The following is a 72,089-nucleotide window of genomic DNA, read 5'->3' as shown; positions in this document are numbered from 1 at the left end:
TGGAGACCTGGCTGAACCCCTCCTCGGTACCTGACATCACCACAGCCATCCCAGACGGCTACAAGAACTCCCTCAGGGACCCCACCAACGGAGTAGGAGGAGGAATCGACATCGTCCACAGGAACACACTCAGACTCTCGACCAACTCCGACTACACCCTCAGCACCGCCGAACACCTGCACTTGCAGATCCACACCGATCCCAACACCACCCTCAGAGGAACCCTCATCTACAGACCCCCTAAACCCTGACCACCGTTCAGCGACTAAATCGCCGACTTTGTCAGCACACACACCCTCGCCTCCACAGACTACATCCTTCTCTGGAACCTGAACTTCCACCTCGAGAACAACAACAACACCAACTCCACCACCCTGATCGGCAACCTCACCAACCTTGGACTCAGACAACTCGTCACAACACCAACCCACTCCGCCTGCCACACGCTTGACCCCATCTTCTCTGCAAGCTCCCACGTCTCCTTTAACCACACCACCGAACTCCACTGGACCGACCATCGCTGCATCCACTTCACTTTCCGGAAACCCACCACACACCACCGCACCCAACAGATCCCCCGCCGCTGCTGGAGCAAAGTCACCAAAGACCAGCTCACCACCACCCTTGCCCGGAGCCCACCCGCCAACCCCACCGACCCCGACACCACCGCCCGCAACCTCAGACAGTGGATCGACAACTGCGCCAACACCCTCGCCCCGTTCAAGAAACCCTCCAATAGTCACACCAGCAAGAAAGCCAGCTGGTTCACTGAAGACCTCCAGGCCTCCAAGCAAACCTGCCGAAAGCTTGAGAAGAAATGGCACAGTGAACGGACACCAGACAGCTAAGCAGCCCACAAGAACGCCACCTGCAGACACCATCACCTCATCAGATCCGCCAAAAGGGCCTCCTTCAAAGACCGCCTAGACAACAGCACACAACAGCAAAGAGCTCTTCAACATCGTGAAGGAACTCTCCAACCCCAGCTCCAACACCAATGACATCCCACCCTCGCAAGACCTGTGCGACTCCCTTGCCACCTTTTTTCATCGCAAGATCGCAGGCATCCACAACAGTTTCAATGCCACGACCGCCACGACAACCACTGAGACCTCCGCCCCCCCAGCCACCATCCACAATGACCCCCTGCTCTCCTGAACCAACATTAATGACGATGACACCATCAAAATCATGAACACTATCCACTCCGGATCTCCGTCAGACCCTTGCCCACATCACATCTTCAACAAAGCCAGCACCACCATCGCTCCCCATCTCCGGAAAGCCATCAACATCTCCTTCGAGACAGTGACATTCCCGGAGAGCTGGAAACACGCCTAGATCAACGTCTTACTCAAAATACCCAAGGCTGACCCCCAAGGACCTCAAGAATTTCCGGCCCATCTTCCTGCTACCTTTCCTGGTGAAGGTAATTGAGAAGACCGTCAACAGACAATTGACTGACTACCTTGAGGAAAACAGCATTCTGAACCCGTCCCAGTCTGGGTTCCACAGCAACCACAGTACCGAAACTGCCCTCATCGCCGCCACCAATGACATCAGAGCCCTGCTAGACAACAAGGAAACTGTGGCCCTCATCCTCCTGGATCTGTCAGCCGCCTTCGACATGGTCTGCCACTGCATCCTACACACACGCCTCCATGACGCTGGGATCCAAGAGAAGGCCCTGGAGTGGACCACCTGCTTCCTCTCCAGCAGAACCCAGAGCGTCCACCTCCCCCCTTTCCGCTCCGAAGGCACTGAGATCATCTGCGGCGTACCCCAGGGCTCATCCCTCATCCCAACACTGTTCAACATCTACATGGCACAACTCGCCGACGTCGCTCGAATGCACGACCTCAACATCATCTCCTATGCCGACGCCACCCAGCTGATCCTCTCCCTCACCAAGGACCCCCACACCACCAAAATCAACCTCCATGAAGGAATGAAACTCACTGCCGAGTGTATGAAGACCAGCCGACTGAAGCTAAACTCGGACAAGATGGAAGTCCTCATCCTCGGACCCACCCCCTCGGCCTGGGACGACTCCTGGTGGCCGACCGCACTGGGAACCGCTCCAACACCCACCGACCATGCACGGAACCTAGGGTTCATCCTTGACTCCACCCTCTCCATGACAAAGCAGGTCAACGCCATCTCGTCCTCCTGCTTCAACACCCTCTGCTAGCTCCGCAAGATCTACAGGTGGATCCAAACCAAAACTAGAATAACAGTCACCCAGGCCCTCGTCAGCAGCAGGTTGGACTACGGAAACGCCCTCTACGTAGGAGCCTCGGCCAAACTCCTGAAACGACTTCAAAGCATCCAGAACACCTCTGCCTGCCTGATCCTCAACATCCCTCACCGCAGCCACATCACATCCTACCTGAGAGACCTGCACTGGCTCCCCGTCAACAAGAGGATCACCTTCAAGCTCCTCATCCACGCACACAAGGCACTTCACAACTCAGCTTCCACACCCCCAACCACCAGCTCTGCTCCGCCGACCTTGCCCTCGTCACAGTCCCCCTCATCCGAAGAGCGACCACCGGTGGTGGATCGCTCTCCCACCTCGCCACCAAGACCTGGAACGCCCTCCCCATCCTCCTACGGCAGACCCAGGACCTGCTAACCTTCAGAAGACTCCTCAAGACCTGGCTATTCGAGCAGTAGCAGCACTCCTTCCCCAGCGCCTTGAGACCCTCACGGGTAAGTAATGCGCTTTACAAATGTTCTGATTGATTGATTGATTGGACAAACTGTTACTTGAGTTTCAAGAGGGATGAGTTCCATAGCATTGTTGCTTAGTTCTTCATTTCTTACTGCTGAATTCTTGATGGTGATGAGTCTTTCAGTCTGAACCTCTTGGATAGTAGTGAGAGGAGGGCGTCTGCTACTAGGTCGGAGTCCACGAGGCCTTCTATTTAGTATCGGCCACATAGTGTGGTTTTATGAGGTCGATTGACACAAATCTTTTCTCCTTTTTTCCAGCAAGGGGCTGCAGAAGTACTGTTCTTGTTCCGTAGACGGCTAGGACAGGTACTGGTTGTCTGTAAGAAGGTCCAAATTCCTTCTTGTCTGCAATCTTCTCTCTGACTAGGTCCCCAACTTTTGGGATCCAGACAGGCCTTGCTGGGACTGCCGGTTTTTCCCTAGTGGTGGTTGGCTTCAGGAGCACGGTGCTTTGTTTCGATCTTAGTTCATTTAGATCCTGTAAAATGATCTTTGATATCAAAGGGTTTATCTTCCACCACAGTGCCTTTGCATTCAAGATCAGGAACCCACATTCTTGTCCCAAATAGGACCTCATATGGAGTGACTCCCCCAGAGAAGTTCTTGGCAAATTATTTAATGAACGTTGGACCCCATAAAGATGTTTGACCCACCCATCACCCAAACCTAATACTCTAGCTGTTATAGACTGCTTTATGTCCCGGTTTTTCCTTTCCACAACAGAATTTCCCTCAAAATGAAACGGAGAGGAGAACCACAATGCTATGCCCAAACTGGCCATGGCTTCTTTGTAAGCCCGAGAGCTAAATGCAGGGCCCTGGTCAGAGTGTAGTGTGCCAATTGCGTTTGTGCCAATAAAGACTCGCAAATCTTTTATAACAGTTTGAGCGTCAGCCGAGCACTGAGGCCACATCCATAGGAAACCTTGAGCACGAATCCACTGTGACCATTATATATTTATAGTTACCGTACCTCTGCAAGGGACCGCATTGGTCCAGGCAAACACAAGCTAATGGTTTTTCTGAAATCAACAGGGGTGTCTGCGCAGGAAGTTTCACTGTGGAGACTTTCATCTGTTGGCATATTTCACATTCCAAAACATCTTTTTTGGTCTGTTTCCCATTGCCAGGCCACCAATATCTTTGTTTTAGTAAAGATATTGTTGCAGAAACACCTGCATGGGCAGAGGCTATCCCTTCATGCGCTGCTAGGATCAGTCCTAATCTACGTTGCTTGTTTGGAATTACCTTATCCCCCACTCCAGGGATTCGAGCAAAAGGAACGTTGTTCGCATCAATTACATAAGAGTACGTGAGTGGAAATTTCTTTGGTAACGCTGCACCACTGCCTTTGCTTGAAGCATTAACAGCCAACAATATCTCACTGTCTATTCTCATTTTTGAACGAGTGATCGCAGCTACGGAAGCCATTTGTATAGGCTCCTTTGCGGCTTCATCAGCCAATGAATTCCCTGCAACGTGAGCGCCATCACATTGATGACTCAGCGTGTGCAACACGTGAACTTTTGGTAGTTCTTTTCTCAACTGAACTACTTGTTCCCAAAGCATTTTATGCTTTATTGTGCCACCTTTTGCATCTTTTAATCCATTTTGAAGCCAATTCTGTAAATATTCATTATATGACTGAACACAGTAATAGGAATCGCACACTATAAGTGTGGGGAATTCGCGATCTGTACTTTCAAGTGCCAGTTTGAATGCTTGTAGTTCAGCTCGCTGAGCTGTACAATCTCCTAGAGATTGAGTTTTAGTGACCAATGGTTGGAATTTACCATCGCGCATGCGACCTTTAACGATTGCGCACGCTGCACTGTAAGCTTGCTTACTCCCTGTAGCGGGTTGTGCTGATCCGTCAGTATGAATTATGAATTCGTACTGATCGAGAGGCAGAATTTTAGTGGGCAGAGGACAATCATGTTCATATTGCAGGAACGCCTGTGTTTTTAAATCAGGATCAAAAACATATTCAACATCCGTTGCAGTAAGAGAATTAACCCATTGTATCCATCTAGGACAGCGGTTCCCAAACTTTTTACTGTTGAGGCCCCCCACTTAATTATTACTGGAATCCGGGGACCCCAACTGAATCAATATTCAAATTTGGGGACCTCCCATGAGTCATTACTGGAAGTCGGGGACCCCGGCCTAAGCAATGTTGATGATTTGAACCACTAAACAATGCACAAAAATACAAAAAAAGCATTCATCAAACAAATACACAAATTACACATTTTATTTAATTAGAAAACATATAAATAAAAAAGACATCAAAATTTAATTTTAATAGAATGGTTGGAGTTTTTCTAAATTCAATTGAGGCCATTCATCTCCATGCTATATTCAGTTTGATACACTTGCGCTGCGCTCTCAAATTAATCTGAGGATACTAATTGTATTTTTAGCCTCCCATTTCAAATTCCTTCACATTTACAGTATGTTTTAAAATGTTCAATTGTACGTTTAGCATCTTTATATATCTACACTTTATTAATCTGTTAATATTATTGGATTCTCAAAGTAGTCGAGGACCCCTTGAGGAGACTTCGGGGACCCCCAGGGGTCCCCGGACCCCAGTTTGGGACTCACTGATCTAGGATGTAAAGCTTTGGCATTTGGGATGCTCGCTTTTGTAACCGCCTCTAAGGCTGGTACTGGAGTCACGAATACGTTTCCCCTGAGCTAGTGCTCTTTCTTTCGCTACAGCGGTTTGAACTGCTGTCAGTATTTTTTCTGTTGAAGTGAAGCGCATTTCTGATTATGTATACAAATGTGATTTGTATGCTATTGATACTTTTTCACCTTCATTAAATGTTAAATAGGTGAATCCGCATTGACCCGAAATTATTCGGATCACTAAATTGCGTTTATTTACGCGTGTTTGTAAGTGATTTGTTGCTAATATGTTAGCTTGGAGTGAACGCAGGATGTCTGTGTGTGCCTGTGTCCAATGCTTTATTGAAAAATCAGGTTTGATTAATTCGTAGAGAGGTTTAACCCTTTCTGCGTAATTTACAATGTAAGTTCTTTAAAAATTTAGGAAACCCAAGATGGATTGTACATTTTTCAGTGTTTTTGGGGGTTGGAGCAGTACACACTTTCCTAAAAAGTTAGCTGCCAAGGTCTTGCCTTCACTTGAAAGCTCATATCCTAGGAAAAGGACATTGAGATGGGCAATTCTGGATTTTTTAAAGTTGAATTTATAGCCCTCAGAGGCGAAGCCCAGTATAATGGTACTCACCCTGTTCAAGTGCCTATCTAGGTCATCGTCTGTCAGATAGATGTCATCGACAAATGACAATGTCTCGTCATCATATATTTGTAGTAACTCTGTTACCCTTGCTGAGAATAACCCCTGCTGTTCTTAAACCCTTGTGGGAGTTTAAAAAATTGACCCTGGGTCCCCATTATTGAGAAAGCTGTTAATTGCCTGCGTTCAGGTGCTATGTTTTGACAAAAGAAACCATTTGAAATGTCTAATGTGGTTTTACATTTTTTACGCACAATCTTATTCATTAATGCTGCACTATGTGCATTTTGCACTGCAAATGTTTTAGAACAAGTGTTCAAGTGTCTGTAATCCAAAACTAGACAATATGTATTGTGTGGTTTGGATACAGGAAACAAAGGATTGTTCTTTGAGGAGGTGCATGTTTCAATCACCCCTTGGTATTCAAGTTGATCTAAGATATCCCTGACCTGTTTTTTAGTTTCATGCTTTATTGAGTACTGCCTTTGTGCAGTAGGTTGATTTTTTAGTTGTATTTTGTGGTGAGGTGAGTCCTCCTCCCAACCTACATGATTTTTGTATAATGCTGGAGCCTGGGCAACTGCCCATTTCCTTGAATAACTATACTTTAAGTAAATTGGAATATGGTTGGAGAAGGCTGGCATAATGATGTCCTCGCCATGTGGGCACTCCCTTACAAACTTTGGTGGCCATTCCTGTTCTGCGAGAAGTATATCATAACCCCTTGAAAGTTTCTCCCAAAAGAGTGCTTTCACTTTTCTTGGTATGTCTCCCTCCATCTGGAGTGTTATTTCATATAACTTTTGTGGAGTACTAACCCTGGTGTCTACAGCCTCTACAGTGATGTACTCATTCAAGTCCACTATCTCCAGAAGTTCCTTTAGGTTCTGGCGAGCATCTGTTACTTCTACTGCACTGTCCAGCATTGTCTGATCCCATTCTCCGTACTTGAGCTGTGTTCTCAGTATACTCGGCATGTCTGATCTTCAGACCTGCTACCTTCTTTTTTGAGAATTGAGGTTTTGATGTATTTTTCTGAACGTGCTGTTTCTCTTTGGACTTCACGAGTTCTTCTCTGTGACTTGACCGTCCTCTTCTTTCTGTTGTCTGTGACGATATCTGAAAGGTACGAGAGGGATGTGTATCAGTATCCTCATACCTGTCCGGTTTTCTCAGTTTATCCCTATCCCTGAGGTTATACCTCCTTTCAGAGGGATCCTTTTGAGGAGACCTACCTCGGGATTGAGAACGTTTCTCTTTTGAATTTTGTTTATTAGTTTCCCCACTTGTTTTTAGAAGATGTTGGATTTTGTTTAATAGAGTCCTTCTCAGGACCTTTAGACAGTTGTGGCTTCAAAGGTTTTCCACCCAAACTGTCTCTGCCTAATTCAGCATAAGATTTTTCTATTATTCTGGGTAGTTCTTGTTGATGTTCTGTTACATCAAATTCCCTTAAGCATTGGTGGATCGCCACTGATGCTGCCTCCCTTCAATATTAGATAATATTATTGTTGAGACCTGGTCGAAGTTCTTTAGTAATTTCTTACCTAAATTCAGAGTAGGCTCTGTCCCGTATTTGTTTTGAATTTGTTTCAGGACATCTGGTATTACTGCAATTGACGGCACACCATGTGTTTTAGTATAGATGGTAGCAAAGACTGTGCCCCAAGTGGTGCAGTCTTCCAGTTGTGGTGTGATCCGCATTGGTAAACAGATTGTTAGGATTCTGTGTTTCTCATAGGGGCTAGTATTAGGAAATACTGCTTCGATTTGAGTAATTTTTTGAGCTATCCAGAATGGAATTTGTTCAACTTTTGTGGTCATTTTACCCATGACTGCGTGTAAAGTCTATTGAGTAATGTTTAGTGTATTCCCCTGTTGAGGGGTTTGATTTGAAATTATTAATGGTGATTGGACTGTGAAAGTCCACATGACGTATTAGACTGATTGTCTGAAAATTGTTATTAACTCTTGTAGTTGAGTAAGTAATTCCTCGTCTGGCATATCTTCAGTGTCAGGATGTGATGTGTAACCGGCTAGAATCAGCCATGTTGCTCCTGGTCTACCTAGTGGACCGAGCCTGGTAATGTTTTTGTGATGTTTTAGGGCGCTTTTAAACTAGAGATGATGCTCCTGGTATGTGAATGGACTTTCAATATCCTCGAAAGGAATATATTCCTTAGGTGGTTCATCTTCTTTAAATAAGTGAAACACTTTTGTTATTAGATTTGATTCTGGGAATACAATCCATGAATAGAATACCTCTGTCTAAATGGATTTGTGTGCCTCTATCATGAAAACAGCTCAACCACCCCTTGGTGTTAGGCCATGTTTTATAAGTTTTAGAGTGATGGCCCTCCTTAAGTTTGGAGGGTTGTGTATAACACCCTCATCGGTTACATTTAAACCTGTGAAATTGAAAGCTGTTATGACTGGGTCAGCCACAGCTACACCGTTCTCGGTGTTAGTATCCCCGTTAAGGGCCATTGTTTGAAAAATGCAGAACAAGTTTCAAGGAAACAAAGATAAGGTGCACAATATTTTGGAACACTGCATTCTTCAACGTTGAACAAACCAAACAGCAAATATATAGGACTTTTGTCCTATTCAGCTTTGGTGGATACATTCCAGACGTCTTTGGAGTATGTGAGGAGGGGTCTCTGAGAAAAGCACGACTGAGTTACTCAGTATCTAGTGTTAAATTAGTGCCTTACCAAATGTTGGGCGCCATGTAGTGTAGTTCCTATTTTCCTAATAGGCTCTGTGCATTGGAATAATATACCCTATAGGTTTGGCATAGGACTGAGGTCAGTATGCCCCTATCGAGAATATTTAACTTAATTACTTTGTGGCAGCTAGCTCAGAGGCCACTAGAAACTCCTTCTAAACAAGAAGGGAGTAGTTTCTGGCAACTTTGTTTCCCTTTAGAATCGGAACGCTCTCAGAATCGTGGAAACAACAGATGACAGTTTCACTCAGCTAATCGTGCAAGCTTAGTTTATTCAGAGTTACACAGCAAGAATAGATGGGCGTTTCAATAAAAGGATTTATTGAACAATCTTGTTTCTCGTGTAAGAGATATGAGCTGGTACAATCGTAAGACAGTATGCGAGATATATTATGTACAGCGTCAGCAGTAAAAGAAATAATACTGCGCTAGCATTATCTTTTAGCTATGACACGTATATTCATATTCATAAATAACACAAGCTAAGAATGCGAGTACTCATAAGATGCTTCTCAAACTAGTTCTACCCCAGTGTACCTAACCTAAGTGTAGTACAAGGTAAGAAGTAGGTGATGTATTCTATAGGCGGTCTAATCGATAGATTGCTATAGTATGATATAATATGGTATGCCAAGAGTCCCTCTAGGTTCTAGTCAGCTTCATACCTTGAGAATGAGAGAGGTGGGATTGTCTTTCCGGGTCTCGAATTCTAACACCCCGCGAAGGGAGTCAGAACACTGGGAGCTGGATTCTCTGCGAGCAAGGATGACAGCATCTCTTGTCAGTGCGTCAGGGCGGGACACGAGCTCCTCTAAAGTCGAGGTCTCCTCTAACTTGCTTGGGCAAGAGAATGTATATTTATACCTGGTAGGTGCCTTGGCATGCTATCATTGACGTAATGTCGGGCAGAGGAAGACATCAGGAATGAACCCTTAAGGACAAGCGGTTCATGTATAATAAATGAGTTCTTGGAGAAATCAATAATCCTGGGCTAGGGAAACTCCAGAAAGCTTAAAGGTCTAGTTTCTAAGAACTCGTTGTGATGTTAGGGTGGACGGATGTAGGTGACCATGCCTGTATTTGGATAGCATGGCTAATGCCTAAATAAGGACTGGGATCTTATGCCTATATAAGGGCAATGTGAATTGTGCCTATATAGGGAAATGTTTTAGGAAAACCTATATACGGACACCTAAAGCAGAATACAACATAATGTTTGCTAAATAAAGGGGGGCAGTGGAGCAGACGAATGGGGCAGGTTGAGGGTACCTGAGGCAATTGGTTGGATGGGTCATAGAGAATAATCATGGCATGCAAATACGCAGCAGTGCATTGATTGGCAGCGTCTGTAGAGAGTTTGGCATGCTCTTTGACTTATTTGTCCTACTGATGGGTCGATAATCCACTGAGGGAAGACCAGGCCTTACTGTTAGGCAGAACATGTATTTATGATTTAAAGAAGTGTAGCCTACGTGTGCTGTGAGGTGCTGTACAGAGCTGTAAGTATCTGTATACATACCCTATCAATGTTCCTCAAAACCGTCACTTGAGACTGAACAGTGACAGAAGCAGCTGGGTTACTGATGAAATGTACTCCTTGCTGAGACATAGGTTCACTCACTATATCTCACCCTATCACTGCACCTATAAACCTATCAGTCACCCCATAGCAGGCTGTCTCATTCCTGAAGGCAGGGTGCTTGGTTTTATGTGAGAGGGTGCCCATGCATGTGCAGAGCCCCTCTGCAGCCTTCGGAATCTATTCTCCGGGGTTGTCTGTGATGCAGCCTGACCATATATTCTTAAGTGCATTATAACCTTGCGGTAAATGCTAACTTTGGGATGGCTGCACGGAAACATGTTGTGTTTGGTGTCAAACACCTTGGAATCATACCCCCACACCAGTAACTGGTGTGGGAGTATGATCCCACCCGTCTAGAGGGAGAGACATGACAGTACAGGTATACCCGGTACCAGCTAACAGAGCCCTGGCATCACAAAATGGATGCTGCCAGCCACAGACACAAGCCTGGCCTCCTGCTGCTGACCAAAACTCCGGCAGGGGAGGCCTGAACAATAGGTATCCTGTCACAGAGAGGTGTTATCATCTCCCAGACAGGCTTTAGTGTATTGGGGCTGGGTGGGTGCACTCCAAGAGTGCTTTGAAGTTCAGCACTGGGGGCACATTTGGTGTCCCTGTGCATAGTCCAGTTTAAACTGGTTGCAGGGGCTACCAGCCCCTGCTCTGGCGCAAAACTGGACAAAGAAATGGGTATAGCCACCCCTCATTCCAAACCCTCCCATAGGTGGGTCCCCTGAGTTAGTCTAACCCCTTCCTTGGTTATAAAGAAGGAATCCCTGACTACAGAACTTTAGATATCCCTGGACGAAACTCTTAAACGGAATCCTGGAACTTCGACGACCTAGACTATGCTAGATGACTGAAGACTCTCCCTTGGAGTAAATGAGTTACTTCCCTGCTTGGCAGGCACCAAAGACGCAACAGTCCGGTTTGCATCTCCTAAGCTCCTGAGGACTTCGAAGAATTTTGCAACACAGGAGGTGGGTTCCTGTGGCCTCTGAGATTGGTCTGTGTGCTCAGCAACTCTGAGGCATGTATCCCTCGTGGAGACCATGCAACCGGAACCCCTGGACACCGCAACGATTTGCAGAAGCATCAGCTTTGAGGTGACCTCTGCAGCTGAGCTTTGGGTTACTTATAGCCCTGATCCCAAGCAGCATGTGCAACGAAGATTGCCCACCTACACTTCACGAGTGTTCCGTGAGCTGGCACTTTGTGTTTTCTCTCAAGGTCCCTTCGCGATCCCTCGTCCGTTGACTGGTGGGTCCCTGTGAAGGCAACTCTAACTTTAATTGGGCTTCCCTCGTTGTTCCTGATATGCCCTGACTCTCCATTGCTTGGGAAGTCCCCAGGACCTTGCTGGTCCGCACTGAAGCATCTTTTCTCTTCCTGCGTGGGTTGCTGTTGCCAAGGCTTGTTGTGTCCAATCTGGGCACCAACACTGCAGCACTCGACATCCTTCATTGTAGCGTTCAAATCCAGCTCCTGGTTGTCATCCATGCCTCCTGGTCCTCGTGGCTGAAGAGTCAAGCTTCCCCTCTTCGCACCTGAGGCACCCGACATACGTGGGCATTCGTATATCGTGTCCCTGGTCACTGGCTAGTGACCCAGACTCTGTCCCCTCTGCTTTCAGGTTCTTCATGTCTTCGATCCAGGCTTGGATCTCTTCGGACACTTCTCCTCTTCCCGGCAGCAGCACTTTTCAGCACCTTGCCATTGAAATCAACAAAGACGCCCGACACCATTTGACACCTATGCCCCCGGCTTCCCTGGGTGAGGTGACACAAGTACTCCGGTACTCCCGTGGGTGTTGGCCCAAGAACCATCTAAGTCCAAAAGTGTTTGTTCCTAGACCACCTCTAAGTGTCCTTAACCTTTAAAATTCCAACTGCGACTTTCCCTGTAGAAGCTAACGGAGCTCACGGCTTTGTTCTCACACTGCATACGTCCCCCGTGGATCCCCTGTGTCACTACCTTGGGTGGTTCCTTGGGTTCCCAGCGATTCTACAGGTTCTAGGACTTGTGTCTAGTCAAATCGTGGTTCTTATACCACTTTCTTAATATATGGTTTGGTTCGCCCCTAGGGCCTATAATTTATTGTGCTTATTTACTGTGATGTTCAAATTGTAACATATGTGCTTTGACCTCTAGCCTCATAAAGAGACTAGAAGGGTGTGTTTAGTAATAAATACATATATTTTATATATATACGTAGTGTGGTTCTCCTTTCATTTGGTCATTCAAGAGATTATAGACTGGTAAAACAAGCTGATTTACATTCCTCCAAGACTTAGTCTGAAGGCTGCTCTCCATAGCTACCACTTGGATAGCTTTCAAATAAGGTTGTCTTTAACCTATCATCACTAAGGGGTTGTTTGGACTGGTGCGAGGTGCCCACTATCACTAGTGGATAGCATATACCAGGCCTACTTGTCACACAGGGCACTCAGCAAGTAAGGGGAGGAGAGGAGTGAGCAAAGAGGGGGCAAAGGTGGGCACTCATGCAGTTGTTGCTCAGAACACAGATGGGGTGATTACAGAGATTAGGACTTATGGAGGGGTGCCCCATTTGTTTTAACTGCACCCCCCTTACACTCTCTGATTTCGGGGGGCAAACACTTTTCGGGGAGCAGTATTAAAAGGGGTTTGGGGCTGCACTATGGAGGGTGAAGGGGCACAGAATAACATGGCTTCTGGGAACTTTTGGGGGCTATCCTTAGATTTTGTTGCTCCCCTCCTCCCTTATGGGGTGCACCCCAAAAAGGATAGGGGCAAAATGGGGGATGGGGGTGAATAGGTTTGTGACAGTTTAAATTACCAAACACTAGGGGGGCACCATACAATCCTACTTCGTTATGGTATTGAAAGGTACAACAATGAGCATGTGGTGATATTTTTGCAGGTGGGGCTCCCTAAGATTTGACTGCCTCTCATCCCCTCCGTGCGGCATGTAATAGCGACCCTTGGAAATTTTTAATTGCAAACAGACAGCATAGAGATTCCGGAGAGAATAATCATGGCATGCAAATACGCAGAAGTGCATTGATTGGCAGCGTCTGTAGAGATGGCATGCTCTTCAATATATTTGTCCTCCTTATGGGGCGATAATCCACGGAGGGAAGGCCAGGCCTTACTGTTAGGCAGAACATGTATTTATGATTTAAAGAAGTGTAGTCTACGTGTGCTGTGAGAGGCTGTACAGAGCGGTAAGTACCTGTATACATACCCAATCAATGTGCATCAAAACCATCACTTGAGACTGAACAGTGACAGAAGCAGCTGAGTTACTGATGAAATGTGAACGGAGGGCAGAAAGGAAGGAGGTTTGTGGTCAATCAAAGGATTGAAACGTGGTTGGTGCACTACTAAAGCTGGGGTACCAGGAGGGAACATTTGAAGGGTAATGAGATGGTGGTATCCAGAGGTCAAAAAAGGTGTCAAAGGCGGCACAGAGGTATGGGGATCCTGGTCCCACAGTGAAGGGTGGTTAAATGTCCCAGCTAAAGATTTCTGTCCAACCGTGAGCAAATGTTGTACAGCCTTGCTCCCTCTGTAACTTTTTCCCAGTATCTTTAAAGCCTGCAGATGACTGGAGCAAGCTTCCCAAGGTTTTACTTGGCCTCATACCCGGAAAGGAGTGCCTGACCTTTCTGGCCTAAGGATACTCCCAAAGGGTGCGCTACTGACATTCTGTGAAAATACTCACTAACCATGCATATGCATGCACCATACATGGCATATCCTTACACCTGTTAAGCATCATATCGGACTTGCCAGCTTTGAGGTGGTGCAAGTGGTTTTATTTGAGAGAAATATTCATCTATGCTTCCTCTTCTAACTGATGACTATGGAGCTGCTGTTACTGTCTCACATGTCTCTTCAAAGAGAGGTGACACACTCACTAAATCACTCAGCAAACATGCATGCTTAGACGATTTCATCTTGCTATTTACCTTCCAAAGCTTCCCCCTTCACCACAAATTTATGCCAGCCATTCCTCCTAAATCATTCACTCAGTCATCACAATCCTCCACTCCGTAAGCCCTGCAAGACAAACATGAGCAAGAGGTATGTCAGCAAGCAGAAGAAAAGCCTCAGTGTGCTTTTATGTTCATACTGCTGCCCTCTAGTAATGATACACGGCAACTGCAGCATAATAACGTCCTCCCATGCATACTTTCTTCTGAGACGGTCGCCAGCTTGCGCCGTGATACTGCCTCCAACATCAGATATTCAGCCGAATTCAAAAGCAGCCTATCTTAGGCTAAGGATTTTGCCACTGGAAGGTCACACTTGGGGACAACACCCTCATTTAGCAGGGTCCCAAATTGCCTGCAGTCATCCTCTATATAGAATATGGGCGTTCGAGGGCTTCATTCAAGGGCTTCGTTCAAAGGAAGGGAGGTGATGTTTAAAGCCCCTGCCCAGCCCAGCCCAGCCTTGTCCAGCCCTGCCCTGCCCAGGGCTGCCCAGCACCAGGGCCGGACTGGGAACCAAAACCGGTCTTTGCAAAGTGCTCGGCCGGCCCCCCCGGGGCTTGGTGGTGTAGCCGAGCTCTTTGCCAGGGCAGGTTTTCAGCCGATTTTGTTACAGGGCTGATTTTGCCCCCACCCGTGCGGCACACCAGGGGATTTCCCGGTGCCCGCTACGGCCAGTCCGGCCCTGCCCAGCACTGTGATGCTTCAGTACCTACCTACCTAACTACCTACCTACCTACCTGCTGCGGCTGCAGGCATGATGCGGACCTGCTAGAGCAAAGACCTGACTTTGCCCTTTTCTGCCTTTTGAAGAAAAAAACGTATCTAGCTCTTGTTTCACCTGACCATTATTCTAAGCCAACCTTACAGACACTAAACCCCTGATTTGAGATATCGGCTTCCACCAAAATGAAAATTCAGCACCATTCAATTTATTTTACTATTAGTGTAGCACCTTCCTCGCATTATTGTGCTCAATTTTACCCCCTGAGGCCACATTTGCATTCTAAAAAACACCAAATTGAAAGGACAAAGAATGAAAACATTGATAAAGAAAGATAAGGCTTTTTCTCTTTTGCCCCTACTTGAGAAAATGGGGGCTGATGGGAGGTCACGAGGGAAAAGATTTGAAATTATGGGGTGCCGCACGTGCCATAAAGAGTGGCCACTTTTCTCCTCTATTTTTCAAATTGAAAATAAACGTAGCAAATTAAAATAAAAGCACAATTTTACCACCTTGGGACATGTTAAAAGCATTGGCAGGATTTAAAGCCCTGTCCTGTGAGAGCGTTTGCCACCAAAGATACAAGACTTGCCACTGAGCTATAGCTCCTTGGTGGTCTATACCTTCGCAGTAGTTACTATTAGCAACATACATGCCCTGGTGACATTGCCTGTGACTTCCATTGCAAATGAAAAGGATGACCATGATATAGGGACAATTTGATAGGCTACTGACATGGAAACCAGTGTGGTCCAGTGGGTAAGTTTCTGACTTCCAGCCAGACACCCAGCGTTCAAATGCCGGGTTCGGCACCAGGTGATTGATGGTGGTGCAGTAGAGGTAAGTTGGAGGTGGGCCTGCCTTGCCAATTGGTAAATAAAACATGAGTGTGTGTGTATAGTGTAAGAGTGATGTCTCCCCTGGTGAATGGTGCAGTGCAGAGTGGTTGGTAATTGAAATGGGTGTGATGAGATCAAAGATCGGGAACATTGACAGGTGAAAAGGGGTAGCATGTGTTAAGTGAGGAGGGGGTATAGAAGGAGCCTAGGCAGATTGGATGGAGTCAGAGTGCAGGGGAAAAGGTGTAGGGGAGAGCAAGGGATGATGATTGGGGCCCAAGTGACTAGGAAGTGGTCATAGATGGAGGAGGGGCCAGGGTGTAGGAAGGTGGATTCTGACTGCTCGGTTGCCCTCACTGTTTTGCTGGTTTTTGACTTAGTTTGGCTGGGATCCTGCTATTCAGGATCCCAGCCTATCTGCTTTCTCCCTTAAATTGATTCCCAGTACTTTAGGTACTCTCCAGATTGGATTCTGGGGTACCCTTATAAGTCCTTAGTATATGGTATACTATGTAACCAGGGCATAGGTACCCCAGCGGCCTACCAGGGGATGCAGCATGTATTATGCCACCCCTGGGAAGCCTTCCAAGATGACACCACAGGACTACCACTGAAGCCTGAGTGAGGTGGTGCATGCACCCCTTACTCAGATATAGGTTCACTATATCTCACCCTATCACTGCACCTATAAACCTATTAGTCACCCCTATGGCAGGCCTTCTCATTCCTGAAGGCATGGTGCTTGGTTTTATGTGAGAAGGTGCCCATGCATGAGCAGAGCCCCTCTGCAGCCTTCAGAATCTATTCTCTGGGATTGTCTGTGATGCAGCCTGACCATATATTCTTAAGTACATTATAACCTTGCGGTAAATTGCTAACTTTGGGATGGCTGCACGGAAACATGTCGTGTTTGGTGTCAAACACCTTGGAATCATACCCCCACACCAGAAACTGGTTTGGGAGTATGATACCTGGTGTGGTTCTCCTTTCATTTGGTCATTTAAGAGATTATAGACTGGTAAAACAAGCTACTTTAAATTCCTCCAAGACTTAGCCTGAAGGCTGCTCGCCATAGCTACCACTAGGATAGCTTTCAAATAAGGTTGGCTTTAACCAATCATCACTAAGGGCTTGTTTGGACTGGTGCAAGGTGCCCACTATCACTAGTGGACAGCATATACCAGGCCAAATTTTCACATTGGTGTGCAGCTGTTGGGATTGAAGCTTGCAATTGTTTTACCAGATAATCTCAAGTGAGTGACTAACTGAAAACCACTAAAGGTCCTTGAGATACATATAATTCAAGCTTAAATTACAGTAAGTTTTACTGCACTTAGAGTTGTGTGTCAAGGGCTTAGCACACCCTTTCTACAACTCAAGAGTGTTTAGTAGGCCACACTAGAGTAGGTAGGTGCATACAGCACACCACACTAGTGATGTCTTAAATACCAGCAGCCAGTGGGCCCCTGCCAGATGCCATTGGGCTTCTCCCATCTAAGTATGACAAACTCCCATTCTTGGAATTGAGAGCATTGTGTAGTACTAGGAAATTGAAGACAGGGAAAAGTACAAACACCCAACGCCTCATAGAGGTACTGCTCTTGGATGATATCAGAAAGACCTCAGGGTCTGAAGGGGTAGGCAGAGTGGGTGGGGCAGCAGATAAGGAAAGGCCAAGGAGTGAGGATACCTATGACCTGACCTCTGAAGCTGGCCAGGAAGATGAAAATGATCTTAACCTGGAAGATACAACTCCTCCTGAGGATGAGGAAGAAGGCCACAATGACCCTCTCTTTACCCCAGCTGGGATAGTTGGCAGTGTGCCTAGAAGGTCAAGATCTACTTCTCTGGAGTCTAACCATTCTGGTACATCTGTAGGGAGCTCTGTTTCTTCTCATAGGAGAGAATCCTCCCATGAGAGTAAAGAGAGACTGCTCAAGTATGAAGAAGCTCAGCTTAGAATCAGAAGAGAGCAGTTAGCATTAGAAAGGGAGTCCCTAGAGCTTCAGAAAGCTAGAAGCAAGTTGGGGCTAGAGCCCCATGGAGGCAGCAACATCCCTAGTGGTAGAGAGAAGTCTCATGACCATAGGAACCTAAGCAAGATTGTCCCTCCCTACCATAGTGGGGATGACATCCACAAATGGATTACTGCACTGGAAAGGGCCTGTAAAGTTCAGAGGGTCCCCCAGGAGCAGTGTGCAGCAATCTTGTGGCTCTCCTTTGCAGACAAAGGTAGAGATAAGCTCCTCACTGTTAGATAAGAGGATGCTGATGATTACCACATCTTGAAGAGTGCACTGATTGAAGGGTTTGGCCTAACCACTGAACAGTACAGGTTGAAGTTCAGAGACACCCAAAAGACTCTACCTCAAGACTGGATTTACTTTGTAGATTGTGCTACTAAGGCTCTGGAAGGTTGGATACATGGAAGCAAAGTGCATGACTTTTTAGGATTGTACAATTTGATTATGAGGGAGCAGTTCCTTAATAATTGTCAAAACCAGCTTTTACATCAGTACCTGGTGGACTCTGATCTGACCGCTCCCCAAGAATTGGGAAAGAAGGCAGACAAATGGGTCAGAACCAGGGTAAGGCCTAAGAATCAGGGTGGTGACCAGAAAAAAGATTCTACCAAGTCCCAAGAGAAAGGTGGGGATAATTCTAAAGACAAGTCCTCTACAGGGCCCCAAAAGTCTTCTTCTGGGGGTGGTTCCCAAACTCCTTCCTCTCCTGAAAAGAAACCATATTGCCATGTTTGTAAAAAGCCTGGCCACTGGAAAACTGATCCCAGTTGCCCCAGGATTGGCAATAAAGAAAATGTTCCTCCAACCAATACTACCACTCCTCCTGGTACTACCAGTAGTAATCTCCCAGGCGGTAGTGTTGCACCCAAAATGTTAGGTGCATTCTCATGGGGAACAGAGGTGGGCCCTAGTTGAGACAGGTCCCCCTCACAACCTCCCTAGTCTGTGATGGTGGCATGGGATTTTCCCATTTTACCACGGGTCACAATGCATTGCGCAGGTACAGACTGGAACCACTGATTAATGGTCAGAAAGCTGTGGCATTCAGAGACACAGGGGCTAGTGTCACAAAGGTGACAGGAAAACTAGCCCCCCTCACCAGCTTTTACCTGACTTGAAATACCAGGTGACCAACATTGATGGTGTCAGAACAGATCATCCCATGGCCATAGTCAATCTCAGCTGGGAAGGGGTCACAGACCCAAAAAGAGTGGCAGTGTCCCCAAACCTGCCTGTAGATTGCCTGATGGGCAATGATCTGGAAATTTCAGCCTAGGCTGAAGTTGAACACCAAGCCTATCTGAGAATGCTGGGCATCCCTGAGAGAGTTGGTGGGGCTGTGATGGCCACAGCCAACCCCCAAGAACATTTTGGAGTGATGGAGCCTGAAATAATGGCCCACTCTCCTCCACAAGAGAGCACAAGGGTTGAAGAAAAGTCTTCTTACCCCCAGACTATAGGTAAGGGTCAGCCTCCTCAGGGAACTGATCCTACCCCTAGTGAAGGAGCTGCCCCAGAGGTAATCAGGCCTGTCCTGGTACCACCTCTGATGGCAGGGGACCCTTCCAAGGTGGTACCCAGTCTGGAACTGGTAACCTGCCCCTCTCTACCCTACCTCAGTCAGCCCAGGGCTGTAGAGGTCGGTGGACCCCACAGGGCCCCCTGTCCAGAGGAACCCCCTTCAGCAGATTAGGGGCACCCAGTCTAGTAGCCCTAGCCAGGTGAAAATTCCTCAACACCCTGAGGGATCCCCCTTACCTTTGGGTAGGGACCTCCCCCCGATGGACTCTGTTGGGCAAAGGCAAACCTGGGACCAAAAGGTTCCAAACCTACCATGTTCCCCCAGTGTTCCAACCAAAGGTACCCAACTCCCAGTTGTAAACAGCCAAAGGTTGAACCTTAGGGCCAGATACAACTCAGTCATGGAAAGAAAGGCCTCCATGGCGACCAGTGATCTGAGGAAGCTGAGACCAACTTTATTAGGGCCTCACTTCTACACTCAGACACCCCACCAGCATTTTACTTTGCCAAAACACACCACAGGTAGTAATTCCCCATGGTGGAGATCATCCCATACCCTCGGGGTTAGGGATTGCTCAGTGGACCACAAGACAGGGGGTAATTATGCTAGTGCAGGTTCTTTCTTATATGGCCACTTAGTCAATAAAGGCTCAACTGGTCAAGGTTAGCCTAATCTCCATTCATTTGGGGGGTTATGTAGGAAGGTGGAATCTGACTGCATGGTTGCCCCCGCTTTTTTCATGGTGTTTTGCTGGTTTTTAACTTAGTTTGGCTGGGATCCTGCTATTCTGGACCCCACCCTATCTGCTTTCTCCCTTAAATTGATTCTCAGTACTTTAGGTACTCTCCAGATTGGATTCTGGGGTACCCTTATAAATCCCTAGTATATGGTATACTATGTACCCAGGGCATAGGTACCCGAGAGGCCTACCAGGGAATGCAGCATGTATTATGCCACTCCTGGGAAACCTTACAAAATGACACTACAGGACTGCTACTGCAGCCTGATTGAGGTGGTGAATGCACCCCTTACTAATATATAGGTTCACTATATCTCACCCAAGCATTGCACCTATAAACTTATCAGTCACCCCTATGGCAGGCCTTCTCATTCCTGAAGGCAGGGTGCTTGGTTTTATGTGAGAAGGTGCCCATGCATGAGCAGAGCCCCTCTGCAGCCTTCAGAATCTATTCTCCGGGGTTGTCTGTGATGCAGCCTGACCATATATTCTTAAGTGCATTATAACCTTGCGGTAAATGCTAACTTTGGGATGGCTGCACGGAAACATGTCGTGTTTGGTGTCAAACACCTTGCAATCATACCCCCACACAAGTAACTGGTTTGGGAGTATGATCCCACCGTTTTAGAGGGAGAGACATGACAGTACTGGTATACCCGGTACCAGCTATCAGAGCCCTGGCATCACAAAATGGATGCTGCCAGCCACAGACACAAGTCTGGCCTCCTGCTGCTGACTGAAACTCAAGCAGGGGAGGTCTGGACAGTAGGTTTCCTATCACAGGGAGGTGTTATCATCTCCCAGACAGGCTTTAGTGTATTGGGGCTGGGTGGGTGCACTCCAAGAGTGCTTTGAAGTTCAGCACTGGAGGCACATTTGGTGTCCCTGTGCATAGTCCAGTTCAAACCGGTTGCAGGGGCTACCAGCCCCTGCTCTGGCGCAAAACTGGACAAAGGAAACTGGTGTAGCCACCACTCTTTCCAAACTCTCCCATAGGTGGGTCCCCTGAGTTAGTCCAACCCCTTCCTTGGGTATAAAGAAGGAACCCGTGACTACAGAACTTTAGATATCCCTGGACGAAACTCTGAAACTGAATCCTGGAACTTCGACGATCTACATGATGCTAGATGACTGAAGAATCTCCCTTGGACTAAAGGAGTTACTCCCCTGCTTGGCAGGCACCAAAGACGCAACAGTTTGGTTTGCATCTCCGAAGCTCCTGAGGACTCCGAAGAATTTTGCAACACAGGAGGTGGGTTCCAGTAGTCTCCGAGGTCGATCTGTGCGCTCAGAAACTCTGAAGCCTGTATCCCTCGTGAAGACCGTGCAACCCGAACCCCTGGACACCGCGACTATTTGCAGAAGCATCAGCTTTGAGGTGTCCTCTGCAGCTGAGCTTTGGCTTACTTATAGCCCTGATCCCTAGCAGCATTTGCACGGAAGATTGCCCACCTACACTCCACGAGTGTTCCGTGAGCTGGCCCTTTATGTTTTCTCTCGAGGTCCCTTCACGATTCCTGATCCGTTGACTGGTGGGTCCCTGTGAAGGCAAATCTATCTTTAATTGGGCTTCCCTGGTTGCTCCTGATGTGCCCTGACTCTCCATTGCTTGGGGAGTCCCCAGGACCTTGCTGGTCCTCACCAAAGCATCTTTACTTTTCCTGCGTGGGTTGCTGTTGCCGAGGCTTGTTCTGTCCAGTCCGGGCACCGACGCTGCAGCACTCGACATCCTTCATGGTAAAGCTCGAATCCAGCTCCTGGTTGTCATCAACACCTCCTGGTCCTCATGGCTGAAGAGTCAAGCTTCCCCTCTTCGCACCAGAAGCTCCCGAGATCGGTGGGCATTCGTCTATCATGCCCCTGGTCACTGGCTAGTGACCCAGACTCTGCCCCCTCTGCTTTCAGGTTCTTCACATCTTCGATCCAGGCTTGGATCTCTTCGGACACTTCTCCTCTTCCCGGCAGCATTACTTTTCAGCACCTTGCCATTGAAATCAAGGAAGACGCCCGAGACCATTTGACACCTATGCACCCGGCTTCCCTGGGTGAGGTGACACGAGTACTCCGGTACTCCCTTGGGTGTTGGCCCTAGAACCATCTATGTCCAAAACGTGTTTGTTCCTAGTCCACCTCTAAGTGTCCTTAACCTTTAAAATTCCAACCGCGACTTTCCCTGTAGAAGCTAACGGAGCTCGCGGCTGTGTTCTCACACTGCACACGTCCCCCGTGGGTCCCCTGTGTCACTACCTTAGGTGGTTCCTTGGGGTCCCAGTGATTCTACAGGCTCTAGGCCTTGTGTCTAGTCAAGTCGTGGTTCTTATACCACTTTCTTAAAATATGGTTTGGTTCGGCCCCTAGGGCCTATCGTATAGTGTGCTAATTTGCTATGATATTTTAATTGTAACATATGTGCTTTGACCTCTAGCCCCATAAAGAGACTAGCTGGGTGTGTTTAGTAATAAATACATATATTTTATATATATACCTGGTTCGGTTCTCCTTTCATTTGGTCATTCAAGAGATGATAGACTGGTAAAACAAGCCGCTTTCCATTCCTCCAAGACTTAGCCTGAAGGCTGCTCTCCATAGCTACCACTAGGATAGCTTTCAAATAAGGTTGTCTTTAACCTATCATCACTAAGGGGCTGTTTGGACTGGTGCCAGGTGCCCACTATCACTAGTGGACAGCATATACCAGGCCAACTTCTCACACACAGCACTCAGCAAGTGAGGGGAGGAGAGGAGTGAGCAAAGAGGGGGCAAAGGTGGCCACTCATGCAGTGGTTGCTCAGAACACAGATGGGGTGATTACAGAGATTAGGACTTATGAAGGGGCACCCCATTTTTTTTAACTGCACCCCCATACACTCTCTGATATCGGGGCAATCGCATTTGGGGGGGCAGTATTAAAAGGGCTTTGGGGGTGCACTATGGAGGGTGAAGGGGGCACAGAATGACATGGCTTCTGGGAAATGTTGGGGCCTATCCTTAGATTTCTTTGCTGCCCTCCTCCCTTATGGGGTGCACCCCAAAAACGATAGGGGCAACAGGGGGGATGTGGGGGTGAACAGGTTTGTGACAGCTTAAATTACCAAACACTAAGTGGGCCCATACAATCCTACTTCGGTTATGGTATTGAAAGGTACAACAAGGAGCATGTGGTGATATTTTTGCAGGTGGGGCACCCCAAGATTTTACTGCCTCTCTTCCATACCGCATGTAAGAGGGACCTGTGGAATTTTTTTATAGCAAACAGACAGTATTGAGATTCCCGATATGAAATCTGAGAGCACTAATGTTTGCTAAATAAAGGGGGCAGTGGGCAGCGGAGCAGACGAATGGGGCAGGGCGAGGGTACCCGTGGGAATTAGTTGGATGGGTCATAAAGATTAATCATGGCATGCAAATACGCAGCAGTGCATTGATTGTCTGTAGAGAGTTTGGCTTGCTCTTCAATTTATTTGTCCTTCTTATGGGGCAATAATCCACAGAGGGAAGGCCAGGCCTTACTGTTAGGCAGAACATTTATTTATAATATAAAGAAGTGTAGTCTACGTGTGCTGTCTGTACAGAGCGGTAAGTACCTGTATACATACCCAATAAATGTGCATCAAAGCCGTCACTTGAGACTGAACAGTGACAGAAGCAGCTGGGTTACTGAAGAAATGTGAACGAAGGGCAGAAAGGAAGGGTGTTTGTGGTCAATCAAAGGATTGAAACGTGGTTGGTGCACTACCAAACCTGGGGTACCAGGAGGGAACATTTGAGGGGTAATAAGATTGTGGTATCCAGAGGTCAAAAAAGGTGTCAGAGGCACAGAGATTTGGGGATCCTGGTCCCACAGTGAAGGGTGGTCAAAAGTCCCAGCTAAAGATTTCTGTCCAACCGTGAGCAAATGTTGTACAGCCTTGCTCCCTCTGTAACTTTTCCCCAGTATGTTTAAAGCCTGCAGATGACTGGAGCAAGCTTCCCAATGTTTTCTTTGGCCTTATACCTGGAAAGGAGGGCCTGACCTTTCTGGCCTAAGTATACTTCCAAAGGGTGCGCTACTGACATTGTGGGAAAATCCTCACTAACCATGCATATTTATGCACAATATATGGCAAATCCTTACACCTGCTAAGCATCATATCACACTTGCCAGCTTTGAGGTGGTGCAAGTCGTTTTATTTGAGAGAAATATTCATCCATGCTTCCTCTCTTAACTGAGGACTTTGGAGCTGCTGTTCCTCTCTCAGGTGTCCCTTCAAAGAGAGGTGACAAACTCACTCAATCACTCAGCAAACATGTATGCTAAGAAACTTTCATCTTGCTCTTTACCTTCCAAACCTTCCCCCTACACCACATATATAGGCCAACCCTTCCTCATTACTCATTAACTCAGTCATCTCAGTCTTCCACTCCGTAAGCCCTGCAAGACAAACATGAGCAAGAGGTATGTCAGAAAGCAGAAGAAAAGCCTCAGTGTGCCTCAGGATTGTACAATTTGATTATGAGGGAGCAGTTCCTTAATAATTGTCAAAACCAGCTTTTACATCAGTACCTGGTGGACTCTGATCTGACCGCTCCCCAAGAATTGGGAAAGAAGGCAGGCAAATGGGTCAGAACCAGGGTAAGGCCTAAGAATCAGGGTGGTGACCAGAAAAAAGATTCTACCAAGTCCCAAGAGAAAGGTGGGGATAATTCTAAAGACACGTCCTCTACAGGGCCCCAAAAGTCTTCTTCTGGGGGTGGTTCCCAAACTCCTTCCTCTCCTGAAAAGAAACCATATTGCCATGTTTGTAAAAAGCCTGGCCACTGGAAAACTGATCCCAGTTGCCCCAGGATTGGCAATAAAGAAAATGTTCCTCCAACCAATACTACCACTCCTCCTGGTACTACCAGTAGTAATCTCCCAGGCGGTAGTGTTGCACCCAAAATGTTAGGTGCATTCTCATGGGGAACAGAGGTGGGCCCTAGTTGAGACAGGTCCCCCTCACAACCTCCCTAGTCTGTGATGGTGGCATGGGATTTTCCCATTTTACCACGGGTCACAATGCATTGCGCAGGTACAGACTGGAACCACTGATTAATGGTCAGAAAGCTGTGGCATTCAGAGACACAGGGGCTAGTGTCACAAAGGTGACAGGAAAACTAGCCCCCCTCACCAGCTTTTACCTGACTTGAAATACCAGGTGACCAACATTGATGGTGTCAGAACAGATCATCCCATTGCCATAGTCAATCTCAGCTGGGAAGGGGTCACAGACCCAAAAAGAGTGGCAGTGTCCCCAAACCTGCCTGTAGATTGCCTGATGGGCAATGATCTGGAAATTTCAGCCTAGGCTGAAGTTGAACACCAAGCCTATCTGAGAATGCTGGGCATCCCTGAGAGAGTTGGTGGGGCTGTGATGGCCACGGCCAACCCCCAAGAACATTTTGGAGTGATGGAGCCTGAAATAATGGCCCACTCTCCTCCACAAGAGAGCACAAGGGTTGAAGAAAAGTCTTCTTACCCCCAGACTATAGGTAAGGGTCAGCCTCCTCAGGGAACTGATCCTACCCCTAGTGAAGGAGCTGCCCCAGAGGTAATCAGGCCTGTCCTGGTACCACCTCTGATGGCAGGGGACCCTTCCAAGGTGGTACCCAGTCTGGAACAGGTAACCTGCCCCTCTCTACCCTACCTCAGTCAGCCCAGGGCTGTAGAGGTCAGTGGACCCCACAGGGCCCCCTGTCCAGAGGAACCCCCTTCAGCAGATTAGGGGCACCCAGTCTAGTAGCCCTAGCCAGGTGAAAATTCCTCAACACCCTGAGGGATCCCCCTTACCTTTGGGTAGGGACCTCCCCCAGATGGACTCTGTTGGGCAAAGGCAAACCTGGGACCAAAAGGTTCCAAACCTACCATGTTCCCCCAGTGTTCCAACCAAAGGTACCCAACTCCCAGTTGTAAACAGCCAAAGGTTGAACCTTAGGGCCAGATACAACTCAGTCATGGAAAGAAAGGCCTCCATGGCGACCAGTGATCTGAGGAAGCTGAGACCAACTTTATTAGGGCCTCACTTCTACACTCAGACACCCCACCAGCATTTTACTTTGCCAAAACACACCACAGGTAGTAATTCCCCATGGTGGAGATCATCCCATACCCTCGGGGTTAGGGATTGCTCAGTGGACCACAAGACAGGGGGTAATTATGCTAGTGCAGGTTCTTTCTTATATGGCCACTTAGTCAATAAAGGCTCAACTGGTCAAGGTTAGCCTAATCTCCATTCATTTGGGGGGTTATGTAGGAAGGTGGAATCTGACTGCATGGTTGCCCCCGCTTTTTTCATGGTGTTTTGCTGGTTTTTAACTTAGTTTGGCTGGGATCCTGCTATTCTGGACCCCACCCTATCTGCTTTCTCCCTTAAATTGATTCTCAGTACTTTAGGTACTCTCCAGATTGGATTCTGGGGTACCCTTATAAATCCCTAGTATATGGTATACTATGTACCCAGGGCATAGGTACCCGAGAGGCCTACCAGGGAATGCAGCATGTATTATGCCACTCCTGGGAAACCTTACAAAATGACACTACAGGACTGCTACTGCAGCCTGATTGAGGTGGTGAATGCACCCCTTACTAATATATAGGTTCACTATATCTCACCCAAGCATTGCACCTATAAACTTATCAGTCACCCCTATGGCAGGCCTTCTCATTCCTGAAGGCAGGGTGCTTGGTTTTATGTGAGAAGGTGCCCATGCATGAGCAGAGCCCCTCTGCAGCCTTCAGAATCTATTCTCCGGGGTTGTCTGTGATGCAGCCTGACCATATATTCTTAAGTGCATTATAACCTTGCGGTAAATGCTAACTTTGGGATGGCTGCACGGAAACATGTCGTGTTTGGTGTCAAACACCTTGCAATCATACCCCCACACAAGTAACTGGTTTGGGAGTATGATCCCACCGTTTTAGAGGGAGAGACATGACAGTACTGGTATACCCGGTACCAGCTATCAGAGCCCTGGCATCACAAAATGGATGCTGCCAGCCACAGACACAAGTCTGGCCTCCTGCTGCTGACTGAAACTCAAGCAGGGGAGGTCTGGACAGTAGGTTTCCTATCACAGGGAGGTGTTATCATCTCCCAGACAGGCTTTAGTGTATTGGGGCTGGGTGGGTGCACTCCAAGAGTGCTTTGAAGTTCAGCACTGGAGGCACATTTGGTGTCCCTGTGCATAGTCCAGTTCAAACCGGTTGCAGGGGCTACCAGCCCCTGCTCTGGCGCAAAACTGGACAAAGGAAACTGGTGTAGCCACCACTCTTTCCAAACTCTCCCATAGGTGGGTCCCCTGAGTTAGTCCAACCCCTTCCTTGGGTATAAAGAAGGAACCCGTGACTACAGAACTTTAGATATCCCTGGACGAAACTCTGAAACTGAATCCTGGAACTTCGACGATCTACATGATGCTAGATGACTGAAGAATCTCCCTTGGACTAAAGGAGTTACTCCCCTGCTTGGCAGGCACCAAAGACGCAACAGTTTGGTTTGCATCTCCGAAGCTCCTGAGGACTCCGAAGAATTTTGCAACACAGGAGGTGGGTTCCAGTAGTCTCCGAGGTCGATCTGTGCGCTCAGAAACTCTGAAGCCTGTATCCCTCGTGAAGACCGTGCAACCCGAACCCCTGGACACCGCGACTATTTGCAGAAGCATCAGCTTTGAGGTGTCCTCTGCAGCTGAGCTTTGGCTTACTTATAGCCCTGATCCCTAGCAGCATTTGCACGGAAGATTGCCCACCTACACTCCACGAGTGTTCCGTGAGCTGGCCCTTTATGTTTTCTCTCGAGGTCCCTTCACGATTCCTGATCCGTTGACTGGTGGGTCCCTGTGAAGGCAACTCTATCTTTAATTGGGCTTCCCTGGTTGCTCCTGATGTGCCCTGACTCTCCATTGCTTGGGGAGTCCCCAGGACCTTGCTGGTCCTCACCAAAGCATCTTTACTTTTCCTGCGTGGGTTGCTGTTGCCAAGGCTTGTTCTGTCCAGTCCGGGCACCGACGCTGCAGCACTCGACATCCTTCATGGTAAAGCTCGAATCCAGCTCCTGGTTGTCATCAACACCTCCTGGTCCTCATGGCTGAAGAGTCAAGCTTCCCCTCTTCGCACCAGAAGCTCCCGAGATCGGTGGGCATTCGTCTATCATGCCCCTGGTCACTGGCTAGTGACCCAGACTCTGCCCCCTCTGCTTTCAGGTTCTTCACATCTTCGATCCAGGCTTGGATCTCTTCGGACACTTCTCCTCTTCCCGGCAGCATTACTTTTCAGCACCTTGCCATTGAAATCAAGGAAGACGCCCGAGACCATTTGACACCTATGCACCCGGCTTCCCTGGGTGAGGTGACACGAGTACTCCGGTACTCCCTTGGGTGTTGGCCCTAGAACCATCTATGTCCAAAACGTGTTTGTTCCTAGTCCACCTCTAAGTGTCCTTAACCTTTAAAATTCCAACCGCGACTTTCCCTGTAGAAGCTAACGGAGCTCGCGGCTGTGTTCTCACACTGCACACGTCCCCCGTGGGTCCCCTGTGTCACTACCTTAGGTGGTTCCTTGGGGTCCCAGCGATTCTACAGGCTCTAGGCCTTGTGTCTAGTCAAGTCGTGGTTCTTATACCACTTTCTTAAAATATGGTTTGGTTCGGCCCCTAGGGCCTATCGTATAGTGTGCTAATTTGCTATGATATTTTAATTGTAACATATGTGCTTTGACCTCTAGCCCCATAAAGAGACTAGCTGGGTGTGTTTAGTAATAAATACATATATTTTATATATATACCTGGTTCGGTTCTCCTTTCATTTGGTCATTCAAGAGATGATAGACTGGTAAAACAAGCCGCTTTCCATTCCTCCAAGACTTAGCCTGAAGGCTGCTCTCCATAGCTACCACTAGGATAGCTTTCAAATAAGGTTGTCTTTAACCTATCATCACTAAGGGGCTGTTTGGACTGGTGCCAGGTGCCCACTATCACTAGTGGACAGCATATACCAGGCCAACTTCTCACACACAGCACTCAGCAAGTGAGGGGAGGAGAGGAGTGAGCAAAGAGGGGGCAAAGGTGGCCACTCATGCAGTGGTTGCTCAGAACACAGATGGGGTGATTACAGAGATTAGGACTTATGAAGGGGCACCCCATTTTTTTTAACTGCACCCCCATACACTCTCTGATATCGGGGCAATCGCATTTGGGGGGGGCAGTATTAAAAGGGCTTTGGGGGTGCACTATGGAGGGTGAAGGGGGCACAGAATGACATGGCTTCTGGGAAATGTTGGGGCCTATCCTTAGATTTCTTTGCTGCCCTCCTCCCTTATGGGGTGCACCCCAAAAACGATAGGGGCAACAGGGGGGATGTGGGGGTGAACAGGTTTGTGACAGCTTAAATTACCAAACACTAAGTGGGCCCATACAATCCTACTTCGGTTATGGTATTGAAAGGTACAACAAGGAGCATGTGGTGATATTTTTGCAGGTGGGGCACCCCAAGATTTTACTGCCTCTCTTCCATACCGCATGTAAGAGGGACCTGTGGAATTTTTTTATAGCAAACAGACAGTATTGAGATTCCCGATATGAAATCTGAGAGCACTAATGTTTGCTAAATAAAGGGGGCAGTGGGCAGCGGAGCAGACGAATGGGGCAGGGCGAGGGTACCCGTGGGAATTAGTTGGATGGGTCATAAAGATTAATCATGGCATGCAAATACGCAGCAGTGCATTGATTGTCTGTAGAGAGTTTGGCTTGCTCTTCAATTTATTTGTCCTTCTTATGGGGCAATAATCCACAGAGGGAAGGCCAGGCCTTACTGTTAGGCAGAACATTTATTTATAATATAAAGAAGTGTAGTCTACGTGTGCTGTCTGTACAGAGCGGTAAGTACCTGTATACATACCCAATAAATGTGCATCAAAGCCGTCACTTGAGACTGAACAGTGACAGAAGCAGCTGGGTTACTGAAGAAATGTGAACGAAGGGCAGAAAGGAAGGGTGTTTGTGGTCAATCAAAGGATTGAAACGTGGTTGGTGCACTACCAAACCTGGGGTACCAGGAGGGAACATTTGAGGGGTAATAAGATTGTGGTATCCAGAGGTCAAAAAAGGTGTCAGAGGCACAGAGATTTGGGGATCCTGGTCCCACAGTGAAGGGTGGTAAAAAGTCCCAGCTAAAGATTTCTGTCCAACCGTGAGCAAATGTTGTACAGCCTTGCTCCCTCTGTAACTTTTCCCCAGTATGTTTAAAGCCTGCAGATGACTGGAGCAAGCTTCCCAATGTTTTCTTTGGCCTTATACCTGGAAAGGAGGGCCTGACCTTTCTGGCCTAAGTATACTTCCAAAGGGTGCGCTACTGACATTGTGGGAAAATCCTCACTAACCATGCATATTTATGCACAATATATGGCAAATCCTTACACCTGCTAAGCATCATATCACACTTGCCAGCTTTGAGGTGGTGCAAGTCGTTTTATTTGAGAGAAATATTCATCCATGCTTCCTCTCTTAACTGAGGACTTTGGAGCTGCTGTTCCTCTCTCAGGTGTCCCTTCAAAGAGAGGTGACAAACTCACTCAATCACTCAGCAAACATGTATGCTAAGAAACTTTCATCTTGCTCTTTACCTTCCAAACCTTCCCCCTACACCACATATATAGGCCAACCCTTCCTCATTACTCATTAACTCAGTCATCACAGTCTTCCACTCCGTAAGCCCTGCAAGACAAACATGAGCAAGAGGTATGTCAGAAAGCAGAAGAAAAGCCTCAGTGTGCCTCAGGATTGTACAATTTGATTATGAGGGAGCAGTTCCTTAATAATTGTCAAAACCAGCTTTTACATCAGTACCTGGTGGACTCTGATCTGACCGCTCCCCAAGAATTGGGAAAGAAGGCAGGCAAATGGGTCAGAACCAGGGTAAGGCCTAAGAATCAGGGTGGTGACCAGAAAAAAGATTCTACCAAGTCCCAAGAGAAAGGTGGGGATAATTCTAAAGACACGTCCTCTACAGGGCCCCAAAAGTCTTCTTCTGGGGGTGGTTCCCAAACTCCTTCCTCTCCTGAAAAGAAACCATATTGCCATGTTTGTAAAAAGCCTGGCCACTGGAAAACTGATCCCAGTTGCCCCAGGATTGGCAATAAAGAAAATGTTCCTCCAACCAATACTACCACTCCTCCTGGTACTACCAGTAGTAATCTCCCAGGCGGTAGTGTTGCACCCAAAATGTTAGGTGCATTCTCATGGGGAAGAGAGGTGGGCCCTAGTTGAGACAGGTCCCCCTCACAACCTCCCTAGTCTGTGATGGTGGCATGGGATTTTCCCATTTTACCACGGGTCACAATGCATTGCGCAGGTACAGACTGGAACCACTGATTAATGGTCAGAAAGCTGTGGCATTCAGAGACACAGGGGCTAGTGTCACAAAGGTGACAGGAAAACTAGCCCCCCTCACCAGCTTTTACCTGACTTGAAATACCAGGTGACCAACATTGATGGTGTCAGAACAGATCATCTCATTGCCATAGTCAATCTCAGCTGGGAAGGGGTCACAGACCCAAAAAGAGTGGCAGTGTCCCCAAACCTGCCTGTAGATTGCCTGATGGGCAATGATCTGGAAATTTCAGCCTAGGCTGAAGTTGAACACCAAGCCTATCTGAGAATGCTGGGCATCCCTGAGAGAGTTGGTGGGGCTGTGATGGCCACGGCCAACCCCCAAGAACATTTTGGAGTGATGGAGCCTGAAATAATGGCCCACTCTCCTCCACAAGAGAGCACAAGGGTTGAAGAAAAGTCTTCTTACCCCCAGACTATAGGTAAGGGTCAGCCTCCTCAGGGAACTGATCCTACCCCTAGTGAAGGAGCTGCCCCAGAGGTAATCAGGCCTGTCCTGGTACCACCTCTGATGGCAGGGGACCCTTCCAAGGTGGTACCCAGTCTGGAACAGGTAACCTGCCCCTCTCTACCCTACCTCAGTCAGCCCAGGGCTGTAGAGGTCAGTGGACCCCACAGGGCCCCCTGTCCAGAGGAACCCCCTTCAGCAGATTAGGGGCACCCAGTCTAGTAGCCCTAGCCAGGTGAAAATTCCTCAACACCCTGAGGGATCCCCCTTACCTTTGGGTAGGGACCTCCCCCAGATGGACTCTGTTGGGCAAAGGCAAACCTGGGACCAAAAGGTTCCAAACCTACCATGTTCCCCCAGTGTTCCAACCAAAGGTACCCAACTCCCAGTTGTAAACAGCCAAAGGTTGAACCTTAGGGCCAGATACAACTCAGTCATGGAAAGAAAGGCCTCCATGGCGACCAGTGATCTGAGGAAGCTGAGACCAACTTTATTAGGGCCTCACTTCTACACTCAGACACCCCACCAGCATTTTACTTTGCCAAAACACACCACAGGTAGTAATTCCCCATGGTGGAGATCATCCCATACCCTCGGGGTTAGGGATTGCTCAGTGGACCACAAGACAGGGGGTAATTATGCTAGTGCAGGTTCTTTCTTATATGGCCACTTAGTCAATAAAGGCTCAACTGGTCAAGGTTAGCCTAATCTCCATTCATTTGGGGGGTTATGTAGGAAGGTGGAATCTGACTGCATGGTTGCCCCCGCTTTTTTCATGGTGTTTTGCTGGTTTTTAACTTAGTTTGGCTGGGATCCTGCTATTCTGGACCCCACCCTATCTGCTTTCTCCCTTAAATTGATTCTCAGTACTTTAGGTACTCTCCAGATTGGATTCTGGGGTACCCTTATAAATCCCTAGTATATGGTATACTATGTACCCAGGGCATAGGTACCCGAGAGGCCTACCAGGGAATGCAGCATGTATTATGCCACTCCTGGGAAACCTTACAAAATGACACTACAGGACTGCTACTGCAGCCTGATTGAGGTGGTGAATGCACCCCTTACTAATATATAGGTTCACTATATCTCACCCAAGCATTGCACCTATAAACTTATCAGTCACCCCTATGGCAGGCCTTCTCATTCCTGAAGGCAGGGTGCTTGGTTTTATGTGAGAAGGTGCCCATGCATGAGCAGAGCCCCTCTGCAGCCTTCAGAATCTATTCTCCGGGGTTGTCTGTGATGCAGCCTGACCATATATTCTTAAGTGCATTATAACCTTGCGGTAAATGCTAACTTTGGGATGGCTGCACGGAAACATGTCGTGTTTGGTGTCAAACACCTTGCAATCATACCCCCACACAAGTAACTGGTTTGGGAGTATGATCCCACCGTTTTAGAGGGAGAGACATGACAGTACTGGTATACCCGGTACCAGCTATCAGAGCCCTGGCATCACAAAATGGATGCTGCCAGCCACAGACACAAGTCTGGCCTCCTGCTGCTGACTGAAACTCAAGCAGGGGAGGTCTGGACAGTAGGTTTCCTATCACAGGGAGGTGTTATCATCTCCCAGACAGGCTTTAGTGTATTGGGGCTGGGTGGGTGCACTCCAAGAGTGCTTTGAAGTTCAGCACTGGAGGCACATTTGGTGTCCCTGTGCATAGTCCAGTTCAAACCGGTTGCAGGGGCTACCAGCCCCTGCTCTGGCGCAAAACTGGACAAAGGAAACTGGTGTAGCCACCACTCTTTCCAAACTCTCCCATAGGTGGGTCCCCTGAGTTAGTCCAACCCCTTCCTTGGGTATAAAGAAGGAACCCGTGACTACAGAACTTTAGATATCCCTGGACGAAACTCTGAAACTGAATCCTGGAACTTCGACGATCTACATGATGCTAGATGACTGAAGAATCTCCCTTGGACTAAAGGAGTTACTCCCCTGCTTGGCAGGCACCAAAGACGCAACAGTTTGGTTTGCATCTCCGAAGCTCCTGAGGACTCCGAAGAATTTTGCAACACAGGAGGTGGGTTCCAGTAGTCTCCGAGGTCGATCTGTGCGCTCAGAAACTCTGAAGCCTGTATCCCTCGTGAAGACCGTGCAACCCGAACCCCTGGACACCGCGACTATTTGCAGAAGCATCAGCTTTGAGGTGTCCTCTGCAGCTGAGCTTTGGCTTACTTATAGCCCTGATCCCTAGCAGCATTTGCACGGAAGATTGCCCACCTACACTCCACGAGTGTTCCGTGAGCTGGCCCTTTATGTTTTCTCTCGAGGTCCCTTCACGATTCCTGATCCGTTGACTGGTGGGTCCCTGTGAAGGCAACTCTATCTTTAATTGGGCTTCCCTGGTTGCTCCTGATGTGCCCTGACTCTCCATTGCTTGGGGAGTCCCCAGGACCTTGCTGGTCCTCACCAAAGCATCTTTACTTTTCCTGCGTGGGTTGCTGTTGCCAAGGCTTGTTCTGTCCAGTCCGGGCACCGACGCTGCAGCACTCGACATCCTTCATGGTAAAGCTCGAATCCAGCTCCTGGTTGTCATCAACACCTCCTGGTCCTCATGGCTGAAGAGTCAAGCTTCCCCTCTTCGCACCAGAAGCTCCCGAGATCGGTGGGCATTCGTCTATCATGCCCCTGGTCACTGGCTAGTGACCCAGACTCTGCCCCCTCTGCTTTCAGGTTCTTCACATCTTCGATCCAGGCTTGGATCTCTTCGGACACTTCTCCTCTTCCCGGCAGCATTACTTTTCAGCACCTTGCCATCGAAATCAAGGAAGACGCCCGAGACCATTTGACACCTATGCACCCGGCTTCCCTGGGTGAGGTGACACGAGTACTCCGGTACTCCCTTGGGTGTTGGCCCTAGAACCATCTATGTCCAAAACGTGTTTGTTCCTAGTCCACCTCTAAGTGTCCTTAACCTTTAAAATTCCAACCGCGACTTTCCCTGTAGAAGCTAACGGAGCTCGCGGCTGTGTTCTCACACTGCACACGTCCCCCGTGGGTCCCCTGTGTCACTACCTTAGGTGGTTCCTTGGGGTCCCAGCGATTCTACAGGCTCTAGGCCTTGTGTCTAGTCAAGTCGTGGTTCTTATACCACTTTCTTAAAATATGGTTTGGTTCGGCCCCTAGGGCCTATCGTATAGTGTGCTAATTTGCTATGATATTTTAATTGTAACATATGTGCTTTGACCTCTAGCCCCATAAAGAGACTAGCTGGGTGTGTTTAGTAATAAATACATATATTTTATATATATACCTGGTTCGGTTCTCCTTTCATTTGGTCATTCAAGAGATGATAGACTGGTAAAACAAGCCGCTTTCCATTCCTCCAAGACTTAGCCTGAAGGCTGCTCTCCATAGCTACCACTAGGATAGCTTTCAAATAAGGTTGTCTTTAACCTATCATCACTAAGGGGCTGTTTGGACTGGTGCCAGGTGCCCACTATCACTAGTGGACAGCATATACCAGGCCAACTTCTCACACACAGCACTCAGCAAGTGAGGGGAGGAGAGGAGTGAGCAAAGAGGGGGCAAAGGTGGCCACTCATGCAGTGGTTGCTCAGAACACAGATGGGGTGATTACAGAGATTAGGACTTATGAAGGGGCACCCCATTTTTTTTAACTGCACCCCCATACACTCTCTGATATCGGGGCAATCGCATTTGGGGGGGCAGTATTAAAAGGGCTTTGGGGGTGCACTATGGAGGGTGAAGGGGGCACAGAATGACATGGCTTCTGGGAAATGTTGGGGCCTATCCTTAGATTTCTTTGCTGCCCTCCTCCCTTATGAGGTGCACCCCAAAAACGATAGGGGCAACAGGGGGGATGTGGGGGTGAACAGGTTTGTGACAGCTTAAATTACCAAACACTAAGTGGGCCCATACAATCCTACTTCGGTTATGGTATTGAAAGGTACAACAAGGAGCATGTGGTGATATTTTTGCAGGTGGGGCACCCCAAGATTTTACTGCCTCTCTTCCATACCGCATGTAAGAGGGACCTGTGGAAATTTTTTATAGCAAACAGACAGTATTGAGATTCCCGATATGAAATCTGAGAGCACTAATGTTTGCTAAATAAAGGGGGCAGTAGGCAGTGGAGCAGACGAGTGGGGCAGGGCGAGGGTACCCGTGGGAATTAGTTGGATGGGTCATAAAGATTAATCATGGCATGCAAATACGCAGCAGTGCATTGATTGTCTGTAGAGAGTTTGGCTTGCTCTTCAATTTATTTGTCCTTCTTATGGGGCAATAATCCACAGAGGGAAGGCCAGGCCTTACTGTTAGGCAGAACATTTATTTATAATATAAAGAAGTGTAGTCTACGTGTGCTGTCTGTACAGAGCGGTAAGTACCTGTATACATACCCAATAAATGTGCATGAAAGCCGTCACTTGAGACTGAACAGTGACAGAAGCAGCTGGGTTACTGAAGAAATGTGAACGAAGGGCAGAAAGGAAGGGTGTTTGTGGTCAATCAAAGGATTGAAACATGGTTGGTGCACTACCAAACCTGGGGTACCAGGAGGGAACATTTGAGGGGTAATAAGATTGTGGTATCCAGAGGTCAAAAAAGGTGTCAGAGGCACAGAGATTTGGGGATCCTGGTCCCACAGTGAAGGGTGGTCAAAAGTCCCAGCTAAAGATTTCTGTCCAACCGTGAGCAAATGTTGTACAGCCTTGCTCCCTCTGTAACTTTTCCCCAATATGTTTAAAGCCTGCAGATGACTGGAGCAAGCTTCCCAATGTTTTCTTTGGCCTTATACCTGGAAAGGAGGGCCTGACCTTTCTGGCCTAAGTATACTTCCAAAGGGTGCGCTACTGACATTGTGGGAAAATCCTCACTAACCATGCATATTTATGCACAATATATGGCAAATCCTTACACCTGCTAAGCATCATATCACACTTGCCAGCTTTGAGGTGGTGCAAGTCGTTTTATTTGAGAGAAATATTCATCCATGCTTCCTCTCTTAACTGAGGACTTTGGAGCTGCTGTTCCTCTCTCAGGTGTCCCTTCAAAGAGAGGTGACAAACTCACTCAATCACTCAGCAAACATGTATGCTAAGAAACTTTCATCTTGCTCTTTACCTTCCAAACCTTCCCCCTACACCACATATATAGGCCAACCCTTCCTCATTACTCATTAACTCAGTCATCACAATCTTCCACTCCGTAAGCCCTGCAAGACAAACATGAGCAAGAGGTATGTCAGAAAGCAGAAGAAAAGCCTCAGTGTGCTTTTATGTTCATACTGCTGCCCTCTAGTAACGCTACATGGCAACTGCAGCATAATAATGTGACTGAAAAGAGGGCTTTCCTATGCAAATAATGTCCTCCCATGCATACTTTCTTCTGAGACCGTCGCCAGCTTGCGCCTTGATACTGCCTCCAACATCAGATCTTCAGCCGAATTCAAAAGCAGCCTATCTTAGGCTAAGGATTTGTCCACTCAAATGCTGCTCTTGGGGATATCACCCTCATTTAGCAGGGTCCCAAATTGTCTGCAGTCATCCACTATATAGAACATGGGCGTTTGAGGGCTTCGTTCAAAGGAACAGAGGGGATGTTTAAAGCCCCTGCCCAGCACTTTCCGTGCTCTCCAGCGCTGTGATGCTCCAGTACCTACCTGCTGCAGCAGGCATGGTGCAGACCTGCTAGAGCAAAGGCCAGACTTTGCCCTTATCTGCCTCTTGACGAAAACAAGCTTTCTAGCTTCTTGTTGCACCTAATAAAGGGAGTTTCACTTGCCTCAAACTTTACCCATCATTTCATTAGTCAGAGCTTGTACATGATCTTTATTCCTAGCCAACCTTACAGACAGTAAACCCCTGATTTGAGATATTGGCTCACACCAAAATATAAAATCAGCACCATCCAATTTATTTTAGTAGCACCTTCCACCATTCTTGTGCTCAATTTTACCCCCTGAGGCCACATTTGTGCTCTAAATTACACTAAATTGAATGGACAAAATATGAACACATTGATAAAGAAAGATAAGGCTTTTTCTCTTTTGCCCCTACTTGAGTATAAGGGGGTTAGTTTTAGGTCACAAGGAAAAAGATTTGAAATATTGGGGCACTGCTCGTGCCAAAAAGAGTGGCCACTTTTCTCCTCTATTTTTCAAAGTGAAAATAAACGTAGCAAATGAAAATAAAAGCATAATTCAAAATATTACAACCTTAGGATATGTTGAAAGCATTAGCAGGATTTGAACCCCTGCCCTGTGAGCACCTTTGCCACCAAAGGGACTAGACTTGCCACTGAGCTATAGCTCCTTGGTGGGCTCCAGCTCTGCAGTAGTAACTATTAGCAACATACATGCCCTGGTAACATTGCCTGTGGCTTCCATTGCACATGAAAAGGATGACCATGTTATAGGGACAATTTGATAGGCCACTGACATGGAAACCAGTGTGGGCCAGTGGGTAAGTTTCGGACTTCCAGCCAAACAACCAGCGTTCAAATCCCGGGTTTGGCACCAGGTGACTGATGGTGGTGTAGCAGAGGCTGCCTTGGATCCTCCTACGCCCCCTTCTCACTCAACACATGCTACCCCTTTTCACCTGTCACTGTTCCCGACTCTTGCACTCATCACACCATTTTAATTACCAACCACTCTGCAATGCACCATTCACCAGGGTTGCCATCACTCTTACGCTACACACACACACACACACACGCACACAAAATTAGGATTTTTAGTGTATATAATAGAGTGGTGAGAGGTTCAGAGGAAACAAACACGATCTGCATCATACACCATTCTCTGTCCCAGTTCTCAGATAATGTTCCTGTATTAGTGGTGGGTGATTTTAATTGTACTTTTGAACCCCTTACCCTCATTTGACTGTGGAGTGGGACCATGAGTGGCATATCCCTCAGCTAGGTCTCCCTACAGTCAGGTGGACAAAGAGAGGAAGCCAGGTGTTGGCCCTTACCTTGCAGCATGATTTGAGAGCCACAAATGGGAGAACAACCTCTGATTCAAAAAGAGATTTTACCTTTGATAGACCTGGCCACGCACGCAGAATTGACTACTGTCTGGTCACCATAAAACTCTGGCCCCTAGTTGATGATGTGGTAGTGGTCAAAAGAACTGATAGCGACCATATTGTCCTATCTATAACCTTCATCAAGCCTGGCACTCATGAATCTGACATTAGGGGTAGTCCTGATCTGGGTTTCCTCTCTATTACGAATAACCTGAGATCAATCATATGGGACTAGATGGAGAAACATATGGGGGCCCTTGACGCAGTCAAAGAGGAGCTAGCCAAATACCCTACTAACGATGTTGTGAAGATTCTGGGATACTGCCACGAGGAGCTATACAACGAGTTTAGGGACATGCTAAGCCAACCATGTAAAGCTCAAAAAAAGGTGGGAAACTGTACACATCTTTGATCGGATTTCCAGGGTGCTTTGTATAATCAGGATTGCAGGAATGCAAAAGGGATGCTTGTCCGTGCAGTGAAACTAAAAGCATGCCCTGAGGTATGTAGAGCCAAGTATAGGCAGGTAATGGAGCTAGCCAAGAAGAAGTGTGAGGGTTCTTTGTGGTCCTCCCTACGGAAGGCTCAGACAGACAACGATTCCAAGATTTTTTGGAGCAAAGCAGCGTACTGGCTCAAGGGTAACAAGTCAGTCCTGGAATTTACAGTTAAGCCTGATGAGTGGGTAGCGCACTATGGTTCCCTTTATGAATCAGGCACCATGGTAATAGAGGCAGCTAGTGAGAGCTGGGGGAAGGCCCCCGGTGAAGTGGTTGATGCTCTGGTTTCTTGTATAGAGGAGACGCAAACAGCAATCCGTTTGTGTGTCCCATCCCGTGCCCCAGGCCCCAACACGATTCCTAACGATCTGTACAGAAAGGATATAATTCTTTGGGGTTCTAATATAAATTTGCTTACTAACTCAATTATGTCTGGTGCTGTCATTCCCCCTACATGGAAGATCGCAGAAATAGTGCACATCTACAAAAAGTTGGATAGAGCCAAGCCGGCTAGCTATAGGCCTATAAGCCTTATAGACTCTATCCAGAAAATGTTCTGCAAACAGATTTTAGGGAGGATTCAGGAATGGATTCTAGAGTCCCTAATTCTGAGTGATTATCAAGCGGGCTTCCACGCAAAAACTTGTAGTCTAGATCAGGCTTTTCGCCTCAACTGTATTTATTTGAAGGAAGTAGCTGTCACGAGAGGGACGCTTTACGTGGCCTTTGTCAATCTATGGTCTGCGTTTGACCTAGTCCCACTAGCTAGCCTTTGGAGAGTTTTAAAAGAGATGGGCTTCCCATTGAGAAAGAACCTTCGTTCGAGCAAAGCATAGACACAGAGGGCACGATGGGTTGATCTTTTCCAACCTCTTTGGTCACTGCTTCATCGTCAATTTTTGCTGAAGTGAAGGCAATGTGTCAAATTTGAGCCACGCAGAGTGTCATCATCGAGCCTTGCAGGCTGTTGAACCGCTGTCGTCAAACAGCCTCTGCATCGAAGAACTAAGCATTTGTTCCGATGGGAGCAGTGGTGACGATGTGTCAGTTTTGTAGCAAAAGAGCTGCAGAACCAACTTCTGAGGCCCAAAACTTGGAGAGGACACCTCAGATAATGGTAGGACTCACAGAAGGGAGAGTCCAGCAGCACCAGCAGAATTATAGGACGTATTTTGTATTTCAGAGACTTCAGAAAGCAAGCGTTTGGAGATCACTTGGCTGGAAGGCCCAGTCCAGCTATCCTTCATCAGAGTCAGGGAGCAGCAGTCCAACAAGCAGAGAAGCACTCCTTCCAAAAAAGCAGTCCAGTTGAGTCCTTTAAGCAGCACAACAGTCCTACTGACAGAGTTTCAGTTCAAGATCCAGAAATGTCTGATTTTAGGGGGTCAGGAACTTAGTCATAATTCCCAAAAGTGCCGTTGATGTAGGGGGTGACTTCAAAGCAGCTCTCTGAAGTGAACAAGGGTCGCTTTCAACCCAGTCCTGTCTGCCATGCTATCAGGGGGGTGGGAATCAGTGGTTTGTGTGTGGACAGAACGCCACCCATTGAAGTGTAAGTGTAAGCCCCTCCCATTCTTTCCTGCCCAGGAAGAAACATCAGAATGCAGATGAGTGCTTAGACTGCAGATAAGCCTCACCTTCCTGTGTTGTGGCTATCTAGAGGGAATGCAGAAAGTGTAGCTGTCACCAAACCAGACATGTATTAGAGACAGGATGCAAAGTACACAGAATGATAAGCACAGAGCAATGTCCACTTTCTAAAAGTGGCATTTCTAAAACAGTAATGTGAAATCCAACTTCACCAATAGGGAAAATTAATCATTACCATTCCAAACATATGAAACATGAAAAACAACTACTCTTTTCTGATCAGGAGTTACAGCTTAAAAGTGCATTCAGGAATTTCCAATGCTAAAAGTAGTGAAACACTAAATAGGCTTTTTCTCACTAGGAGGACAAGCAACACATAAAATTGCATGTCCTGCCTTTTACTTACATAGCAACCTGCCCTCAGGGCTACCTAGGGCATACCTTATGGGTGACTTGTATGTAATAAAAGGGGATTTTAAGGCTTGTCCAGTAGCTTTAAATGGCAAGTTGAAGTGGCAGTAAACCACACACACATGCACTGCATTGGAAGGTCTGAGACAGGTTTGAAAGGCTACTTCTGTGGGTGGCAAAATAAGTGCTGCATTCCACTAGTAGCATTTGAAGTACAAGCCCTAGGTATATGATATTCCATTTTACAAGGGACTTGCCAATCAGGTATACACCAATGTCATCATGATGGGGGAAAACCACATGTACTTTAGCATGGGCCAGCAGCGTAATGGTGCTCAGAGTCTTAAGGCCAACAAGAAAGAGTTCAGCCAAAAGATGAAGAGGAAGGCAAGATGTTTGGGGTGACCTTTCAGATAGGGCCATTTTCCAACACAACCAAACTGGAACGATGGAGGAAGAAAAAAGTTGAAAACCATCACAAAGGGACAATGCAGGAACCTGCAAGAGTGAGATAAATGGGCAGGGAGAGTGTGGTAGTGGATTAAAGAGGCATGATATGGATTTAAGACTACCTGCTTTGGTATTTGGTGCACTGGCATTTAATTGCACCTGCTGCAGGCTTCTGAGCAGACTTAGGGCACTGGCACTCTTTCTTCTACAAATTAAGCAATGCCATAGACTTTCCCACTGGTAACTGAAACAGCCCTATGACAACAACTTGCAGCACAGCCAGTAGTCTCAGAGGGAGGCTGTCCAAATGTGTATAAGGAGTTCTAGTGCATTCCCAAAGCAGTCAGCAAGTGCTTGATTCTGCCAATGTTCAGCCAATAAGTTGTGAGGATATTGACTGTAGACGTTTTGAGAGGTTTTATAGGCATACCTAGACGAGGCTAGGCCTCCGTGTGCATCTGGGTGATGATAATAACCCCTTGGCTGGCTTCCACTGTTTCTACCACTGTAGGGGGAACTGGCTATAGATCTGGATTGCATTCAACATAAAGACATGGTTGATTCATGATTCCTCCTTGGTGATGCTAGTGAGTGTGCATGAGACAAGGTTTGATCCCAATTTCTATAATTTTGAGTGTTACCTGCACATTTGAGGGATACTTGTTGCTCACTAAAGGCCAATATAATGCATCAATCATTCCATCCATTACAAGTAGCAGTTGTGGTTTCCAGGTTTCTTCCTATCAGTATAGCTGCATGTTCACCGATTTGGTTTCAAATATTTCTGGGTGCATTTTAGTCAACTGCCATGATATAACAACAGCTGTAATCAAATAAAAGTCTTCAGTAGTATTTCCAGTTGTGAGGAAGCTTCAGTTGCAATTTGTAATAAGACTTTTAAATCCATACCTAGTATTATTTGTAGCTAGACTAAGGGATGTTACCAGGTTGTGATAGTGCTCCACATAACTACTAATGAGGAATGTAGTCTGTTTCTGACTTTGCAACCCAGACTGCTTATGCTGCATATTCTTGTAACACTGTCAACTTATCCTGCATGTCCATGTGTTGCATTTTAAAAGGATGTAATCTCTTTTTAATGCATTCTATATTAATTTATTTTGAAACCCTATTCATCCTAGCATATTTAAAATATATTTTCATGTAACTTTTGTTTCAAAGCACATCATCATCATTTCAATATGTCATAATCATTTAAACATGGGTCATATTTATTTCAACATGTTCCATATTATGCCTATTATGCATGCCTCAAGGTTTTGCATTATGTTCAGTGAGTGTCATATTCATTTTAATGCCCATCATATCCATTTGGACCTGGGCCATACTCAGTCCAACACGGGACACCTTTATTTCAGTGGATCTTGGAACAATTACTTAGCATTTACATTTCAGAATGTGCTATATTTACTCCAACTGCTGTCACATTATTTCATTGCATGTTATATATTCGTTTCAAGATGTGCCATTCATTCAAATGTACATAATCTGAATTTCAACAATTTGAATATTCATTTGATTGTATATCATATTCATTTTAAGGCATGTTAGGTTCTTTATAAAGGTAGCCCTATTATGTTCAAAGCATACCATATTAATTTCACTGCATATCATGTATTCATATCAGCATGGCCTTATTTATTTTAATGCTTATCATATTACATTGAAAAGGGGCCATATTCATTTCAATACATATGATCTGTATTTCAATGTAGGCTATAATCATCTCATCACGTTACTAATGTAAGCCTGTTGATTTTAGCAGCTTTCGTTATTTTAAGGTGTTTAAAATAATTCCAATACATCTCATTTTTTTCAGCATAGGTCACAATAATATTAGCATTTATACCTATTTCTGTGGATCCTATAATAATTTGAAATCACATTTGTTTTAACATGGCTTGTGTTTACTTCAATATGTCTCATATTGGGCCTCATTTAAATCACGCCAAAAGGCCCATTCTCTGCCAAGGGGACAGAGTAAATTACTCTGTCGCCCTGACGGAAGTGCCCCCCTCCAGATTTACAATGTCCACTGACCCAGAAGACATTTTTAGCATTGACAGTAAATGCCTTTCTGGCAAATCCTGCAAATTAATTGGAAGATTGATGGACGGCTCCCTTAACTTGATGGAGACGTACATCAAACTTACAACCACAGTGGGATTTAAAAAATAAAATAAACAAACAATGCCCTCTTTGCCATGGGAGTTCCCTCCCATGATGAGGTAGGCATTGGGCCCGTACCGCCAGGTTTTTCCTGTGGTGATGGGTATTGAAAAATGGCTGTACGTCCACCCTTTTAAATTAGGCTGCCTGTCAGGACCCCACAAGCCTTACCTGTTTTTGCTTGCGGAGTTATCTCGCAGGGACGACGTGAACAACCTCCACCGTTCCCCTCCCTACCTGATCGGGGTGAAAAGACAGACCCAGGCAAGGATGGGATATGGGGAAGGTGCCTAAAGGTGTCGGGAAGGGATGTTGTGGAGGAAGACCAGGTAAGGAATCCCACTAGACCGGGGCCGTTCTTCTGGGTATCGCCAGCTACACAAGGGAAAGAAGCTATTAGATGCGTCTGCCTTTTTGCTACGGGCATGCAACCATTCACAACAACCATTCAGCAAGGAGCAAAGTAATCAAAATCCAAGAGTCACCTGGCATATGAGGATCGGGTTCCACCCGTGGGTTGCTCAGAAGAGGGCTGTATCAGGGCTCCCGACGTCTGGTGTCAAGAAGGCAAAGAAGGGTCATGCAGACGTGCATGATGGCAATGGTCAGTGATGAAAACAAGGGCGCTCCTGCGCAATGAGAATGAAACAAGGGAAACCATGAACACACTTCCCTATGCGTGTCATGGAACAATCAATCAACACCCAAGAAGAAAAGGCGCTCCTGCGCTGAACAGACAACAAAAGGTATGTGACCACGCTTCCCTTAGCGCGTTGCTAAAAATGATGGGTTTAAGCGCTCCTGCGCTGGTGAGAAAACAAGTGTCTCCGTGACCACGTTTCAGTCGCGTGTCACGGTAGGTCAGGGGTGTTGGCGCTCCTGCGCCAAGGCAAAATCAAGAAACAACTGTGCCCACGCTTCCCAAGCGTTACACAGAATAGCAGGGGAGTAGGCGCTCCTTCGTTGGGGAGAAAACAAAGTGTACCGTGCCCACGCTTTCCTAGCGTGACACGGAAAGCTGGTGGATAGGCGCTCCTGCGCCGAAGGGAAACCAAGGACGTGACCGTGCCCACGCTTCCCGCTTGGCACGGTATACAGAAGTGTAGGCACTCCTACGCCGTGAGGGGAGGCTGCAAAAAGCCGCGACACGCTCTCCAAGGCGTGTCGCGGTACGAACCTGCCACAAGGTCTCGGTGGGGGTCCGTCAGGGAATTGGAGCTTCGCCGGTGGTCGCAGCTTCAGGAGGAGCTGGAAGATACGTTGGGCGGACGGCGGTCGGCAGCAGCTAGGTATCTTAACTGAAAGCACTGACGGGATTGAGCGCCGCGGCTTATCAGTGGTCTCACCTGGAAGTGCTTCCTGTGTTTGAGCACTAGACCGCTAACCATGAGCGGTGTAGTGCTCCGTCTGCCGGAACCCACCATGCATTCGCGCATACAAACCCCCGGCCGGGTCCATGACACTGCCAAACATATAGCCGGTCCTCTCATGGCCCTTACTCAGTTGGGCTGTCGGAGCAGTTTCATAATGGTGGAGACAGAGTAGTCACCGCTGTCGCCAAACTATAATTCATCAAAATTTAAATTGTCAGGAAGACCCCAGTGTTGGTGGGGAGGGACACCGTTGTGACGGAGTTCCTTCACTGTCAAGATTTAAATGAGACCCAATGTGTCATGCTCTTTTCAATATATGTTGTTCAATTCAATATGGGTCGTATTTATTTTGTCACCAGTGATACTCAATAAAATAAGTGTAATGTCAATTTGAAAGTGAGTAATATTATTTTCAATTCTTACTATATTCATTACAAATTAAAATAAAAATGTAACACGAGCCATGTTGATTTCATTGAAAGTTATATTAGTTGCAGAGCATCATGCTCATTTCTGCTTGCTCAAACCTCATGCCTGTTGCTATTGTAAATGACATTTTATTTTAAAGCAATATTGATTTCATGTTTGCTATATTATTTTCAGTGACAGCCATATTAATTTCAAAATGGTTAATATATATTTCAGTATATGTTTTATTCAATTTAGCTTATGTTGCATTCATATCATTCAGTAAGTAGTGTATTCATTCTGCTGTCTATTATATTTGTTTACTACATAGTATGTTCATTCTGCCTTTGATCACATTTATTTTGAGACATGTTATATTTTTTCCATATGTATTATAGTTTATTTTGCTGTATGCTATGCATTTAAGGAGTGGAAGAGCTGTAATTTGGACAACTTCCCATATGTATTCCTCTCTTGTGACCACCACAGCAGTGACTCTTAACTGCTTTTTCAAACTGAGAGAGATTGCGGTGAGCAACTAGCTCATACACAAAAACTATTAAGAGTCACAACTTTACGCCCACAATTCAATTCCATCCCATGAACCAGCAGCAACACTGACCAATATGAGCAGCCATATTGTAAGTAAATTATCAGCACCTTTACAGCCATGTGAAAATAGCTGTTTTTATTACCTGATTATGCACAAGTTAAATTTTTAAAAATAATCCCACATTACATAGCACAGAAATCTCAACGTAAAAGAAGTATTTTGCAAGCAAAGCAGCACATATTTTGAGCCGGTGGTTTCCAGTGCTTGGCACCGGCACTTAATTAGCAGCAGCAGCAGCAGCACTGTGATGGTCTGCCACACTGTGGCACTGACTGTCTAATTTTGAAATGAGCACAAGAGCAGTTGTTTTATAATTCAATTTACAGCACAAATGACTAATACCTTCTGTTTAAGCCATTTTAAAGTGTTGGGCACCTGGATTAATCTTAATTGTCTCACTTGTAGGAGTGTGGTGGTTCGTTGATGGGTTGGCAGCGCTGTTAACGGCAATCTGTGGTGCAAGCTGCAGTGGTCTCCTGACAAAGGCCTTGCCACTTATTTTTTTTTAAACTAAGCACAGATGCAAACAATTAATTTGGGCCTTTGACAGTTATTTACATGGAAGAGGGGATCAAAGACGAATTGCGCTAAGCAGTTGAGCTGGCTGATTGTATATGTTGAATTTGCCCATTTCTTACTTTTTTCTGTTTTTTCTATGGTCCGATTACTGCGCATGTTACTATTTTTAGGTCTCGCCTAGCTATTGCGTAGCAATCGCAATGCGAGACTCTAGTAAGGGGCTCCCAAAAGTGCTCCCAAAAGTGGATTGCATGGCGAGCACGCACACAATGACGTGCATCGTGCCGCCATGCAATCCACTTTTGGGAAGCGCTTCAGCCCACTGGCACGTGCACCTACTTCAAAGGGTCCGCTCCCCCGCCTGGAATGCGCTCCCCTGCCCCTTGCCGCTTCAAAGCCCGCGTTTAGCGAGATTAAAGTGACACTTCAATCTAGGCACGAGACTGACGTACAGCAGCGCACGGGGAGCTCGAGCCCACGGGAAGACACGCTACTTTTGTCTTCCTTGGTAATATTGCAACATGCTACTAGGAAAAGACGTAAATTATGTATTCATACCGTACAGCTGTTGCCCACAGCATCCTTAGAACTCTCTAAGTCAGCTGACCACGTGTGTCGTCATTGGTAAGGCCTGCGGTGAAACCCATCAGATTTCATATAGCTCTCCGACGCCTGCTCACTGAAAGCCCCCACTAAATTCTCGCTGCACCTCAGACTGCTTAGTGCACAAGTTCACCCTGGAATGTACTCGTAAATTTAAAGTGCTTTGTAAGGGTTGCGTTTCAGTTTACCTTCGTGGCTGCCAACTGCATTTCATATATTTAATTGGGCTTCTATCGTTTTACCAAAACCTTGAGCAAACACCATGTCACCCAGTGAATCCAAGTTCTCCTCTCTGCAGTGTTATTGGAAGGATTTTAGGGGCTCGGGGAAGACCTATTTTGGGGGCCCCTGTTTGGAACAACTTTGATTTTTTTATTACTCATTTTTGCTTACTGAAGTCTATGTTGGCTAGCAATATTGAATTATATGTTAAGAGTTAAGATATTAAGCATTGGCATAGCCAATAGGTCTCGCTTTTGGGACCTTATAAGTATTTAGTTATGCAACCGTTGCATGGCTAAACACTTATAAGTTCCCAAAGGCGAGACCTATTGGCTATGCCAATGCTTGTTTAGCTTTGCTTCTGTGAAATGAAGAGTTTATTTCTTTTAGATTTTTTCAATCAATTCAATTCTATCTTTATTCAATCTCAACACATAGATCATAAAAGATACACACATACAAGTAATCTCATGAATTAAAAAAGAATAAATATGTACAGAGACTATTAAAAATACGTAGAGCATGAAAAAACATATTACAATGTTAAACATTATTTAAAATTCAGCTCTATCAGGAATTAGATTATTTTGTTAGGAGCAGGGAATAGTAAAAGCAGGAACATGTAGTGCAAATAATGAACAACATTACATCAGTTAAAATAACATACTCTTTCTCAGTACTAAAGTGCATTTCAAAAAAGACATCCAGATGAATTGCATGTATCATAATCATTTGATGACCAACATTACAACTGTTAAAACAACATACTCTTTGTGATAAAAATGCATTTCAGAAATCAACCAACCTGATAACGTGTCATAATCATTTAGTTGCTGAAGAAAGAGCAGGGCAGCTTTGCATTTAGAGAACTTATACCTGCCTAACAGGGACAATAACATTTTTCGTGTATAGGGTAGGTAGTAACTGCAAAAAAATAAAAAATGCAGTAAAGACTAGGCTGTTTCTGACCACATGGGCAAATACATATATCTGAAGAGGAGTATTGCCCTAGCGAAAAGCATACCAACCAACAAATCATACTCAGTCCAAATCTAGTCAGCATAGTTCTTTCATAAACATTCTGTACAAAGAGTAAATAAGGCACAGTCTATTCTTCCATCTCAATTACACAGTTATCTCTCGCAGATTGTTTACCACTTTGACTGCCTCCCTGGAGGCCTGTCTGCGCTTTATATAACAATCATGAATCCAAGTTTTACCTTTTTTTGCTATAGCATCTGGTTTCTCAAACATATGTACACAGGCCAGAGCCTAGAAAGTTTCACTCATGTACTTAAGCCACTGGATTACCATTCCATATTCACAGGAAAAGCAGTCTCTTATAACTGCGGAGGCAAAGTTCAGCTTCACTGCTCGACCATATTGAGCACCAGAGAATCAGAGGGGCTAGATTAATGAGATCTTGAACATAGTCCAAACCTAATTCCTGGTGCAGACACAAGTGTGGAGTCGAATGGGGAAACCCAAACAGGCGACGGCAGAACCTGTTTATACTCAACCTGAATCAACACACCCTCTCTGTAGACCCAGATTCCCATTCCATTTGTCACATTTGGACCCCACTTTCCTTTTGTACACAACCAGGGTTGGGGCAACCGTTTTTCTTCCAATACATGCTCCAAGGGAAATAATAACACCAACAGCAGGAGAAAAGAGAGCTATCCTGCTTCTAAGACAGGGGGACCAAGAGCAGCCTCGTCAAATCCAGACCAAGGTATGAGAAGGAGCTCACCTTGCCCAATTTCCTTCCTTCTACATTTAAAGTGCAGGTTTTAGTGTTTCTGGAACCAAGTGTCGTTAGAAGTCTTTGTAAAATAGAGGTCACAAAGCTTGAAATTAAAATCTTTAGCCATGACATCTTGGCAAGAAGTACAGCGTAATCAGCATATAATAAAAAACGGGCACAGCCTTTTCCCCAACCTGGCGTACGTCTGCTCCAGCTGATACGAATACTCTTTCCAGATTGTTGACATAAAGCAAAAAGAGAAGGAGGGCAAGTACACAACATTGGTGTACTTCTCGTTTAACTTTGAATGTTGGTGTACTCTCGCCAACATTTCTAAACCTAACATAAGTCAAGCGATCCTGGTGAAGAAGTCCTAAGAATGAGACCACACCCTCCTCTAGGCCCAGGGATGCAAGTGTAGCCCATAATTTTGACCTTTAGACGCATCCAAATGCACTCAACAGGTCCATAAATGCAAAATGAATAAGGACCCCCTTTACAATTTTGTGTTTGGCCATGATAAGATGTAAATTGAGGCTCTGTTCAATCGTCCCATGGCCCTTCCTGACACCATATTGAAATTGGGAGAGGACAATATTCTCATTTATCCAGAGAAGAAGGCAAACCAGGTTTACTCTGCCAATTATCTTAGTTGCGGAATAAGCAGGGCTATCTGTTGGTAACAACTAGGATCATGGGCATTACGCTTTTTAAAAATAGGAACAACAACAGATGTGCACCAAGATGACTGTACCCTCACTGGACAGACTGAGTGAAAAACCCTGGTAAGCACAGGAGACCAGAACCCATAATCTTCTTCAAACAATTCAAGAGGAACTCCATCCGGACACTGAGCCTTCCTAAAGGGGCTGTTATGGGTAGCTTTAACAACGTCGTCAACACAAAAAGAAAGTTATCACTAAATACATAACCACACTATCGACCTTCAGTTAACACATCATCATCAATAGAATAGACAGCGTGGAAATGATCTATCCAAGCTACGGCAGTGATATAAACAGTTCCTTTATCTGGGGATGACACAGGGGATAAGCCAGCTTGCAGCACCTTCCAAAGAGCCTGGGGATCTTTTTCCTGGCAAGCAGCAACAATTGTGTGGAGTTCTCTGCATGTCATGGAACTCTCAGCATGTTGCTAGGTTAGAATGTTATTCTTTGTTAGTTACTGGATTTCTTATGAGCTGTGAAGCTGAGCTGGAGGTACCTGCTGTTGCTCTTCAATAATGATACCCTGTCTTCACTAATTGCGTGGAAAGTGGATCTTTACATTGGTGACGAGTTGGTCTGCGCAGGGGGCAGATGACCTGTACCTCCACCCCTGGATGAATATACTACTAAGGACTCATTACAATTACTTCAATGTGAGTACTTTTCCTTCCTCTACTGCCTACTTGTTGTCACCTCTGCAATTTTAATTGAACGGCAATCCAAATGACTCCTTCTGGACCGGATTTATAGCGTGTGCTGTGCCTCATTGGAGTTGTGATTACTGTGGAATTTTTATCTCCGTGCCACTTTAAGCACTACAGTGTGGAGACTGCAGATTGGAAAGTTCCTGAAAACTTTAGCAATGCAGCAGTTCTGTTTTTAAGACTGTATCTGGGATATGACACCCTATCAGTGTTACTGTTTTTAGTGTGTGTACTGCGCTGAGTTGCCTTACATGAGCCGTTCTCTATCAACGTTAACGTCTTTGTTCTGTGTACTGAATTACCTTGCATGTGCCTTGCTGTTTTTTTTAGGATTATAAGGATCCGTTGCTGCGAGGGACGGAGTTAAGAGTCTGTCAACGGTCTAATTGAAAGTAAACAGCTTCAACTGTGGAGTCCATTGCTGCGAAGGACACAGTTGAAAGCCTGTCAACAAACTAATCGAAAGTAAACAGTTTCAGAAACGCTTACTGCCATTCTTGACTTGTGGTGCTTTCACGTACTTCGCCTGCGCTCCCGCTGCTTCTGTTTGCTCATCACGTCTCTGTACACGTTCTCTCATGGGCAATTTCCCTTAAAAAATCAACGTAAACTTCACGTTCTGGCGGCCATTTTAAAACATTGGGAGGAATTTCCTAATTTTACATTGAGGCAAGTCGTTCTTCTTTCATTCAACGGCGCTGAATGAAAGCACTTCAAAGTCATTATGTTTTATTTCCAGGCAACACATCAGATGGACAACACTGGATTGAACTAATAAAGCAACGTATTGAATTAACAAACGATTTGCATAAGAACTGGATCAGACATCTCTTCAAGCAATCGTTATAGTTCTTATTTTGATTTGTTATCTTAGTTTGTTATTTCATTTAACGTTTGCTTTTTACAGCTAGGACTATTCAATTTGTCTTTAATTGTACTATATTACTTCTATCAATATTTGTCATGGCAGATCAAGGGTTATCTGCACCACCTACTTTTCTTCCTACTCCAGGTGAACCTGCTGTTCTCTGGAAAGATTGGAAGAAGTTATTTTTAACTTACATTCTCGCCACACAGGCGCAGATAAGTATGGTCCAGTGCGTAGGCAAGCGATTCTACTTCACCATTTAGGGGTTGAAGGGCGGCGCTTATACGAGGATCTTCCTGAAATTTCCTTAGGAAGGAGGGATGGTCAACCTATCAATGTGTATGAAATGACTATGCAAATGCTGGGTTTGAGATTCACTACTAAAGTCAATGTTGTATTGGAAAGACATAAGTTCTTTTGTCGTAAACAAAAAATTGATGAAGATATTGCAACATATTTGCTGCGTAACGTGGTCTTTCACTGACTTGTCACTTTGAGGGTTTAGCGGATTCACTCATACGTGACAAAATTGTGAGGTGTACTAATAATAAAAGAGTGCAAGAGAAATTGCTCGTTAAAGACTCAACTTTAGAGGAGGCAATTTGAATAGCTAAGGGTCTGGAGCACACTGATTTATGGATAAAGGAAATGGAAAATTGTAGCAATCCCATGATGTTCAAAGAACAGGTTGTCAAAGGTGCGGAAACTCAAGCAGGATGCGCGGATGAAACCAAAGTAACAAATTCATCTACAAAATGTACCAATAAGGTCCCTAACAAATTTAGCGATACTGCTAGTGCAAATACTGCTGCTTCCAATAAACTCCCTAGCAAGTTTAATGATAATGCTCATGCAAACATTGCTGTTTCAGGAACTGGTTGTAGAAATATTAAATGCTATTGCTGTGGTGCTCCTGGGCACATAGCTTCTAGTACTAGATGTATGGGCAGGAATGCGTTGTGTAGAGCTTGTAGGAAGAGGGGACATCTACACAAAGTGTGTAGGACAAAAACTCAAATACGGGAAGTAGATGATATATGTGAGAATGTTCAGGAGTTTATGTTATGTGTTGATGGATTAGATCTCGAATTAGATCATGATCATACCATTTTAGAATGTGATATTGTTAAAGAAAGTACATCGTTGTTGAGTGAGCCTCATTGTGTCATAAATTTGGATGGACATAACCTTACTATGTTAGTGGATTCAGGTAGTTTATACACACTGTTGTCTATGGATATGTATTCAAAAATCTGGGAACATGAGGCAGATGTCAAATCCTCGGACAAGCCTGACAATAAGGCTTTGGGATAAGGTGGAAAAACGATTGATATTTTGGGATTGAAATGGATGGTAATTTCGTTTAGTGGAAAAAGGGTGTATGGTCGAGTGTATTTGACTAAGCAAGGATCCAACTTACTAGGGTGGCGACACCAACAAGATCTATATATAATTCTGAATCCCAATGCAAGAGAGCCTGTTATTTCCACTGTGATACATGAGATTGATGGAACATATCAGTCGGGTTTGATAGAAAAATACCCACAAGTCTTTTCTGAGGAGCTAGGGAAACTTAAGGATTTTTCTCACAAGATTATTTTTTTTAAAATGCAATTCCGGTTGTGCATAAGGTGAGGAGTTTGCCATTTTTGATGAGAGATCCCTTACAAAATGAACTTGAGAAATAGCTTGCACAAAACATCATAGAACCTATTGAGGCTTCACAGTGGTTGGCCCCCATTGTGGTCGCACCCAAGGATGGGGGTAAGAAAATGTGTTTGTGTGTGGACTTACGTGACTTAAATAAAAATATTTGGGTGGACAGGCACCCTTTGCCCAACATCTCTGAAATACTGACAGCAAGGGGCGGGGGTACTGTCTTTAGCGTAATGGATATGTCTGCAGCATATCATCAGATTGATTTAGATGTAGCTTCAAGACACCTCACCTCATTTGTCACCCAGCTGGGTGCATTTCGCTATTGCAGAATGCCTTTCGCTTTGGCATCTGCCTCAGCGGTATTTAAAAGGGTGATGCAGCGAATTTTTGGGGACATGATAAACGTCTTGTGTTTTCAAGATGATGTCTTAATTGTGGGGAAAGACAATAAACATTATGATTTGGTAATGGATGAAGTTCTCAAAAGATTGCAAACTAAAGGGCTTACTATAAAAAAAGAAAAGTGTCAACTAAAAAAAGTTATGTAACTTATCTAGGACACGAAATATGTGAAGATGTCATCAAACCTAAGAAAAGCATTAGTTCAGCTATCAAGGATGCCCCCGCCCCACAGAATAAAGACCAATTAAAGTCATTTTTAGGTCTGGCAGAGTACTGCTCGAAATTTGTAAAAGGATTCACTGAAATAGTGGAACCCTTAAGAGTGCAAATGAAAAAAGGATCATATTTGAATGGAATGCTAATTGCGATCATGCATTTCGCATGATAAAAATCTGTATTATGAATGCCCCTGCTCTTGGACAAGGCTAAAACTATTGTTACTACTGATACAAGTGCAATTGGGATCGGTACGGTTTTAACACACATGAGTGATGGTGTGGAGAAAGTTATTTGGTTTGCTTCGAGGAGGTTACGTGATGCTGAACTGATATATTACAAGAGAAGGAGGCCTTAGCGTGTTGTCAGTATTAAAAAATGTAGTGGCAGATCATTTATTAAGGATGCCAATTAATGGAGTTGCCTCATATGTAGATGATGTATTTGAAGAAGTATTTAACACTAACTACAATGTAACTACAATGGTGAGGAAGCTGCCTTCTCCAAGCAAGAATGGATGGATGCCATGTCTAATGATGAGATTTTGCAGTGTGTAGTTAGGTGTGTCTCCATGGGATGGAGTGAAAGTGTCACGCAGGATATTCATTTTAGAAGTTACCATCATGTAGAAAGTGAGTTGAGTGTATGTGATTGAAAATTAATGAGAAGGTGTCAGTTTGTACTACCGGTTAGATTGAGGGGGAAAATTGTGAACATCGCCCATGAGGGGCACATAAGAAGGAACATGACCAAAAGGAGAGTCCGACAAGCGTATTGGTAGCCTGGCCCTGGAAAGTGATATTGAGGATGTTGTGAAAGATTGTCATGCATGTGCCCAAGCTGACAAATCTAAAGTTGTTAGACAACCTCCTTTAGGTTGTGTGTCATTTCCCAAGCGCCCGTGGGAAAGAGTTGAAATTGATTTTTTAGGACCAATGTTAGACCTGACATCCTTGGCGTGGGTTTTTCCCCTATCTTTTGCCTCTGCTACATGGATTTTTGATGCTGTGATGGATTTCGTTTTTGCTGGTTTAGATGCTTTGGACACTCTGCCACTGCTAATCAGTGCCAGAGTGTAAGTGCTCCCTGTGTAAAATATCATATTGATTGGATATACCTGATTGGCATATCTGTATCCCCATGAAGTCCCTAGTAAAGTGCACTGTGTGTGCCAGGGCTGGTGATGACAGATGCTACTAGTGGGTCTGCAGTGCTGATTGCGCCACCCACCTGTGTAGCCCTAAAATGGTGTCTCAGGCCTGCCACCGCAGGCCTGCCTGCAGTCCCCGGACTGCCATGTCCTCCTGGCCAGTGTCCACACTGACCGGGCATAACCCTTCCCTTTTTATAAACGTCAGTCATCCCTATGGAAGGCCCAAGGTACCCCCCTGGGCAGGGTGCAGTGTATGTAAAAGGTAGAGCATGTACTAGTGCAGGTAACATGTTCTGGTAGTGAACAACGGCCATTTTGTGTGTTCACTGCTGCAAGGTTATCTTGCTCCATAGGCTAACATGGGGGAGGCTGGTGCCAATGGCTATCCGCCTATCTTCTCATAGGAACAAGATAAGACATGAGTGTTTGATTTCCCTGAGCTCAGCATTTAATAACACATCTTTTAGGAGAGGTTGTTTTTAAATCCTGAGTTGGAGAATAGTACTTTTTAGAGAGTAGCTGTTCTCTTGTCTGACCCTTCTGTGTGCCTGGGCATGCTTGTGGATTGACTGTCTGGTTTGAGAGTGACAGGGGCTGGGGATCCCCCAGGAGGTTGGCTGAGTCGGCCCTTTGCTGAATGGCGACATTTGCAAGTAGAGTGGAGGGAGGAGGTAGCACCTGGGAGTGAATAGGGATGTGCCTGCCTGCCACAGTGCTGGCTCCACCTGCTGCTGGGCGGCTGACGACTCTGCCCCTCACTCTGAAAGGAGAGAAGAAGACAGGAAAACAAAGTGCTCCAGCAACACCCAGAACTGGATCAGACCGGGCTCAGGGCCCACTTGCACAAAGACTTCAAAGACTTTTAGGGGTATAAGTAAAAGACCCCTGACAACAGATTTTTAGATTCTACAATCAAGAGGAACCTCTGCCAGAAGAAGGACCGCTAAGGAACTAAAGGAAGATTGCCTTGCTGTGTGCTCTAAGGGCTGACCTTTTCTGCTGTTCGACTAAAGGAGAGAAGAAGGGCTTGCTGTGTGCTGTGCCCCTGCCTGCTTGTACTACCAAGACTTTGCTGTGTGCTGTGTCTGAACCTGAATCTCCAAGGGCCTGAGAAGAGCTGGCCTCCTGTCCTGGAACCCAGGGTCAAAAGGTTCCCAAGAAACTGAACTAAGCTATCAAGATTGTGCTGCACCGGCCTGGAGTGGGAAGTTGCCTGCAGCTGCTAAAATCCCTGTTGCCGTGAGGGTTTTGCACTGCCAGAGGGCCGCACATCGCCCCGCAAACTCGCCGTACCTTGCTGAGGCTCCCGAAGCGAAGATCGAGCCCGCTGCCCTCTCACTGGTTGAGAGGATCGAGCCCCCTCACTAACGCCGCGCTGGGATTGGTCAGTGACCTCAGGACATCCCGAGAAGCCGGCGGAGTGGTGCCCGAGTCATCTGCGTGACCAGTCTTCATTGAAGGAGCAGCGAGTGTATCCAGCGTGCCCCCAGCCTGTTAACCCAAGAAGAGAAGGGCCGCACTGCCTTCCCGCCGCTCGTTGGATTGTCGAGAGCGGGCGGAAGGGCGGATGTGACTGGCCGGGGCTGTCAAGGAAAGATCTGCCCACGCTGAGGCTGCAGCATAACGCGCACGGTGAGACGAGCTGACTGGATATTACAGCCCTGCTGTAATACCCCCTACGATAGCGAGTAGAGACTTGAGACCGTTCTTAACCTAGAAGAAACTTCCTAGTAACCTAGTGCAACCATTAAGTTCGTGTGCAACCTACCCTGTAAGTGATCATATTTTCCCCTGCTACACTATATAAAGATATATTTTTGATATATACCTGTGTGGTCTACCTTTGTGGTGTACGAGGGGGGGGTCATTGTGGGATTGAGTGCAAATACGTAACACATTGCCTTGGGGATAAGCCTGACTGCTCGAGCCAAGCTACCTAGAGGGTGAGCAGGGGTTATCTACCGTGTGTGTCCCTGTACCCTGACTAGAAGCAAGGGTCCCTATTTGGTCTAGGGTACTTACCTCTGCCAACTAGAGACCCCCAGATCTAATAACCAATATCTAAACTTGGGTCACGTGATACATTTATGATGGTTTAGGTTGACTACCATTCCAAACGCAGAGGGTAATTGCGTTTCTGGAAAGAGTTTTCTTGAATGAAGGGATTCCGAAGGTTTTGGTGTCGGACAATGGAGTCCAACTAGTATCTAAAGAAATGCAAAGTTTTTTATGCAAGTTGGGAGTTAGTCATGAGAGAGTTGCTATGTTCAGGCCCCAAGCAAACGGTTTAGTACAGAGAATCAACCGTTTGATTATCGAAAATATACAGTTGTCACTATAGAATAGTTTACCATGACGTGGGGAGCTCAAGAAACTTATGTGGTCATACAAAAAGTTTTTCACTGGTTTTTTGGATTTTAGTTCTTGTATATAGTGTGTGTGAGGAAAAACAATCATAGTAGAAATAATGAATTATCAATATGATTAACACTAGCAGGCTAAGGACACCTCTTATGATCAATCAATTATGAATCTATCATAGTTTATACTGTATAAATAAGAATCAATCTGCACAGATGATGATTTGCAGATATATTGTTGTCCATATGTATTGTTGAAAAAAAGAATTTATTGTGAAAAAAAGAAATTGAAAAACAGAAAACGTAAAAAACAGATATTTATATTTTGTAAGAATAAAAGAGATATATCACATATTCATTAGCCTGTATGCCTATCTATTCCACTATTTGTATTTGTTGTATATTATTAGATGGTTGTTAATAGAATGAGTGATATGCATGTTTATTGGGAGTCAATTTGCAAGTAGTATTTATCCGACACTGTGCCCGGTGTTAACCCTTTCCCCATAATAGTTTATTCCCTACTTGGGCTATTCATTAAGTCAGTAGGGGCCCCGTTGCTTTACCAAACACATTATCTCGCAGCCTGTCTGTGAGGGGTTCTTTTTAATATTATCAATTGACACTCTTTATACATTTATCAATTTGAACTTGGATTCCTAACCAAATAGTCTCTGGTTTTGCACTGATTACAGCACACTGAGATAGATTATCACGTTAAGTACATAATACAAATATGGCCAATCTCCAAACATTTGGATTCACAGATGAACAGTTTGCCAATATGGTAGGCAGTTCTAGCAATTTTGGACAACAAACTTTCACAGGTACAGATAAAAATGAAGATATAACATCACTTCTAGCATTGAGAAAAAAGATCAAACGCATTGAACTACATGGCCAATATATGTTGGAATATTTAAAGGCAGGAGTCATACCGCAAGGTTTAAAAGTCAGGAACATCCCAGGATTGTTTGTTCAAGTTAAACAATTTCTTGAACGATGGGCAATGATTTCCAATCGCTGCTCCCGTGACTATATGATGCTGATTGTGGAAACAGCAAAGGAGGTAATTGAACAACTAGCCTCAGAAATCGCAGAACTAGAGAATAAAATCAAAGCCTCTTGTGCAGTGGAGATAGCAAAAAAGAAATTAGAAGAAATAGATAAAGACCTACACTCCTACACAGAATACCTTAATAAACGTAAGATAGAGAAATTAAGAAAAGATATAAGGTATTTCAGCAAGGAAGGTACATATCCATACTTAGCTGAACAATTTTACAATCAAGCAGGAGAGATGCAACACGATACATTTATGAATAGACCAACATTTGTCAGCAGGAAAGTCACCACATTCTCTGACACAACAGATTCTGATCAGGAAGAACGAGCCCAAGAGCTCAGAGATAACGGAATAAATACAGCAAGATCAAGAGGAAGACAGTCTAATTTTTTAGGGAGGCGTTACACCAGACGCCAAAACTGGAGACCCCGATATCAACCACGTTATCCCACTCCACAATTTCAACCGCGCTTCCAGGGCAATCCACCGATGGACTACGACCAATATCTGGTAACCCGGAATGCGCAATACTGGAGGGAATAAATACTCTACCTGTATTCAATTTAAGTCACATGCCCATATCTGACTCTACTGTTGCCTTATTGTCCAAAGGATTGACGTTTGCCCCTCATTCAGGCCTTAACAAATTTGAGCTGGTGAGAGATCTTGTAGCCCTCTTCAGAAAAATAAGACTGAAGGTTTTTTTTGCAGGCGTAGACCCTCAACAAGGAACCCCAAATTTATCGGGTCTTGCTCCAATATCTGTATTTACACCTACCTTAGATCAACTACCACCAGAAGTAGCGATATTCGAAAAAGTAGTTTACAACAAAGTCCAGAATATCATTAAATATGTTCCGGCAACACCGTTCAATTTAAAAAAAGAGGAATATACAGCAATGCAAACCCTTAAACAGGCATCACATCTAACAGTTAAAGCCTGCGACAAAGGAGGGGGAATAGTCGTATATGACACTCCCACATATGTCACAAAAATGAACCAAATGTTGGGAGATACCAGATACTATCGTATTATTACCAGAGACCCCACAGCACAAATTGCTAAACAAATACTCAAAATAACAAACAAGGCACTGAAAAATGGAGACATATGCATTAAGGAATGGACATTCCTTAATAAAGAAAAACCTAAAATGGCCAGCATCTACGGCATACCAAAAGTGCATAAGAACGCCAGTGATCCGCCGCTGAGACCGATAGTCACCACTATAGGATCAGCGACCGAACCATTGGCCAAATACGTAGATGCACTACTATGCAAACATATACCTAAAACCCCAGCTTTCGTAAAGGACACTAGACATATCATTAACCTCGTGGAGAATACACCTTTCCGCCCAGATAATCAATATATGGTCACTATGGATGTAGAGGCCTTATATAGCAATATTCCAATTGGAGGAGCCATTGCGGCCGTGCATTGGTTCATAAAGACATATAACATCGATTGTCCTTCTATCTTTGTGCTAGAATGTCTTAAAATTGTATTAGAGGATAATGTGTTCGAGTTCAATCAACAACTTTACAGACAGAATCAAGGCGTCAGCATGGGGGCGTCTTGTGCCCCCACGGTCGCCAATATCTACATGACCCTTTTTGAAAAAAACTACATCTATAATGAAATAGCACCTTTTTACGAATCAGTGACCAAATGGTCGCGATTTATTGATGATGTTTTTTTTATTTGGTCAGACACATATGAAAAGTTACTTGAATTCATAGAGTGGATCAATTTATGCGATGAAAATATCAGCTTCACTCACAACATTAGCTCAGAACAAGTAGAATATCTAGATATCCTCATCAAGCATCAACAAGGAGTATTAATGGTTGTGCTATACACTAAGACAACAGCAAGGAACACACTATTGCATTATGATAGTTATCACCCTAAGAGCCAAAAGGACAATATCCCGTTCGGTGAGTTTTTACGCCTTAGGCGAAACTGTACGAACATCAGTGACTTTGATGAGAAATCAGAGGTCATGAAGAAAAAAGTTCATGCTAGAGGATATCCGAACAAAATCGTAAGGGAGGCCTACAAACGGGCACGTTACTATGATAGGCAACACCTACTCACAAATATCAAAACTACATCAAATCCACCTTTGGTTTTTGCAACACGCCATTCCATGCTGAACTCCAGAATTCGACAAGTGATATGCTCTAGTTGGCACATATTAAATGTGGAGAAAACTAAGAGAGAGGAAATAATACCTAAACCTCTATTTGCATACAAGCGTAACAAAAGCTTGAGAGACCACATAGTACATTCAAGAATGAAAAATGAGACAAACTTCCACCAAATTGATTTGGAAGGCTCTAAAAAAGTGGTAGGGAATTTCAAATGCACCATGTGCAAATCTTGCTCCATGGCCATCGAAGCAACGACATTTACTTTCAATGGTGTCAATATTACACCCAAAACATTAAACAACTGCAAATCAACAAATGTCATTTATTTGATCATTTGTCCATGCCACAAGGGATATGTGGGAGAAACAGGGAGAGCGTTCAATGTCAGACTTACCGAGCACAAATCAGCAATTAGAACACAGAAAACATCGGCACCCATGGTGCAACACTTCCTAGATCTGGGACACACACCAGAAGACATTAAGTGGTATATACTGGAAAAGATTTGGCCCCGCGTAGGAGAACAGATGGATAAGATCAGAAAAATGAGAGAGGTTTATTGGATGTTCATCCTTAATACAGCTACATCAGGTTTGAACCAAGAAATACCTTGGGATCAAGCAATTAAAAATAATGGATAATTGATACTCATGATGACAGTCAAGTCAATTAAATTTATACCAGTCTTCAAGTCAAGGTTAAGAAAAAGAAAAGAAAAAGAAATATAATTGGCTATACTGATCTAACACATAGTGGTTGATAAGCGGAATAAAGAGGTCAGTGTATATAGGAATCTAGTTGAGAAACGAGTAACCACTTTAGCTCAAGAGATCCTGGCAATAACATCTTAATATCATGGAAACAATGGTCTCTCTCTTTAACGTCGTAAGCCTCAAACGAAAAAACAAATTGTATCACTGTCTACAACATATATCCTCCAATATCAAAGGATATATATAAAATATAACACATTCATAAGTTTCTATAACAAATAAATAATTGTGGAAATTTTTTTTTTTTTTTAATCACTCGAATTGAATTATCAACAGTGATAGTGAGACTTCTATCCATAAAGTAGACAGGAACAATAAAGTTATAAAATAACCATTCAAACATGGCGTAGGTTGTTATTTCGACCAAACCACTAGTCCTATCTCCATGCGCATGACCGAGTACGTCAGAACAACGTACGTAACACGGGCGTAGGTAAATAGATCCAACATGGCGGTGATTATAATCACTGACGAAGCAGAAGAGGACGCTGAGCCAAACAGAGAGGAGATTTCCACCCATTCAAGACCCGACCGGGTAAGGAAAGATAATACGGAGTGCTAACAGTTTATTCCGAGTTAGACTCAAACCAATAGGCATACGGTTTGTGCACGTGCTGATACGAACGCTGGTTGATTGTATCACATTAGCAGCATTAAACTTATTGACACATGCTCTCCGGTAGTTGAATATCGATTGCAGACAGGGAAGCTAACCAGTATGAGTTGAAGATTCTTATACTATGAAGTGTTTTCCCAAGGAGAGTTTTTACTTTCTGTGGTGAAATTTCTTTAAAACTTATAGACAACCATTTACGCTATTCAACAGGATGATTAAATAGAGCCCGATATGAAGGGGAAACAACAGACGCAACAAAGACGGACCACAACGACATAGAGAACAGGATAACATAATCAAGGTGTGTATTAAATACACATGAATGAATTACAATGATATCTGTGCAGCTATTGGGTTACTTAGACAGATAACAAATGGGTAAATAACAGATCTTTTCATAGGTAACACGAATTAGGTATAGTATCAGAGCCTTTTCGTCTATATAATAAACTGTAGATAAAAGTGAGCAGCTATAGTACACTCGCTTATATATCCACTTCCTTAGGTCTGCTTTTATCTGCGAAGACAGAAAAACAAAGGTGCGCACCATTGACATCCATGTTTGGCAAGAAATCAGTTGTTTAATCGGTGCAACACTTTTCAAGCAAGTAAGTACTCTAGTTAAGCGTACCACAGATTAGACCAACATATCGTAATAAATAGAGTATAATCAGTTATCTCCCATCCCTCAGTCTAAGTGACACATCTCTGTCTTTCTTTAGAACCATTGTATACCATTCGTCCCCCTAAATAAGGATATAAACTGGGTTCAACCGATTACTTCGAACTACACACGAAAATAGTCTATTGGAATAACAAGGGTCAGTATGGTTTTCTCATCTCTCATAACTATATAAAAGCAAGATTAGAGATTCAGTGTTCTTAACTTCAATTTAACTGGCATATACCAATAAAACATCTCCCATCAACACCCTTTGTAAGAGTAGAGAAACTCGTCCTGGGTAACAAAAAAGAATACCTGTTAGTACCCAATTCCAGCATAGCCCAGGTTTCCATCAGATTGGACATGCTTGGTACAACTTAAGCAAACTGGTATTGTTTCACCCCATTTTTGTAAAAGTAGAGTAACTCGCCCTGTGCAACAACAAAGAACACTTGTTAGCACCCTATTCCAATACTTCCTAGGTTTCTATCAGAAAGGTTCTTGCTAAGTATAGCTAAAAGTCAAATGGTATTGTTTCTCCCCATTTTTGCAACACTATGAATCTGGGTAACTGAATTTCTTTATCAAGAGTGTTGGGATCGGTGCAGAGCTGAGAGACGTTGGGAGGGGATATCATAGTTCAAATGAATTAGCTCATCATTGTTTATGTTAATGAATTATCATTGCTACATTGACTCCCTTAAACAGTTCATAAAACGGGTTTTAATTGATACATATGTTTTTTCTTGTTGTTATTATTTTTTACATATAGTGTTAAACTCAGAGCGGATTCCTGACGAAGGCCTAGCCGAAACGCGTTGTGTCAATCGACCGCCTATGTGCTCATTGTTCTACAATTGAGTATAAAGTTGAGATAATCAAAAAAAAGTTTTTCACTGGTTTTTTGGATTTTAGTTCTTGTATATAGTGTGTGTGAGGAAAAACAATCATAGTAGAAATAATGAATTATCAATATGATTAACACTAGCAGGCTAAGGACACCTCTTATGATCAATCAATTATGAATCTATCATAGTTTATACTGTATAAATAAGAATCAATCTGCACAGATGATGATTTACAGATATATTGTTGTCCATATGTATTGTTGAAAAAAAGAATTTATTGTGAAAAAAAGAAATTGAAAAACAGAAAACGTAAAAAACAGATATTTATATTTTGTAAGAATAAAAGAGATATATCACATATTCATTAGCCTGTATGCCTATCTATTCCACTATTTGTATTTGTTGTATATTATTAGATGGTTGTTAATAGAATGAGTGATATGCATGTTTATTGGGAGTCAATTTGCAAGTAGTATTTATCCGACACTGTGCCCGGTGTTAACCCTTTCCCCATAATAGTCATACAAAGAGACACCACATTCTATGACTTGTGTTTTGCCATTTATTTCTCTTAAAGGACGTGAACCTGGCGTTAAGGAGGTACCTGTGTGGTTGAAAGACAAGAATTGTATGTGGGTTGATCGTAATGCTGTAGGAAGTGGGGTAGCTCAATACCAATTAGCCACAGCAAAGTATTACAATGTCAAGAAGGGTGTGAAAAGTTATGATGTGGAAATTGGAGATTGGGTGGTTGTGAAACGTGGTGGCATTGAAGGGAGATAGTAAATTCTCTAAACCAAAGCAAGTAAAATCTGTATAGAAGAACATTGTCATCCCGAATAATGGGTCTGCTTGGAGCACTGGTAATGTCTGTAAATGTCGTGCTCCATTACCTATTCTTGACATTTACATGTTGTAATGTATCATATTTAATAATATTGATGTTTTTGCTTGGAGCACTGGTAATGTTTGCAAATGTTGTGCTCCTTTACCTTTTCTTGACAATTAAATGTTTTACATGTATCATATTTATTATATTAATATAATATGTGAGGGGGAGATGTGTGGAGTTCTCTGCATGTCATGGAACTCTCAGCATGTTGCTAGGTTAGAATGTTATTCTTTGTTGGTTACTGGATTTCTTATGATCTGTGAAGCTGAGCTGGAGGTACCTGCTGTTGCTCTTCAATAAAGATACCCTGTCTTCACTAATTGCGTGGAAAGAGGATCTTTACAAATAGCCTCCCATTTCTCACCCTTGATAGCTTCCCTTCTCTTTTTAATACAAAAGCATGAACATTTCTACAACCTGCAATTATGCTCTGATTTCTAGGAACCTTCTTTAAAGCACTCTCCAGACTATTATAGGCAACTCTACAATCTTTGTCCACTGGCCTAATCAAAATGCATTTAATGCATGTTAAAGGTTTGAAAAAACTATCAATTACAATTAAGGGACCTGCAGCTGGCAACCAGATTTATAACCAGTTCCATGCCAGCTGAATACTAGACCAATCTGTGCCTCGCATCCTTGGTAGCTAGCAACTGGCTACTCACTGTGGCTACCCACTTTTGCTTAATGGAGATCACAATCTGCCCAGCTAGCGGGTTGAGTTTACTATATGCTAGTACAAGGACCTTGCCCCCCATAGTTGAAGGAGACAAACTCCACAAGCTGAAAATGTAATCTATTATGGACGCGTTGTCCTTCCCAGTGTATATTGGGATTACTAAAGGAGAGGAATTGGTGACCACATTTTCTAAATCATAGTCTGCCAGCAGTGGGTATAATAAACACCGCCTAGCATCCATAACATTCAGATTGACTTCTATTGAAGAAGGCTCAAAAATAGATAGTGTCAAGGGAGGTAAGAGGCCCAATTTGGCATTAAAATTATCTGCCAGCAGAAGGTTAAAATGTCTGCCGGTCTCTATATCTATCTCTTCTAAACCACCAATCAAGGAGGACAAACCCTTAAAGTATAAATTCCCCTTATAAGAAAAATCATCATTATAAAAATTCTTCATGTACACTCTGAGTTTACTCCCCTAACATAGCTTGAAAACTGTAGCACATTTATATCAGATGCAATAGGAGAAATTGTACAACCAATATTAACCGCGAACCAGTCCGCCAGACCCCCCTTGGCACGATCCGCTCGGGGGGTGAGGTCGGGAGGGTGAGGCACATATATCCATCAAAATTTCCTTTTTAACATCTCAGATTTCCTGCATAAATATAATGTCATGCTCTTTAATGATAAATTGACAACCCTAATTATGTATTTTTCAAGGCCAGGCTAGCTACATTCCAACTAAGAAAGCTGACAGTGGAGCTACTCTCACCCACCTATTCTGGGAGCCCCTACTACGGCCCCACTGCCACTCTACTGAGCAAGATGTCAATTGTTATCTTCCAACCCTGTCAGTGCCTAGAAAAAAAGCCCACAGGCAGAATCCTAATCAAGATTGATTTCACCAAACCAGCTTTAGCTTGTGTCAGGACTTCACCTGCTACAAGAGGATTACGTACATTAATGATTATTATATCACCATTAAACTGCTTTCCCAAACATTCAATCCCCCTCCAGTGTCTTGACAAAAGAATCTCATTGAAGACGTACCACTATCCATGCACATTGGAGTTCAGCCAATTAATGTCTTTGTTCGTAAGAACTCTTGTGGGTTCAGGTTGGTCAGTAGGCAGGCTAGGTACATTAGCTAGAACGATAACATATGGACATGAGGCAGGAGGTAGATCAATCACAGAGAGGGATCCTAGCCTCATACTGCTACTGTCGACCTGATTAACGGGAGGAACAGGAAAGGTCTCAGCCGCAATCCTCTGTTGAAATGAGGGCAGGGCAGGTCCTATGTGTTTGACCCAGAGGTCAATGTTGGCATCGGTACCACTGTTCCCTCTATTGCAGACTAAATATTGCGCTGGTGGTATTACATATCCAGACAAAGTATTCGTATACTTAGACAAAGTAGGCTGTAATTTCTGAGGGAAACCATCCCAAATTTTGTCCAATTTGGCCCGATTGGATTCCAGCCGATTGTAACTTGGTTGAAGATTTGCATCCCATACTTCACTTAAGCGTGCACTCATGCTGTCCCATCGATCAACAATTGGTTCGAACACATTTGTATGATTATCTGACCCAAGTACAGCTGATTTTGCAGTGCGACCTGGTGCCTTAGATTTTACAGCCTTCGTCCTGCATTTTGCTGATGGGCCTAGATCTAGGTCTGGGTCTGGATCCAGGACGGGTATTTAATCCAGGGAACAGAGATTTGACATGGTCCCATGCTCCAAGCCTGGGCTCTCATTCTTAGCCAACAGACTGCACAAGCAACCCCCTTGGCCCCAGAACGGATGCCAGGGCTGTCCCTGACAGAAAAGCTCAATGGCCTGGCCGGTTGCCCCAAGGGGGCAGAAGGATCATTGCTGCATAGGGAAATGGTACATGCTGTCATGGATAATTACTGCGAGTCAAGGTCATCAGCCGATAGCTAAAGTCGTCACTCAACAAGTTTAAACTCATTGGAGACAAAGTCCACCGCCCTCGACAAAAAATGATCAATTGTGGTGTGCAGGAGCGGTGATGGCTGTGTAGAGTTGCGGAGCACCCAGGTACAAACTTCTTCTTGCCCATAATACAGGCCGGGCTCAGCACACGTAAAAAGCCCCAACGTTATATAAGCAAAACTCACAGTACTTTTTCAGATGACGAAGGACAGGAAAACAAGGAGCCAAGAGATTGGGACCAGTCCAGTCTCTGCCAATCTAAGACGGGTAAGACAAGCCCGTCCTGGCACAGTCTTTACCCGGGCACACGCCCGGTCAAGTCCCGCCCTGAGGTGCTTTTTAGTGCATAGCCAGCTCACCCTTCCACCTCAGAGTATGCTGGGGGCAGGGAGTTTTCTAGCTGGAACACTGTAACAGGTGTTGTGGGAAGAGCAGCACAACCAGCTCCGTCAGGTTCACATCCTGCACTGCGGGAAGTCACGGGCGCTTTTCAGCACATGGCTAGTCCCTCCTTCCATGGCAAAGTATGCTGGGGAGTGTAGTTTCACCCCAGCAAGGCTGCAGGGAGTTTTCTGGCTGTAACAGGTGTTGCAGGCAGAGCAGCACAACCGGCCCGGTCAGGTTCACATTCTTAGATTTTTTTAATATCCTTCCTACAAATGGAGTGGCAGCTCCATTGGGGCAGAATGGTGTTGCCCCCCTGCCTATCGGGAGCCAACACATACATTATAGTTTCCTTTTCCTGTGTTTAATTTATGTCATTTTATTTTTTTTCGCCAGCACTATTTTATTTGAATCATGGCCGGGTGCTTTTCTCCCTCAGAGTGAGGGCAGGGATGGGGCTTGATCAATAAGGCAGAGAGTATGAGGAAGCAGTAATAAAGAGAAGTGAGCATGTCAGGTTGGACTGGTGGCTTGCTGTGCGCAGCCTGACATGCACCCTTTACCCCTCTCCTATCCTCGCAATATTACGAAGTCTGGAGAAACACAGATGTAGCTTCCAGTCTCCTAATGAGCGTTGAGTTTGACTGACCAAGCCAATACAGGCACTGCTCACATGCTGTTTACTAAGATAACCAGCATGCAAGTAGTGTGTGTATTGGCTTAGAATTCAGGCATACGCTGCACACACAAGTCAGTGTGGGGTGGGATGTTCGCAGATCATAGCCAATCATTGTATAGCTTTCTTGTGAAGCCATGCCGTGATTGGCTATGTTCGTCCCTTTCCGTTGGACCCAATGATCTCTTCTTTTCATGTGCATGGCTGATGACGAAATTGTGCGTGGAAGGGTAAGACGTGGTACCTGCAGTCACCCTACCCTGACCCTCAACAGGCCTCCAGATAAAGGTGAAAATGCTGATATGGAAGATGTGGACGCTCCGTAGAGGAGCGTTAAATATAAACAGTTGTATCCTCTCGTCAGTCTGCAGACGGGCTCCCTTGCTTCTCAAAATTAAAAGTAAGTTGGTGTGTGTCTACATTTGTGTGTGTTAATGTGTGCCTGTGTGTCTGCGTTTGCATTGTGTGTACAAAGATGCATGTGTTGGTTCGTGTTTGTGTGTTCAAGCATGAATGTGTTTGTGGGTCTCCATGTTGTTGTGTTTATGAGTGTATGTATGTTGTCTGTGTCTGGACTCCCTCATTCTTCTGCTTATTAACGCTTCCTTTCGTTGTTTTTTCATTTCTGTAACGGTCTTGCTTGAGAGGTATGGATAATTCAGTTGTTCTTTTATGCAGACTTTGGCCAGTCACAGTCAGCAATAGCTCTGATTCAGTTATTTCTTTCAAAGTGGGTCTTTAATGATCCTTGGAAGATGGATTAAATGATTTTAAACTCATCAGCTACAGGGTATTTGTTCCCATTTTGAGATAAGATTTATTATCAATATCTTTAAACACAATCGTTTTATTACATTTGTGTAGCGTTACTTGGAGCTCACAGTGGTTTTTTGGTGCTTTCATTATAAAAACAAAAAAGTGACCAAATACCTTGTCGAATTAATGCATTTTAAGAAAACTGAGAGGCACTCAGCTCCAGAGTACTCAATCCTGCAGCACCATAAACACACTTAGCAAACTGAGCTCATCCAGAGTGATTTGTTGAAGCAAGTAGAAACTGTTGAACATAATTAATTCAGTACAATATGAGGCAATCTTTAACGTTTTAAATTTTTCAAGACAACATATTCAGAATTGCATTATAAACCTTGCTTTTCACAAATGTTTGTATTAAAATTATCTTTAAAGTGTGCCATTTGCCCCTCTTTTTTTCAGGCTTTTCTCAGGTGGACAACCTCCAAACCCACCCTAAGGTCAGTTGGGCTCCCTCCTTTTGCTGGCTCACTACTTAAAACGCATCCACAATTTCTACGCCTCACTACTTCGAAATGTCACCAGCCGCCACTGATGCTAAGTGACATGTGCCCACTTTTTGAGTGGGAGAACATAATTTGCTTACAATAATAACACTGAACCCTGTGGCCTTGCAATAAGCTGGTGCCCCTATAACCCTTCCTTAACTCCTCCTCCTCCTGATCCATCTGTTCCTGCGGGTGATGAGAAGGATTTTGATAGCAGAGGTAAGGTCGAAAAATTAAATTCATGCAAAACATTTCTGATACTCATTGCAATTTTTATGCTACAGACAGTTGGCACTGACCTGAACTGCGGCACCCAGAAGGAAGACCGTCAGCTCACAATCATGAAGGATTCCACTAAACCAAACACACACAACTGAATGAAAAATATAAACGCAAGCCGGGCCAAGGTGGGGGGTCAGGTAAACATTGGCAATCACAATAATTAAATAAAGTCTTACAACGATAGGCCCTGTTGTTCACAGAGTCTGGTCCCCACATTTGGTATTCAATAAAGCAGCAGTGTGTGCTGTTTGTTCCAATCCCACAATAATGTGGCCATGAAAATAAAGCAGTGATTGCAGGGGTACTGTGTTGCTATTCACCTCACCTCACCTGACCATATCTGGGATAAATCAATACTACAGCCTCATTTCAAAGGTTTGGATAAAGCAGGCAAAGTTGCTATGGTACTATGAAGACCACAGAGGAAAGATATGTGGATTAATCTATCATCATACATTCACAAAGCCCCTCAGTAACATTCGGCCCTTCCAATGAATGTTCTAGAAATGTACGTGCTAGTTAGAATTAGATTCTGTTTATTTCCTACAATGGGCTTTCGCTTTGGCTACACGTAGGGAGAGAGCTGATCGTATACTGCTGTTTCTATTTTACTGAGGGCAAAAACTTACACACATCTTGTACCTCTGTCTGGAATCTGTCTGTTGTCCAAAGACCATCTCTTTTTTAACTGAAAATTGGGAAATGCGTAGATGCGTTTGTAGGCTGTTCGAGTGGCGCTGATCCACATCTAACTGATTTTTAAAAAAATGAATGGATCTACTTTAAAGTAAACTTTCGAAATGTTAGCTGCCTGTGTCAAGCTTCAATCATGTGATTAACCTTTATAGATATTTATTTCTATTTATCTATCACCCTTCGTTCTTATTTATTGCATTCTCATTTCACCTCAGTTTTATCTATTTATCTCGTCATGGTAGCAATGATTTAGTGACTTGTACAACAAACAGTTGGATTTTGAAATTTGAATTTCACTTCATTATTGACAGTGGCTGGCACCTTCCTGCTGCCAGTAGCAGTAACAAAGATCAACATGTATTGCCAGGCTGCCCGGGGGGCCATGTAGGGGACCTCCCAACAGGGCGGCCTCCTTAGTGTCACAGGAAGGCACAGGTTTCAGCATATCAGGCTCCCTGGTCTAGGGACCAGGGGGTCAGTCGGCTGCGTCATTTCTGGCCGTGGGGTGTGGGAGGACAAGGGTACAAATACCTTCCCTCGCCCACTGTGTAGCCTCTTGACTGCTGCCCGTCTCGCTGTTTGAGCATGTTTGTGTATACACGCTCGTTGAGGGGCATGGGCAGGGCAGCTAGCGTATGTGATGTGTGCTTGTGTGTAGGGTGCGAGGAGGGGCTGGCAGAGCAGTCAGTACATGTGTGTGCCAGCATGGAGAGGCACTACATTTAGGCTGTTTCCAATCGCAAAATGCCATGGGCTGATGCTAACGCTAAAAAACAGCCTTCCAGGACATTGGCTACAGCCAAGTGGCGTACAGTAGCCAATGGCTGAAAGAGTATGTTCAAAAGCCCCTTTATGTAGATGTACGTGCATGATTTGAAGTGTTTGTTATGTGATGAAAATAGCTCCCACTGGACAGCTAAATGTGTCTGTAAATTGCTGACCAGCTCCGACTTTGTCCTCTAAAACTTTGGTATTCAATTTGGACAAAAGAGCAACTTGGTTTTAATAGATTAATACTGCAGGATTATCTAAAATTAGATAAGCCCTCACCGATTCAGTGGTTGGCTTCTACCTCCCACAACTTGACGTCCTTAGGAAGGTCCAACTTATATGCTAAACCCAGCAGCTAGGTTTGCTCGGATGGGAAATGGGTTGAGGAAGCCTTTATGGATAAGATGGCAGCAGACCGTGAAGCCTCTGCAATATTGGAACACTCTGTGGGTTACGCGATCCTAGTGAAAACTGTCTGTAAATTCGAATCCTACCTGACCTGGAACATGACACGTCACCAGCGCCGCCTGTTAAATTATTTTAGGCTGAACTTATTTCCTCAACTAGTTCCTTTTAATCATGGCTGTTTTAAGGAATCTGAATTGCCCCTCTGTGATTGTGAC

The sequence above is a fragment of the Triturus cristatus genome, chromosome 9 (genome assembly GCF_964204655.1).
Source record: "Triturus cristatus chromosome 9, aTriCri1.1, whole genome shotgun sequence".
NCBI lineage: Eukaryota > Metazoa > Chordata > Amphibia > Caudata > Salamandridae > Triturus > Triturus cristatus.
This window is presented reverse-complemented; position numbering follows the sequence as displayed.